This window comes from Thunnus maccoyii, chromosome 14 (assembly GCF_910596095.1).
Source record: "Thunnus maccoyii chromosome 14, fThuMac1.1, whole genome shotgun sequence".
NCBI classification, from domain to species: domain Eukaryota; kingdom Metazoa; phylum Chordata; class Actinopteri; order Scombriformes; family Scombridae; genus Thunnus; species Thunnus maccoyii.
In genome coordinates, this window is record NC_056546.1 from 3,446,620 (window position 1) to 3,518,708 (window position 72,089).

Consider the following 72,089-nt stretch of genomic DNA (forward strand, 5'->3'; position numbering starts at 1 on the left):
TAGCATGAAACATGAAATGACACAGTGGTTGCATGAGTTAGTGCTGAAACATCAATGTTGAGGTGCAGATAAAATGAAGATCACACTCAATGTCGGGAGTTCATCAATTTAAATATGACAAAAGTTACAATTAGTTAATTACCAAACACATTTAATGCCACTTAAAACTTAACAAACTACAAGATAATCTTAAACTGGACTGATATACTGTATATGCTTGGGAGTATATTATTGGCAGAAAGAATATTCCTGTTGATGTAAGTTGTTTTCTGCTTTATTCTCTTTGTTTATTTTTACCAGATTGTAACTCAAATGTAATGCTAATAGATGAGAAGCACAAACTGTTAAGTTTGGTCATAACATTTATATTGAAGAAGTTATGTGTTAATGTTGTTAGAAATGGAGATGTGTCAGCCTGCAGTTGTTTCTTCCAACCAATACTTTACAATACGGTACACAAAATTTAGCAAAGTTACTAAGGGTGTGCCTGAATACAAATACCTTATTCAGCAAAGCACAAATGGTGTTTTTTTTGTTTGGTTTTTTTTTTTTTCGAATATTTGTTTCATACAAATATTTTAAAACTATTTGTTTTTGGGAAGAGAAAAAAACATGTCAAATATCAGTGCAGGTCGGTTACATCACTAGTGCCAAAGTTGTAAATGGAACCACGTTCCAGCTAGTTGTACTAATGTACTTTACATATTCATGTCTGTCTACTGTTTCCTCTCTTCTGTAGTATCAGGAACCTACTGCATGTTATCACTCACCATATTTACTGTAGACTGTTTGGATGCAGAGTAGGGAACTCATCCAGGTGTGGTCTTGCAACTTTCAAGGTAAATTTTGTGACATTATTTTTCACTTAAGAAGGAAGGGAGTGTAAAAATGACATTAGAACTGCAAACAGTCATGATAATGAGTATGCAAACTGTGACAAGCAGACAGCTTTAGACTGTAGGTGTACAGAATACTGTGGTTAAACCAACTGTGTTTTATTTCATTTGCATTTTTTTCTCCTAAGTGTAATTTTGATGTGGTTGTGGTTTCATCTTCTTTTTGAGAGTTTGAATTTTGTCATTAAAGTAACTTAGAAAATTTTGAACATTTCAAATGAAAATATTATAAAACTCAGCTTTGCATACATAGTTGTTTGTTGTTTATTTTTTGATGTTTAGTACATTTTATCCTTTTTTGAGAGGAGACAGTAGAATCAGACAGGAAACGAGGACAGAGAGAGAGAGAGATGGGGATGACATGCAACTAAGATCTGCTGGAATCAAACTGGAAACAAATGTTACAATTTTGTGGTATGAGTCTTAACCAGTACGCTACAGGGATGACCAGTATGTTAGTGTTGTTAAACATGGTGAATGTACCAACCTGCAGTTGTTTCCTCTAATTTATTTTCATGCTAACTCCAAAAGTTAGTCAGAGTGCACAATCTGTAAACAAAATATAAAATATGCAGATGATTCATAAAATGGTTTGGTCAGACATGCAAACCTACTTGTCCAAGTCCACTTGACATCCCAGAGTTATTCAACTGGTGGGATGTCAAGTGCAGAAGACAAACCATCCTAGACCAATGTCTCTGTACCTTAAATTACTGAAATAACTGTATGAAATTCTGTAGTAATGACCTCACATCATCATGGAAAATTATTTATATATAGTACATCACAAGGTCTTGTACTATATGAAAAATTATCCTTTGATGAAATATAGATCTGCAACGATTAGTCAATTATATTTGCTCAAAAAAAAGATGATAAATTAAAGTAGCTGTCATTTATTTAATCATACGTGATTGAATAAAAAACAAGTATTGAGTCATTTCAACTCCATTCAGAGCACACATCTGTCATTTTGCTCTCCCCAGCCCAAAATACCTGTTTGATTAGTCCACAGATACATTTGGAACTGAAATCTTGTATTTTAAGGTTTCCTCTGACTTTTTATTACTGTGACTGAATTTCATCAACTCTGCGCACTTCATGTGCCTTGCAATGACAAAAATCACTGCTGAAACCAAGCTTTTGCAGAAAGTGGTGGTTTGTTCGGTTTGGGTTGGGAAAGACTTGTATAAGTAATAATGCAGACACATGACTGTATGAAGGGAGAAAATAAATAAATAAATAGATAACTGAACCTAAATCAATGCATTTTGCATTCTTCTACCTGCCATTCCAACTGGCAACCTTTATCTAGACATACTTCTACTCTTTTAAGTTCCTACAAAATTACAGTCAGTTATGCTTCCATTATTAAATATCAGGGCTGATCTACTTACCCTTCTCTTGTAGATCAAAATGTTTCAGCTCATTGTTTAGCTGTCACTCTCTTGGTTCACTCTCAGCGCTCTAATAGCGTCATTTTCATCCACAGCAGGCAGCTGTTTACAGTGAAAAAGATCTAGAAATCCACTGTACACTACCTGCTCAGCACCAAATGGCAAACAGACACAGTTAGCTGTAGACTAGCTGGTGAACATAGTGGAGCATTTAGCAGCCAAAGATCCAGATATTTCCCTCAGGAGTTGGTAGAGAGCAAAAACAGAGCTAAAAGAGAGTGAATATTGGACTTACATTCACCAGGTGAATGAGACTAACATTTGTCCTAATATTCATGCCTTTTTCAATGCTCCTTCATGCTTGATAGCAAGAATGCCAATTAAACAATCTTCACAAAGTACAACTTCTCTCTTCTTTAGAAGACTAAGTAGAGGAACCTCCTGTGTGTCATTCTCACCACATTACTGCAGATTGCAGAGGACAAAGCATTAAACTCCGGTGTAAGGAACTCATTCAGCTTGGGATCTGCAGCTTTCAAAGGTAAATTTTGTGTATTTTGTGTGTACTTTTTTGTTTTATCAACATCCAGTGTTGAGGCAATAATAGTGTCACTCTATGTTTAATGTAGCACATAAAATTGTAAATGTAGTGATACAAAACAAGGAAAACAGAGATGCAAACAGTCATGTAAATAAACATGCAAACAGTGACAGTTTACTGCTGTCCAACCAGTAAGTTTCTCCCTCTCTTCCCTTCTACACAAATTTGAAATGTGAGAAATACAAGTATCTGTCTGTGTCATAAACAAATAATATGAAAAACATGTGATGACAACACAGGAAATATACAGAATTTAAAAAAACAAAAACAGGGAAGTAAAACTTTTATAAACAGAGAAGAATGAGAATAAAGATTGTGGCACTGTCTAGAAATTCTTCCAAGAATTCCTGAAAGTGATGAAAGCTGGTTTATAATATTTTCATTTGAAATGTTCAAAATTTTCTAAAATACTTTCATGACAGAGTTCAGACTCTTAAAGAGAAGATAAAACTATAACTGGATGGAAAATCCTTGAGGGTGTTACATATTCTGTGTGGTTTTGGCCAAACAGGGAGAAATGTGATCTGTAATCAGTTCATTTTAAATGTGTTTCTCAGTGTTTTACAAGAAAAGTTACAATCCTCTACAGCCAGTGTGTCCTGGGCTTAGTCAAGCTGGCGCACATTGTACTGATGTACTCTACATATTCATGTCTGTCTACTTTTTCCTCTCTTCCTCTTTCTGCTTGTTATGCACACACAGACGCACAGCAGCGCACAAACATGCAAAAGATTACAAACAAAAAGATTACAATGTGAAAGATCATTATTTTGTAGTCTATATTAACGTATTTTAAAAGATATGTATAACGGTTAGTCATATTATTTATCAGAATTAACTAATCGCAGTAATGATGGATGAAATTGTCAAATAATTTGACCAAATCGTGACAATACATGAAGGTAATTAAACAGACTCTTCAGGTTGTCTGTCAAGACCCAACAAACAGATATCAACAACAGATCAGACACGGATCGACTTTCCAGCTACATCAATACATGAGGACATGAAGAACACATGAGGAAATAAATAAGAAGAAAACAATTAAACTAAAGAAGGAAATAAATCTGCACAGCTTCTAGCTGCAGCCAGCAGCAGGATCAGCACCTTGGAGAGCTGATCAAGTCCTGACAACTGTGTACGATGATTTTTTGCATGATTAAAATTAATGATTTAATTTTTGAACAATATTTAACAAATATTATTATTTTGAGATTACAGTGATCAGGTTTCCATACTTTCAGCAGTTAAAATCCCACTGACTTTACCTGTTACTCCCTGACTGAACAAAATGATTTTAAAGAGAACCACAGTTGAACAAAACAAAAAAAAAAACCCTTTTCAAAAAAAAAAAAACATAAAGAAATTTGCAACAAAATAATGAACAGAATCTTAAATTGATGGTCTGGGGGTGGCCACAGGAGGGTCCAGGAGCATCAGAGGCCAGTGTGCTTGTAATAGATTGTGTGCTTTCACTTCATGCACAAGCAGATCTGTTTCCTCTGCAGAGAGGCACTCCTTCTTACTACTTAGCAAATGTGCCATTATAATAGCAATCTGCCAAGGTGCAAGTGCACTGGGCTTTTAAAGGGAATGAGAGATGACACTATGATTGATTTATTGCATGTTACACCAAAAACAAACCAATGATTAATTAAGAGACTAAGGACAACCGTTTTGAATCATGCATCTGGTGCTGCAACCATTTTCTCCACCATTAAACTATCAAAAATGGATTTGGACAGGACTTAGATACACTTGCACCATGCGCTTCAGACCATGTGCTTAAGTTTGTTAAAATAGGGCCCTCAGTGTTTTACAGGATAGGTTACAGTCCTCTACAGCCAGCGTGTCCTCGGCCTAGTCAAGGCTGTTGGCATGTCAAACACAAATTCACACACACAGCCAGCTAATTGTAGATACTGGAGCATCTGTATCTATTTAACCACAGGAAGTTTTCCTGAAGTGTTATGCAAAATTCCCTCTCCCAGAAACTAAAGTAAGCATGTATGCAAAAGTTGTTTTTTGTGGTAGTTTACCAGCTGCCGTACTAGACCAAGCCAATAGGTCCAAGTCACCTTCTACACAGTTAAAGCTGGTTCACCCCTGCTTGAATTGCACCTGAATAATGCTCTAAATATTAGCATTGAAGAATCGGAGGACCAAGGATGATGATGATAATGTGGCTTCTGCAATCAGCAAAAAGACCACTGATTTTCACTTTATTAGATCTAGATTTCTAGTTGCTTTGGACACTTATATCTCCAAATTGGGGTTTAATGATGATATAAGTAGCCAGAGACCATTTTTAGTGTGTGCTAGAGCCAAATGATGTCAATGTCTACACTTGAAATCTGTGTGGAATAGCTCACCATGGTGTAGAAGAGCAGAGAAGGTCAGATACCATTAAATAACAGCGCCAAGTGGGAATATTTCAGTAATAAATGAATGGAACATCTCATCATTTTTTTTAGAGATCTTATAGAGTCAGTATGCTTCCACTTAAGTGTTTCTCAGATGGTCAAACAGTATTTGAAACCACTGGGTTGCAACTTTCCAAAATTGGTCATGCCAACTTAATGCTACTGGCCAGTGATGCAGAAGTGAGAAAGTATGTAAAACAGCATAAATTCTTTCAAGGAGAGATTGTTTGAAAGTGTGCCCCATTATCCCCAAGATAATCTCAGCTAGCCCCTCCAGGTTTTCACCAAAGGTTGAGTGTGGTTGTTTAGAACAGCTATAAAAACTTTGACATGGAAAAATATTTATATACATCACAAGGACTTGTATTATCTGAGTTATTTTTTGATGAAATATAGAACTTCAATGATTAGTCGATTATTCTCATTGCTACTTTATTGCTAATTTTTTCAAATTATTGTTTCAATCATTCTTCAAGCAAAAAGACCAAATATTCTCTGGTTTCAGCTTTTTAAACATTATGATTTGCTCCTTTTCTTTGTCATATGCAACAGTACATTAAAAAATCTTTAGGATTTGGATTGTTGTTCAGAAAAAATTAGCAAACTGAAGACATCCCCGCAGGCTCAAAGATATTGTGAGTGTCATTTTTTTACAGTGTATAAAACACTACAATTTATAAACTAAAAGGTTAATCATTTAATCGGGAAAATAATCAGCAGCTTAATCAATGATGAAAATAATTTTTAGTTGCAGCCCTGAAGAAATATTATTAGGAGAAAATGTAATAAAGACACATTTTTTATGGCTATAATATACACTGTATTTGTGTGAACTTGCACCTCAAGACTTTAGTGATGTCACTTAACAATGTTATGTAGATATTAAAAAACTTCCATAACCTGATCTCTCATACAACAGGTTTCACTCTGAAGAAGAAGAAGATTTCTACATCAACAACACCTTACAGATGGAAAGCAATAATTACAGCAATGTCACATTCAACTATAATTCCACCTCCGATGACATCCCTTATAATATTGAACCAAATATTCCGTATGTGATGACATGCGTAATCATTAGTTTCGGCCTCCCTTTGACTCTAGTGGCCATCTACTCTCTTTATTCCCAGGTGAGTACTTTATGACTAAGATTTATTAATTTTAGCTTATGTGTCTGTCATACAGTCTGTCTGTAAAGAATCTTCATCCTGTTACAAACCTGGCTCAGGGCTTGCAACAAAGGAGAGAGTCCACACACTGATGAATGGTGCAAAACGATATTTATTTAACTAAATATAACAATTCATACTTAAATATGGGAATGTTAGCCATCAGTGGTGTAAAGTGGGTGTGTGGATGCATGAAATGTTGGCTGTAAAAGTAAAGAAACAGAAGTTCAACACAAACTAATCTAAAGTGAAAGCCATGTGGACGGGGTGCTGCTGTTCAGCTGAAAAGAAAGAGAGAGACTCCTGGGCCAGCAGTCCTTTTATATCCTTTGGGCCACTCCCTCCTCAGGTGCAGCTGATCAGCTATGACAGACCTCTTAGCCTACCACTCCTGGAAGAAAATAACAAGAGTGTAACTGGAGAGAACTAGAGGCAGATAAATAAAGAGAGAAAGAGAAAGAAAGCAAGAGAGAAAGAGAGAAAGAGAGAGGGCTGTCACAATCCTGCGTGGGGGCTGGAAGGAAGTCTTGTAATGTCCTATAATTTTAAGCTACTTGGACCTTAAACACATGCAGTTAACATGTGTAGCTTCATTCCAGCTTCTCTTAAGGTGAAGTTAACAGCATCATTAACTTGTAGAGAAGAAATTGTCATCAGGTTTATCAGAATTTTTCACTCCGCTCCCATCTGGTTGCATATAAAGGACAAAAAAGCAGTTTTAAATTCCATTGCAGACTAATCATCAGATTACGATATATATATAAGTATTTCCCTCTGCTTGAAATCGTTGTATGTATGTGTATGTATGCATCTATATGTCTATGTTTTAGAGGCACATATAATGCACAGTTTAACCAAATTTCCTCATGAGGACAATCAATATCTATCACTCTGTCTTTAGCATGCTAACACGCTAAACTAAGATGGTCATTGTCATTGTGAGCATATTAGCATTTAGCTCAATGGACCCCTGTGCCTAAGTACAGCCTCACAGAGCAGTTAGCATAGCTGTAGACTCTTGTTGTCATTGAGTCTTGTAACATTGATGGGCCAATGTGTCATATTTGATGACACATTGGCCAATGCATGAATGTTTCTGACTGCAATTGCTGTGCAGAGCAAAATGACATATTTATCACTACGCAGAATTCAATCCACTTGTATTTTTGCACATTTTGTTCAGAGATCCTAAATGAAAACACCAAAAAATTGAAAAAAAATGTTTCCAGCTGCTTTGTTTATTTCTACCATTGTTTTCTTGCAGGTGCAAAATAACAATGTTGCTCCAATCTACATCATCAACCTCCTCATCTCTGACATCATTCAGCTCTGCTACATGATCTTCTTAGTGGCAAATCCTGTGGACTGGAAGATCTATAAAATCTTCTTTTATATTTACTGCTTTGGTGGGGTGAGCAGTGTTGGCTTCATGGTCTGTGTCGCCCTGGAAAGGTAGCTATTTGTCTATCCTGTATGTTTTTAGCTACTTCCATGTGTATGACCATTATATTACCATATAAATCTGAAGCTCCTCAAAGTCAGGAATATTCTGTATCTGATGATAGACTATGTATCTTGTGTTTCAGGTATTTGCTCATCGCATGGCCACTGTGGTACCGCTTCAGAAGAACCATCAAGATCTCTCTTGCAGTCTGTGTCGTGGTCTGGACCCTTCCTCTTGTTTTTGTCCTTCCTTTCTATTTCCAGGTTGAAATTAAGGTCTTAAAAACCATTTTCGCTGTCTTTCTCCTTGTTCCTTTACCACTGTTCATATTTTTCCTGGGTGGGACCCTAAAATCGCTGTCTGCTGCCATCTCGGTCTCCTCTGATGAAAAACGACGAATTGTGGGGATGTTGGTCCTGGTGCTGCTCATCTACATGCTGCTGTTTCTACCCAGCATCATCTGGTTTCTGGTAGGAGAAGCCAGAGATAATTATACCTTCAGCGACCTGACTTTCATGCTTCTTAAGTTGAGTCCTCTTGCAGACTTGATTCTGTATGTTTTCATGAGGAAAGGGGCCATAGACAAGCTTTTGGCCTCTCTGTGTTGTTGCAGAATGGACAGTGATGATAACAGCAGATCATCAGCATGAAAGACAACAACATGTACACAGTCAGCTCCATGCAGGCAGAGAAAGAGGGAGAGAGAAAAAGGAAAAGACAACAAAACTAATAACGCTGTTTGTTGTCAGCCAGTGGTGTGGTCATCACAAGTAGATGAAAAGAAATCATTGTTTTGATTATGTTGTGAGAGAAGTGGTTATTGGGAAATGTTTGTCCATGCAGGTTAACTTTTTCTGATTCATGGGGATGACTTCAACAAATGTACATTAAACATGTTTTTATTTGATTTTTAGCTGGAAGTTGATGTCTATCATTATTATCCTTTGAAGGGGACATAGCATGCTTTTTGTGATTTTCTGTCATTTATATTCATAATTTAAGTCTGCCAAGGGGCAGCTTCCTGGAGCTGGCCAATCAGAACAGAGTGGGCTCATCGGGAGGGGGCCTTAAAGAGACAGGAGCTAAAACAGCCTGTTTCAGACAGAGGCTGAACTGAGGGGCTGCATAAAGGGGCAGTATAAGATCAATAAGGAGTTTTTTGAACTGGAAGTCATGAAAAATATTCCAGTAGAGCCCAAGAATAAAACTATAGACCTGGAAATGTGCATGTTATGTCCCCTTTAATCAAAGAAGCAAACCAGATATTACTTGTTGATCAACTGAGCTGTTCAACACCATGATCACCCTGTTATTATAGCTGCCACTCCTTCTTATTTCTACAGGGAGATCATCATATCAAGTCTATAGACTTTTTTTTTCTTTGGCCTCTCACACACATTATAATTTGTTACTTTTTAAAAACTTTTTTCCTACTTATAACTATGTATGTCTATTATTGTGTGTGAGGGGTATTTTTATGCACACAAGTTAAACAACATATGATTTACCTCTTTTTATCTAATGTAAGTTATATTTTGGGGGGTTTTGTCGTCGGCATGCTATGGCTTGACAATATAGATACAATCTTATATCACAGTACTTTTATAAGAAATTGTAAATTTCCTGGAAATTCAATAAAAACATGTTTCCAGACAAAAATATTTGCTTTTGACTAACTCTGTGAATTAAACCTGACAAATCATCAAAATCTCTGCTGGTTGTCTCTGGTATATATCATCATATAGCACAACTCTACTGTTGTGTAATACCATGGAGGCATTTTGTTTTCTTCTTTTTTTCCAAATTACTGAATTATGTTCTCATACTTTTTTAAATAATAATTTGGGGCAGAAATTATATCATATTTTTCACTATAAGTTGCAGTAGTGAGGCCTACTGTACATTTCCCCCTTCTTAAACTTGTTGATTACCAACTGTTGCACTAATCAGCTGACACTGCAACAGCAGAGATCCAACAAAAGCATATTTCCCAGAATGTCTTTAAATACTTTGGCTTTCTGCAGGGTGACACTTTACAAAGAAAAACATGCATATTTAGATGATAATGTGTGATTGCTAAGAGCTTAAGGTTCCTACTTGATAAGTTGTATAGTGTACAAAAAAGATGATAAATTATAGTGGTTGTAATTTATTTAATCATATGTGATTGAATAAAAAACAAGTATTGAGTCATTTCAACTCCAGTCAGTGCACACATCTGTCATTTTGCTCTCCCCAGCCCAAAATACCTGTTTGGTTAGTCCACAGATACATCTGGAACTGAAATCTTGTATTTTAAGGTTTCCTCTGACTTTTTAGGCATAGCTGTGACTGAATTTCATCAACTCTGCACACTTCATGTGCATTGCAATGACAAAAATCACTGCTGAAACCAAGCTTTTGCAGAAAATGGTGGTTTGTTCAGTTTGGGTTGGGAGAGACTTGTATAAGTAATAATGCAGACACATGACTGTATGAAGGGAGAAAATAAATAAATAAATAGATAACTGAACCATAAATCCATTGTCTAATTTCATGTAATACTGAACCTAAATCAAAGCATTTTGCATTCTTCTACCTGCCATTCCAACTGGCAACCTTTATCTAGACATACTTCTACTCTTTTAAGTTCCTACAAAATTACAGTCAGTTATGCTTCCATTATTAAATATCAAGGCTGATCTACTTTCCCTTCTCTTGTAGATCAAAATGTTTCAGCTCATTGTTTAGCTGTCACTCTCTTGGTTCACTCTCAGCTCTCTAATAGCGTCATTTTCATCCACAGCAGGCAGCTGTTTACAGTGAAAAAGATCTAGAAATCCACTGTACACTACCTGCTCAGCACCAAATGGCAAACAGACACAGTTAGCTGTAGACTAGCTGGTGAACATAGTGGAGCATTTAGCAGCCAAAGATCCAGATATTTCCCTCAGGATTTGGTAGAGAGCAAAAACAGAGCTAAAAAAGAGTGAATATTGGACTTACATTCACCAGGTGAATGAGACTAACCTTTGTCCTAATGTTCATGCCTTTTTCAATGCTCCTGCATGCTTTATAGCAAGAATGCCAATTAAATGATTTTCACAAAGTACAACTTCTCTCTTCTTTAGAAGACTAAGTAGAGGAACCTCCTGTGTCTCATTCTCACCACATTACTGCAGATTGCAGAGGACAAAGCATTAAACTCCGGTGTAAGGAACTCATTCAGCTTGGGATCTGCAGGTTTCAAAGGTAAATTTTGTGTATTTTGTGTGTACTTTTTTGTTTTATCAACATCCAGTGTTGAGGCAATAATAGTGTCACTCCATGTTTAATGTAGCACATAAAAACTGTAAATGTAGTGATACAAAACAAGGAAAACAGAGATGCAAACAGTCATGTAAATAAAAATGCAAACAGTGACAGTTTACTGCTGTCCAACTAGTAAGTTTCTCCCTCTCTTCCCTTCTATACAAATTTGAAATGTGAGAAATACAAGTATCTGTCTGTGTCATAAACAAATAATATGAAAAACATGTGATGACAACACAGGAAATATACAGTATTTTAAAAAACAAAAACAGGGAAGTAAAATGAATATAAACAGAGAGGAATGAGAATAAAGGTTGTGGCACTGTCTAGAAATTCTTCCAAGAATTACTGAAAGTGATGAAAGCTGGTTTATAATATTTTCATTTGAAATGTTCAAAATTTTCTAAAATACTTTCATGACAGAGTTCAGACTCTTAAAGAGAAGATAAAACTGTAACTGGATGGAAAATCATTGAGGGTGTTACATATTCTGTGTGGTTTTAGCCAAACAGGGAGTAATGTGATCTGTAATCAGTTCATTTTAAATGTGTTTCTCAGTGTTTTACAAGAAAAGTGTGAAAGATCATTATTTTGCAGTCTACATTAACGTATTTTAAAAGATACGTATAACGGTTAGTCATATTATTTATCAGAATTAACTAATCGCAGTAATGATGGATGAAATTGTCAAATAATTTGACCAAATTGTGACAATACATGAAGGTAATTAAACAGACTCTTCAGGTTGTCTGTCAAGACCCAACAAACAGATATCAACAACAGATCAGACACGGATCAACTTTCCAGCTACATCAACACATGAGGACATGAGGAACACATGAGGATATAAATAAGGAGAAAACAATTAAACTAAAGAAGGAAATAAATCTGCACAGCTTCTAGCTGCAGCCAGCAGCAGGATCAGCACCTTGGAGAGCTGATCAAGTCCTGACAACTGTGCACGATGATTTTTTGCATGATTAAAATTAATGATTTAATTTTTGAACAATATTTAACAAAAATTATTATTTTGAGATTACAGTGATTAGGTTTCCATACTTTCAGCAGTTAAAATCCCACTGACTTTACCTGTTACTCCCTGACTGAACAAAATGATTTTAAAGAGAACCACAGTTGAACATAAAGAAATTTGCAACAAAATAATGAACAGAATCTTAAATTGGTGGTCGTCTGGGGGTGGCCACAGGAGGGTCCAGGAACATCAGAGGCCAGTGTGCTTGTAATAGATTGTGTGCTTTCACTTCATGCACAAGCAGATCTGTTTCTTCTGCAGACACTCCTTCTTATTACTTAGCAAATGTGCCATTATAATAGCAATCCACCAAGGTGCAAGTGCACTGGGCTTTTAAAGGGAATGAGAGATGACACTATGATTGATTTATTGCATGTTACACCAAAAACAAACCAATGATTAATTAAGAGACTAAGGACAACCATTTCGAACCATGCATCTGGTGCTGCAACCATTTTCTCCACCATTAAACTATCAACAATGGATTTGGACAGGACTTAGATACACTTGCACCATGCGCTTCAGACCATGTGCTTAAGTTTGTTAAAATAGGGCCCTCAGTGTTTTACAGGATAGGTTACAATCCTCTACAGCCAGCATGTCCTCGGCCTAGTCAAGGCTGTTGGCATGTCAAACACAAATTCACACACACAGCCAGCTAATTGTAGATACTGGAGCATCTGTATCTATTTAACCACAGGAAGTTTTCCTGAAGTGTTATGCAAAATTCCCTCTCCCAGAAACTAAAGTAAGCATGTATGCAAAAGTTGTTTTTTGTGGTAGTTTACCAGCTGCCGTACTAGACCAAGCCAATAGGTCCAAGTCACCTTCTACACAGTTAAAGCTGGTTCACCCCTGCTTGAATTGCACCTGAATAATGCTCTAAATATTAGCATTGAAGAATCGGAGGACCAAGGATGATGATGATAATGTGCCTTCTGCAATCAGCAAAAAGACCACTGATTTTCACTTTATTAGATCTGGATTTCTAGTTGCTTTGGACACTTATATCTCCAAATTGGGGTTTAATGATGATATAAGTAGCCAGAGACCATTTTTAATGTGTGCTAGAGCCAAATGATTTCAATGTCTACACTTGAAATCCCTGTGGAATAGCTCACCATGGTGTAGAAGAGCAGAGAAGGTCAGATACCATTAAATAGCAGCGCCAAGTGGGAATATTTCAGTAATGAATGAATGGAACATCTCCTCATTTTTGTAGAGATCTTATAGAGTCAGTATGCTTCCACTTAAGTGTTTGTCAGATGGTCAAACAGTATTTGAAACCACTGGGTTGCAACTTTCCAAAATTGGTCATGCCAACTTAATGCTACAGGCCAGTGATGCAGAAGTGAGAAAGTATGTAAAACAGCATAAATTCTTTCAAGGAGAGATTGTTTGAAAGTGTGCCCCATTATCCCCAAGATAATCTCGGCTAGCCCCTCCAGGTTTTCACCAAAGGTTGAGTGTGTTTGTTTAGAACAGCTATAAAAACTTTGACACACTGTACAAACTATTGTTTGTTTAAAGCATACCCCTGGTTTCAGTGCATTAATCTCAGATGGTGGTAATGTAAATGAACACAATTTAAAACTCAGAGGGCTCTTTTGTCTTCTTGTGTTGATTTTTTATTTCTTATTGTCAATTATTTATTTTTCCCGCATCGTTGGGCCCTACATTACCCTGGAGCTCCTGGCTTTTGCCTATACTGCCTATGCCAGCAGCCAACCTGAGCCTATTTTATTTCAGGGCCTGTTTGACAAAAGCGATTTGTGAGCACTGCTTACACACAGATGGTAAATAGTGTTACCATCCTGTTTCAGCTTCCCCAGGCCAGCTTTTGAGGTAAATTTTGTGACATTACTTTTCACTTGCGTATGTAGAGATTGTAAAAGTGACATTAGAACTGCAAACAGGAACTGCTTTGGACTGTAGGTGTACAGAATAATGTGGTTAAACCAACTGTATTTTATTTCATTTGCATTTTTTTCACCTAAGTGTAATTTTGATGTTTAAAAGTTGTGTAACAAAGACAAAACAAAGGGTGAGAAAATAGCTAAAAAGATAATAACATTCAAAAAAAGTTGCACTATTTTGAATTAAATGAGCTGAATAAAGAAGAATGAAGAAACAAATGTTTATTATATTTATGTATTTCTTGTATTAACTGTATGTTCTGAGCCAACATTGATCCACATAGAGGTATTTATAGTGATATTTGCAGTTTTGATGACAGCTGAGATATGAAAGAGTTTCCTGTGCTGTGACAATATGTTACTGATGAAAAGTCAAACAGAGGGATAGAGTTATACAACCCAAGATAGGTTAAAGTCTATTAATGATTCCATCCCAGAAGGAATAAGTGTTTCCCAGTTCTGTTGTTTTGGACAAATGTTGCAGTTTCGTCGTATGAGTCTTAACCAGTACGCTACAGGGATGCCCAGTATGTTAGTGTCGTTAAACATGGTGAATGTACCAGCCTGCAGTTGTTTCCTCCAATTAATTTTCATGTTAACTCCAAAAGATAGTCATATTGCACAATCTGTAAACAAAATATAAAATATGCAGATGATTCATAAAATGGTTTGGTCAGACATGCAAACCTCCTTGTCCAAAATCAGAGAGCACAGAGTTATTCAACTGGTGGGATGTCAAGTGCAGAAGACAAACCATCCTAGACCAATGTCTCTGTACCTTAAATTACTGAAATAACTGTATGAAATTCTGTAGTAATGACCTCACATCATCATGGAAAAATATTTATGTACATCACCAGGACTTGTATTATTTGAAAAATGTTTTTTAAAGATGAAATATAGGGCTGTAATGATTAGTCGATTATGTTTATTGGTATTTTGATAATCAAATTATTCTTTCAGACATTCAACAAGCAGAAAGATCAAATATTCTCTGGTTTCAGCTCCTTAAACATTATGATTTGCTCCTTTTCTTTGTCATATGCAACAGGAAATTAAAAATCTTCAGGCTTCTTTGGATTGTTGGTCAGAAAAAAAATAGCAAACTTAAGACATCTCCGCAGGCTCAAAGAAATTGTGAATGCAATTTTTTCACAGTGTATAAAAAACTACATTTTATAAACTAAATGATTAATCAAGAAAATAATTGGCAGCTTAAACGGTGATGAAAATAATTATTAGTTGCAGCCCTGAAGAAATATTATTAGGAGAAAATGTAATAAAGACACCTTTTGTTGTGGCTATAATATACACTGTATTTGTGTGAACTTGGACTTCAAGACTTTAGTGATGTCACTTAACAATGTTATGTTAAAAAACTTCCATAACCTGATCTCTCATACAACAGGTTTCACTTTGAAGAAGAAGAAGATTTCTACATCAACAACACCTCACAGATGGAAAGCAATAATAGCAGCAATGTCACATCCCACTACTATCATTATAACTACACCTACAATGATTATAATTATACCGACTATGATTTTTGCAACTCCTATTTTGACAAAGAAATTCTATTCATCTTGAATGTGGTTACATGTGTAATCATTAGTATCGGCCTTCCTTTGACTCTAGTGGCCATCTACTCTCTTTATTCCCAGGTGAGTACTTTATGACTAAGATTTATTAATTTTAGGTCATGTGTCTGTCATACAGTCTGTCTGTAAAGAATCTTCATCCTCCTTGGGGGCTGCTAAGTTTTGTAATGACCTATAAATTTAAGCTAATTGGACGTTAAACACATGCAGTTGAAGTTAACAGCATCATTAACGTGTAGAAAACAAATTGTCGTCAGGTTTATCAGAACAATTTGTACAGCATTATTTGAGCTCATTATTTTAGGTTTTGATTAAAACAATCAATAAATATATGAAATTTTGTACAAATATTCATGGTCTCCAGAGGATGATGCCCACTGACCTGGTTGATCCGATGACTTCCATTACTTTGGTTTACAACCAAATACCAGTTAAACTAATGGTAATGTGATCTGCCTCAGCTGTATTTTGTGTTTAGTGCTAATAAACAGATGTAACATGACCCTGAACACCCCACAATCAATTTTTCACTCTACTCCCATCTGGTCACAGATAAAAGACAAAAAAGCAGTTTTAAATTCAATTTTCCACTAATCACAAGATTACAATATATATTAGTCTTTTTGTCTGCATGAAATCGTGGTGTGTATGTGTGTTTATGCATCTATCTATTGTATGTTTTAGAAGCATAATGCACCGTAAAAACAAATTTCTCCATGAAGACAATCAATATCTATCACTCTATCTTTAGCACTTTATCTTTAACACGCTAAACTAAGATGGTCATTGTCAATTTGAGCATATTAGCATTTAGCTCAATGGACCCCTGTGCAGCCTCACAGAGCAGTTAGCATAGCTGTAGACTCTTGTTGGTGAGTCTTGTAACATTGATGGGCCAATGTGTCATATTTGATGACACATTGGCCATTGCATGAATGTTTTTTTCTGCAATTCCTGGGCAGAGCAAAATGACATATTTATCACTACACAGAATTCCATCCACTTGTATTTTTGCACATCTTGTACAGAGATCCTAAATGAAAACACCAGAAAATTGAAAAAAATGTTTCCAGCTGCTTTGTTTATTTCTACCATTGTTTTCTTGCAGGTGCAAAAGAACAATGTTGCTCCAATCTACATCATCAACCTCCTCATCTCTGACATCATTCAGCTCTGCTACATGATATTCTTAGTGGCAAATCCTGTGGACTGGAAGATCTATAAAATCTTCTTTTATATTTACTGCTTTGGTGGGGTGAGCAGTGTTGGCTTCATGGTCTGTGTCGCCCTGGAAAGGTAGCTATTTGTCTATCTTGTATGTTTTTAGCTACTTCCATGTGTATGACCATTATATTACCATATAAATCTGAAGCTCCTCAAAGTCAGGAATATTCTGTATCTGATGATAGACTGTGTATCTTGTGTTTCAGGTATTTGCTCATCGCATGGCCACTGTGGTACCGCTTCAGAAGAACTATCAAGATCTCTCTTGCAGTCTGTGTCATGGTCTGGACCCTTCCTCTTGTTTTTGTCCTTCCTCACTATTATTGGGATGATTATAGGGTCACAAACACCATTACCGCCGTCTTCTTCCTCGTTCCTTTCCCACTGCTCATATTCTTCTTGGGTGGGACCCTTAAAGCCTTGTCTGCAGCCATCTCGGTCTCCTCTGATGAAAAACTACGAATTGTGGGAATGTTGGTCCTGGTGCTGCTCATCTACACACTGCTGTTTCTACCCAACATCATCTGGTACCTGGTAGAAGAAGCCAGATATAATGATACCTTCTACAATCTGAGGTTCTCGCCTCTTAGGTTCAGTCCTCTTGCAGACTTGATTCTGTATGTTTTCATCAGAAAAGGGACCATAGGCAAGCTTTTGGCCTCTCTGTGTTGGTGCAGAATGGACAGTGGTGATAACAGCAGATCATCAGCATGAAAGATGACTACATTTACACAGTCAGCTCCATGCAGGCAGAGAAAGAGGGAGATTTATGATTAAATGTGTCCCATTTCACTCCTGCTTGGTAAGTAGGCATTCTGTAGGGGAAAATATTAGGCTGTGTATTTCTTTTAATGATGGGGGCTTGTATTGCTGCTGCTCAGGGTGACGCCCCTAGCCTCAAAATCTCCCGTACCATCTATTACTTCTATACTTAATAATTTCTTATCATCCGGTAGAATAAACATTATCTTTGCTTCATTCACTTGTTGTTGTCCTATGTATGGAGCTTTAGATAAGTTCAGTCAGGAAGACTATCTTTGCACGCATAGGCCATAGTTTTATATCTCATATCATTCTGCATTCACATCTCATACATTTTTACTCATTATTCCTTGGTCGTCTTTGCCAGGGCTGTCAATCGAGATATCAGTTGTCAGCTAGTCACATCTATCCAATAGTAGTAGCAGCACACCTTCATCATAGTCTATCATCTGCTGCTGTCTTTCATGTAAGTTAGCATTATTCAGGGCATTCTTTTAGGATAGGTACAGCTGCTTCTGCTGCCAACAAGGCATTTCATCTGCCTCCCTGCAACAACTGGGATGGTAGTTGTCCTCCGCCTACACCTCCTACATTCAGCACAGTTCTCACAATCAAAGTTCTCTGAAGCCTTAATCTTGGTAAGTCATGCATATAACTGGTGGTGGTGTCCCGGTGTATGGGTGTCTCTCAGCTACTATCATTGCTGATCATAGCTAGTATATTCATACTTCTTACAACATCAAAGACTTTCACATTCTCATCATATGTCCATGACAAAAGACATTTATCATTCTATCACATGGCACGTGTGTGTATAGCCTATTGGGCATCATGTCACTCTGCTTTCAGTCTATCATGACCTCTCACTTTTCTCTTCACATGTTCGTGCAAAACAGGGTCTTCAGAACCTCACACATAGGCTCATGGTCTTCGGGACCTCAAGTCACCCACCACATAGTAATGGTGATCCCAAGCTCACTCTTGGTCTTTCAGCTCATTTATCTCATATATTAAATATATAACAGTATAACTTATTATTAATACTGCTATTCCCTGTTTAATTTTTTCATTACATATTTTACTTGAAATCCATTGCCATCTGGTAAGGCAAAGATTGAGATATATTGCGTTGGTTTGCATGTTTTTCTCAGTTCTCTTTCCCATAATCCTATTCTACTCTCGCCTTAACCTCCCCCTTATAAATATGATGACATCACGATGGGGTCTAATCGCCAAATACTTTTAACATTTTCATCTCATTATGCATGTTCAATAAAATTATTGTCACTTAAAGAAACTGAGTCTCTCTTGATTGAGCTATAATCAATCATCGTTTTTGTACACTATACTACATACAACTTATCAAGTAGTAACCTTAAGCTCTTAGCAATCATACGTTATCCTCTGAAAATGCATGTTTTTCTTTATAAAGTGTCACCCTGCAGAAAGTCAAAGTACTTAAAGACATTCTGGGAAATATGTTTTTATTTGATCTCTGTTGTCAGCTGATTACTGCAACAAGTTTAACAAGTTTAAGAAGGGGGAAATGTACAGTAGGCCTCACTACTGTAACTTGTATTGAAAAATATTATATAATTTCTGCCCCAAATTATTAGCTAAAAAAGCATCACGGTCATTAACACAAATGAACATGATAAGGTTATTTGAAAAAAAAATGCCTCCATGGTATTACACAGTAGAGTTGAACTATATGATGATATATACCACAGACAACCAGAGATTTTGTTGATTTGTCAGGTTTAATTCACAGAGTTAGTCTAAAGCATTTACAACAAGTATTTCTCATTTTTGTGTAGAAAATATTTTTATTGAATTTCCAAGAAATTTACAATTTCTAGTACTGTGATATAATATTTTATCTATATTGCCAAGCCATAGCATGCCCACCACAAAATCCCCCAAAATATAACTTACATTAAATTAAAAAGTAAATCATATGTGGTTTAATTTTTTGTTGAACAAAAGTACCCGCCACCTCCCCCCACCCACCACACACACACACACAAATGATAAACATACATTATTTATAAGTAGGAAAAAAATAAGTAACACAGAATACCCCCCCAAATAATAATATAGATTAATAATAAACTATAATGTGTATGAGAGGCCAAAGAAGAAAAAAGTCTATAGACATGATATGATGCTCTCCTTGTAGAAATACGACAGAGTGTCAGCTATAATAACAGGGTGATCATGGTGTTGAACAGCTCAGTTGATCAACAAGAAATATCTGGTTTGCTTCTTTCATTAAAGGGGACATAACATGCACATTTTCAGGTCAATATTTTTTTATTTGGGGCTCTATTGGGGCTATTGGAATATTTTTGCATGACGTACAGTTCAAATAAATTCCTATTTATCTTATACTGGCCCTTTATGAAGCCCCTCAGTTCAGCCTCTGTCTGAAACAGGCTGTTTTAGCTCCTGTCTCTTTAAGGGCCCCTCCTGATGAGCCCACTCTGCTCTGATTGGCCAGCTCATGGAAGCTGCCCCTTGGCAGACTTAAATTATAACTATAAATGACAGAAAAGAGAGAAAAACATACATTCAGGAACGTAACCTGCTTACTGTGGACATGGTCTAAGTTTTATTGTTTTTGTTTGACAGTAAAATTGGTTGTAAATACTTTCTTGATTTAAATCTTTGTTTGTATTGAGGTTAATTTGTAGTACAGACTTAAATGGTTATTCCTGCCCACCTGTGTATCTGTGTAGTCTAGCCTTTGTCTATAAACCCTCCCTTTGTGTCACTAGTCAGGTCAGTTATGTTCAGTCTTAAGTTGCTGTTTGTTTAGTTCACCTCAATTTAAGTTAAAGCGCCCTCGTTTTAGAAATTATGTTTATTATATTACATGATTATTTGTTCATTCGAAATGAAATTGTAAATAATTAACTATTTTTGTTTTTCACACCTGTTTTCCTCACCGCTAGGTCTCTGACACTACTGTTAGGTGTCTTATTAGAAATAGTATCGATAGAGGACAGTGACTCTTGTCTCTTTCCTTTTTATTTGGCCTCATTTCTCCATCTGTTTTCTCCCTTTTCTTTCTCCCTCTTTCTCTGCCTGCATGGAGCTGACTGTGTACATGTTGTTGTCTTTCATGTTGATGATCTGTTGTTATCATTGTTGTCCATTATGCAACAACACAGAGAGGCCAAAAGCTTGTCCATGGTCTCCTTAATGAAAACATACAGAATCAAGTCTGCAAGAGGACTGAGCTCAAGAAGCATGAGAGTCAGTTTGCGGAAGTCATGATTACTTTGGGCTTTGTATGACAGTAACACGATTATTCTGGGTAGAAACAGCAGCGTGTAGATGAGCACCACCAGGACCAACATTCCCACAATTCGTCTTTTTTCATCAGAGGAGACCGAGATGGCTGCAGACAGGGCTTTAAGGGTCCCACCCAAGAAGAATATGAGAAGTGGGAAAGGAATGAGGAGGAGGACAGCAAAAATAATTTCTGAGATCTCAAATTTAACCAAGAAATAGACAGGGAGGACATAAAGAAGAGGAAGGGTCCAGACCACGACACAGACTGCAAGAGAGATCTTGATGGTTCTTCTGAAGTGGTACCACAGTGGCCATGCGATGACCAAATACCTGTAACACAAGATACACAGTCTATCATCAGATACAGAATATTCCTGACTTTGAGGAGCTTCAGATTTATATGGTAATATAATGGTCATACACATGGAAGTAGCTAAAAACGTACAAGATAGACAGATAGCTACCTTTCCAGGGCGATACAGACCATGAAGCCAACACTGGCGAGCACACCAATTTCATAAATATGAATGAAGGGGATACGTATATCAAAGTTCAGACGTTCTGCCACAAAGACGATCATGCAGCAGAGCTGGATGATGTCAGAGATGAGGAGGTTGATGAGGAAGATTGGAGCAACATTGGTATTTTGAACCTGCAAGAAAACAATGGTAGAAATAAACAAAGCAGCTGGAAACTTTTTTTTTTTTTTTTAATTTTCTGGTGTTTTCATTTAGGATCTCTGCATGAAATGTGCAAAAATACAAGTGAATGGAATTCTGCGTAATGACAAATATGTCATTTTGCTCTGCACAGCAATAGCAGTCATAAACATTCATGCATTGGCCAATGTGTCATCAAATATGACACACTGGCCAATCAATGTTACAAGTCTCAACAACCTCAAGAGTCTACAGTTATGCTAACTGCTCTGTGAGGCTGTACTTAGGCACAGTGGTCCATTGAGCTAAATGCTAATATGCTCACAATGACAATGACCATCTTAGTTTAGTGTGTTAGCATGCTAAAGATAGAGCGATAGATATTGATTGTCCTCATGGGGAAATTTGTTTCCACTGTGTATTATGCATCTAAAACATACAGTAGATAGATGCATGCACACACACACACACACGATGATGTCATGCAGACAAAAAGACTAATATATATCGTGATCCTTTGATTAGTGGGCAATGGAATTTAAAACCACTTTTTCTAAGTGTCTTTTATCTGCGACACAGTAAACACAAAATACAGCTGAGGCAGTTTGCCATGTGATTAGTTTAGCTGGTATTTGGTTGTAAACCAAAGTATTGCACTTTGTGACCTGATGATGGCACTAAAGCAAAATTCAGGGGATCAACCAAGTCAATGGGCTTCATCCTCTGAAGATCATGGGTACATCTCAAGTCTCTTATTTGCTCTTTCCTCACTCCTCGCTCCTCTCCTGAACAAGAAGTTGTTCCTGGTGCGCCGTTTTGACAGGTGTCCCAGGTCTCTTATTTCTGCTCCAAGGAGCAAGGATCGAGGAGCGAGGAGTGAGGAAACACGGGAGCAGCCTTCAGGGGAGTCTTTTTCGAGCCGACACGCCCCCTTATTGAATATCAGTTATTGTAAGTTCATGTTTTGTGTGTTTTCTGATTCATCATCTAGTTAAAAAATCTGTTAATTGTAGGTCTTATCGACAAAGCCATAAACAACTTTCTTCATTTATTAGAAAGATTTTACTTTTCATAATCTGTTATTTCCCCCATTAAACTGTTTCTTGCTGACAGAGAGACTCTTTCTGACTTTAATTTATTTATTTAATAACAGTTAAGCACATTTATATTTTACAACATTTATCGTCATTTCCATTCAGTCACATGAGGCTGAAAATTCCTGAGCGTCGGGTTTGATATGAGTTAGATAGTGTCCATTTTCCCCGAAACATTTAGCCAAATACAGATTTTCCAGTGTTCAAAAGACACATGATCATATTCTGGGTTATTAATTAATGAATTCACAATCAGAATATCATAAATAGGCTACAATTGCAAATAATCAATAAATAGTATGAACGCATTCTGCAAGTAGACATGGTTCCTGTGCCTCTAAGCAGGACACAGTACACAGTGTAAATACAGAATACAGGTTTTTATTCATGTTTGTTTTTATTTAGGTGTAACAGGTAACAGGCTGCAGAGAGGAAACAGCTGCTGGCAGTGATAACTGTGCACCTTTATTAGTATTATCACAGTGCAAATGTGTGCAGACACAAACTCCATCAGAAGTTTCTACAGCTGTTATAGCCGACTGACAGCTGATCCAGCTGTGATCAGCTGCCGCTGTCATCGGAAATGGACGTCGCTTCACATGATGCTTCAGAGGGGAGGACGTCTCATGTCTCTAAAAACACATTTCTTGGTTTTCCTCTCTCCTCGCTTGGTTTCCTTGTGTCTCTCTTTGCATCCACGGTGGAATGCACCCCATGAATAACTACAAAATTTCATATATTTCTTGATTGTTTTAATCAAAACCCAATTAAATGAGCCACAATAATGCTGTACAAATTGTCCTGACAAATCTTTTCTGACAATTTCTTCTCTACAAGTTAATGATGCTGTTAACTTCACCTTAAGAGAAGCTGGAATGAAGCTGCACATGTTAACTGCATGTGTTTAAGGTCCAATTAGTTTAAATTTATAGGTCATTACAAGACTTCCTTCCAGCCCCCAAGCAAGATGAAGATTCTTTACAGACATACTGTATGACAGACACATGACCTTAAATTAATAAATCTTACACTTGGGACACACAGCCTGCATGAACCTCAGCAGTGTGTGTGCGTTGCTGAACTGTTGCGTCACACAGACAGTGTTGCTGCTGCGGTTCTTCTGCTGCCAGCTCTATCGTTCTACATAGAGTTTGGCTTTGATAATGGCTATCAATAATAGCATGTTTCATATAATTTAATTATACATTTCAGTTATATTTAGTTTAGTTGGAAAAAGATTCAGAAGCGTGTGCTCAATTGTTAAAAATAAAAAGTGGCTTTCTTTCTGACAGGCATGGTCGGGTCTGGTTGGGGATACTTCTGTATCAGCCACATACACTCCTCACACAGGACGTGTTCTTTTATTCATTATATTAATCATTTAACCAGTTAAACCCCGCTCCGAAAAAATAAGTGAGACCTCGAATCTCTAGATGATGTGCTGCGTGTCTCGCGGGCTGTGTGTCCCAGGCGTTAGTCATAAAGTACTCACCTGGGAATATAGAGAGTAGATGGCCAGTAGACTTAAAGGAAGGCCGAAACTAATGATTAGGCAGTCCATTACATCTAAGAAGAATTCTTCTAAGCCATCACCGCTGTCGCTGTAGAAGGAGCTGCTGCTGTCACCATTTTCGGTGTAGTTATAATCATAGTCAGATGTGACATTGCTGTAATTATTGCTTTCCATCTTTGAGGTGTTGATGTAGAAATCTTCTTCTTCTTCAGAGTGACACCTGTTGTATGAGAGATCAGGTTATGGTTAAGTTTTTCAATATCTACCTAACATTGTTAAGTGACATCACTAAAGTCTTGAGGTGCAAGTTCACACAAATACAGTGTAAACTGTGAAAAAACTGCTCACAATTTCTTTGAGCCTGCGGGGATGTCTTCAGTTTGCTATTTTTTCCAACCAACAATCTAAATCCTAAAGATTTTTAATGTACTGTTGCATATGAAAAAGAAAAGGAGCAAATCATAATGTTTAAGAAGCTGAAACCAGAGAATATTTGGCCTTTTCGCTTGAGGAATGGTTGAATAATGAATTATCAAAATACCAATACATATAATCGACTAATCGTTGCAGCTCTATATTTCATCAAAGGACAATTTTTCAGATAATACAAGTCCTTGTGATGTATATAAATATTTTTACATGCTGTTGTGAAGTCATTACTCCAGAATTTCATACAGTTCTTTCATTAATTTAAGGTACAGAGACATTGGTCTAGGATGTTTTGTCTTCTGCACTTGACATCCCACCAGTTGAATAACTCTGTGCTCTCTGATTTTGGACAAGGAGGTTTGCATGTCTGACCAAACCATTTTATGAATCATCTGAATATTTTATATTTTGTTTACAGATTGTACACTCTGACCAAGTTTTGAAGTGAAATAAATTAGGGGAAACAACTTCAGGCTGGTACATTCACCATGTTTAACAACACTAACATACTGGGCATCCCTGTAGCGTACTGGTTAAGACTCATACCAGAAAATTGCAACATTTGTCCGCAGTTTGATTCCAGCAGATCTTAGTTGCATGTCATCCCCATCTCTCTCTCTCCTCATTTCCTCTCTGACTCTACTGTCTCCTCTCAATAAAGGATAAAATGTACCAAATCACCAAAAATAAATAACTAACAAACAAAACAAAAAAACTGAGAAACACTTATTCCTTCTGGGATGGAATCATTAATTGACTTTAATCTATCTTGGGTTGTATAACTCAATCACTCTGTTAGACTTTTCATCAATAACATATTGTCACAGCCAACATGTTCTAACTCCCAACTCGTCACATATCGAAGCTTGGTCAGGACCCCGTGGCGTCACTTTTTAACGCACGGAGTACCCCTTTAGCGTCATTTTCAACGTACAGTATTACGGCAGTCACTAATTTGTCACCTTATTTAGACATCATCATAGCATCTATTTCAGACATTGTGGGAGCTCAACAAAAGTCAATCGGACTACCCAGTGCGTTAAAAAGTGACGCCACGGGGTCCTGACCAAGCGATGATATGTGACGAGTTGGGAGTGAGAACGGGCTGTCACAGCACAGGAAACTCTTTCATATCTCAGCTGTCATCAAAACTGCAAATATCACTATAAATACCTATAGGTGGATCAATGTTGGATCAATACAAGAAATACAGATATATAATAATGAACATTTGTTTCTTTATTCTTCTTTGTTTAGCTCATTTTATTTAATTCAAAATAATGTAAAGTTTTGAATGTTATCATCTTTTTAGATATCTTCTCACCCTTTGTTTTGTCTTCGTTTTTATACATCAAAATTACACTTAGGTGAAAAAATGCAAATGAAATAAAACACAGTTGGTTTAACCACAGTATTCTGTACACCTACAGTCCAAAGCTGTCCACTTGTCACAGTTTGCATACTCATTATCATGACTGTTTGCAGTCCTAATGTCATTTTTACAATCTCTACATACACAAGTGAAAAATAATGTCACAAAATTTACCTCAAAAGCTGCAAGACCACACCTGGATGAGTTCCCTATACAGAGGTTGATGTTAGGTCCTCTGCATCCAAACAGTCTACAGTAAATATGGTGAGTGATAAGGTAGGTTCCTGATACTATGGAAGAGAGGAAAAAGTAGACAGAAATGAATATGCAAATTACATTAGTACAACACGCAGGAATGTGGTACCATTTACTTGTTTTGATACATATCACCACCTGTTACATGAGGCGGAGCAGGTGAACCCAAGTGCAAACTCAGACGAGGAGACAAGGATCAGGTAAATAATGTATTTATTGACAGGTGGGGGTGAAGAAGGGGTTCAGGCCAGGGGAAGCTGAAACGGGGCTTTTGGCTTGGTCTAGTAGGGCAGCTGGTAAACTGCCACAAAAATCAATTTTTGCATACATGCTTACTTTAGTCTCTGGAAGAGGGAATTTTGCAATTTTGCCTCAGGAAACCTGCCTGTGGTTAAATAGATACAGATGCTCCAGTATCTACAATTAGCTGGACATGAGGCCTAGGAAATGCTGGCTGTAGAGGATTGTAACTTATCCTGTAAAACACTGAGAAAAACATTTACAATTAACTGATCTCAGAATATGTAAAACCCTCAAAGATGTCACATACAAGGTTGTGGTTTCATCTTCTCTCTGAGACTTTGAAATTAGAATATTATAAAACTCAGCTTTCATCACTTTCAGGAATTCCTGGAACAATGTTTTTAAACAGTGCCACTACATTTATGCTCATTCTTGTCTGTTCCTATTCAACCTTCTTCTCCTCAGTTTTTTTTCCAAAATACTGTATATTTTCCGTGTTGTTATCACAAGTTTTTCATACTATTTTGCATGTTACACAGTCAGATACTTGTATTTCTCACATGCAAAACTTGTTTTGAGGGGAAGAGAGGGAGAAACTTACTGGTTGGACTGCAGTAAACTGTCATCATTTGCACGTTAATTTACATGATTGTTTGCATCTCTGTTTTCCTTGATTTGTATCACTACATTAACTGTTTTTATGTGATGTATTTATATTTATATGTATGGATTTATATTTATTTATTTATTTTATTTGTTTCTCCCTTCTCTTTCACTCTAATTGAAATAGAGTATGCATGGATGAATGCAAGTCTAGAAAACTCATTTGAGCAACTATTTGCCAAATTTAAGAAATGTTTATTCTTTTATGTTTTCTTTTTTCTTTTTGTACACCAACACAAATGTGTGACAGTGTGTTAGGGGCAAGGAGGTGGATGATGGCTAAAACAAAATCAAAATGTAAATTAGGCGTAATACTTCAATCAACATGGTCATCAACTATAATGGACTGGGAGGACTGGTCCCATAGGCCCTTAGGTGCCTGGGGTGGGTGGGGTGCGGACCCCTTGTTGGCATGATGTGGCCTGAACGCCCCATGGCCTAAAGCAGTTGTTATCATCAGTAGTATTCCAAAAGTTAAAAACAACTTGATATCTTAATTCTGTATATGATGAGTGAGATTTGCATAGCCAGTTATAACTGCAATGGTTTGGCTGATACCAAGAAAAAAAGGAAGGTTTTTGCATAGCTAAAAGATAAAAACTACGAGATTTATTGACTACAAGAAACACATTCCACACCCGAAGATGAAAAACAATGGGCTGATGAATGGGGAAGTGATATTTTTTACTCACATGGTCAAAGGAATAATAAAGGGGTCATGATAATGGTTAAGAATATAAATAATACTACTTTTAGTGCTCTACAAATAGACTCAGATAGTAGATAGGATCTTTGGGGTTTTGTTGCAAAATATACAGATATATGATCCTATAAAATATCAAGTTATTATGGTAGGTGATTTTAAAATAGTTTTAGATAACAACATGGACAGAAAAGGACCCCACAATAAAAACTATCATCCAAAAGCTCATGATGCTACAGAGAATTTAATGGCTCCATTAGACCTTATAGATATATGGTGGATGAACAATCCACAACAGGTAAGATACACCTGGTAAAGAATAAACCAGGTAGGTAGGTTAGACTACTTTTTGGTTTCCTTTAAACTGATTACCTTAGTCAAAAAAACTACAATTAGTGATAAGATTAGTTCAGATCATAACCTTATTGGAATAAATATGATTACCTCTGAACATAAGAGAGGCCCTGGATATTGGAAATTAAATCAGTTACTCTTAGAAGATAAGGTTTTTATTGAGGCTACTAAGATTTTGCTGAAATCAATCAAACTTTTGTTCTTCAAACCTTTATTGTTATTCTTATGTTTTTGGCAAGCTTTCTACTTTTTCTACAAATATAAAAATGTTAAGCTCTTTAAGGACATTTGTGGTATTACTTTTCTTCTTTCTAGCATATTTCAGTGATTTTATATAATTTTTTAAAATATTAAAATTTATAATGGAAAGTCTATTCGAGGAATGTTTGAAAGCTAATATCTCAAAAACTGCAAGTGCAAAACTATTCATACTTCATGAACAGGTGTCCCTTGTGGAAATGCTTAACATATTAAAACATGGTACCGATAGCACCGCCATGTCGTCAGTTATTACATGTTTTATGTTTTGGCTAATAACTCATGAACAGTAAGGCCTATCAAAACAATATTTGGATGATGCTGATCAGACTGATATAGGCCAAGCCTATTTCCGCTGTTGGGACTCGGTAGGAGCAGTTTGGTTATTAGCAATAATTAATAATTACCGAAGATAAATATCAATTATGAAAAAATAATAAAGTTATTGATGTAAATTAGTCACGATGGTGCACTACCTTGTGGTCAGGGACCAATAACCAAAACAGTGAAATCAGTCTCAAAAGGGGTGTTCACTTTAAGAATGTCAATAACTGAGAGACATTAACATTTATAAAGATGAACAGTGAAGGTCTGAGTCCGAGCTCTGACTCTCAATCAGCTACTTTTGACGATAAATGAGCACAATAATCACAGAAGACTTCTTTTCAAAGATATAACAGTGTTTATTAAACAATAGCAAAGTTAACAAAGTTAGCTGTTGCTTTGCTTTTGCTTTGATCTATAAATCACTATCCTAAAATTTAATTCCACCTAAGCAATAACAACAGCTATGTACAGTGAAACACATGCAAGTGGGAGCGTGCACGTGTGTGTGTGTGTGTGTGTGTGTTGCAAGATGGCGAATGTGATCTGAGAAGATGACGTCATGTGAGATTTAAGATGGCTGACGTGATCTCGTGAGATGACGTCACGCCATCTCAAGGATGGCAGACGTGATCTCTGGAGACGAAGTCACGTGAGAACCAAATGTTTTGGCTAAACAGTAGCAGGATGGAATCGCCTAGGGGTTGGCCTGTCTGCACTTACCCACTTCAGTGTATAAAACACACGTGTCTGATGGTAGATAACGAGGGGCAGATCGGTGCTGTGTCCCATGCTATCTGACCGTCAGATGTGTAAGAAAAGTGGAGACCATGATGTCACTCTATGTATAATGTAGCACATAAAAACTGTAAATGAAGTGATACAAAACAAGGAAACAGACATGCAAACAGTGACAGCTCACTGCTGTCCAACCAGTAAGTTTCTCCCTCTCTTTCCTTATATTCAACTTTGACATGTGAGAAATACAAGTATCTGTCTGTGTCATAAACAAATAGTATGAAAAACCTGTGATAACAGCACAGAAAATATACAGTATTTTGAAAAACAAAACTGAGGGAGAGTCTTTGGAGACTTGTTAGAGCAGTTTGATAATAAGGAATTGCAATAATCCAGCCTAGAAGTAACAAATGCGTGGACTAGTTTTTCTGCATCTTTTTGGGACAGGATGTGCCTGATTTTTGCGATATTGCGTAAGTGAAAAAAGGCAGTCCTTGAGATTTGATTTATGTGGGAGTTAAAGGACATATCCTCATCAAAGATAACTCCCAGATTCCTTACGGTGGTGTTGGAGGCCAGGGTAATGCCATCCAGAGTAGCTATATCATTAGATAATCTGTTTCTAAGGTGTTTAGGGCCAAGCACAATAACTTCAGTTTTCTGAGTTTAGTAGTAGAAAATTGCAGGTCATCCAGGTCTTTATGTCCTTAAGGCATGCTTGGAGTTTGTTTAACTGATTGGTTTCATCAGGCTTCATTGATAAATATAATTGGGTATCATCTGCATAACAATGAAAATGTATGGAGTGTTTTCCTAATAATATAAGTACAGAACCTTGTGGAACTCCGTGTCTAACTTTTGCCTTCACGGAAGATTCATCATTAACATGTACAAACTGAAATCGGTCTGATAAATAGGACTTATACCAGCTTAATACAGTTCCTTTAATGCCAATTAAATGTTCCAGTCTCTGCAAAAGGATTTGATGGTCAATTGTGTCAAATGTGGCACTAAGATCTAACAGGACAAGTATAGAGACAAATCCTTTGTCCGATGCAGTAAGGAGGTCATTTGTGACTTTCACCAGTGCTGTCTCTGTGCTATGATGCGCTCTAAATCCTGACTGAAAATCCTCAAATAAACTATTGTTATGTAGAAAGTCACATAACTGATAAGAGACTGCTTTCTCAAGGATCTTAGAGAGAAATGGAAGGTTAGATATAGGTCTATAATTGGCTAAAATGCCTGAATCAAGAGTAGGCTTCTTAAGAAGAGGTTTAATTACAGCTACTTTAAAGAACTGTTGTACATAGCCTGTTACTAAAGACAGATCGATCATATCTAGTAAAGAAGTGCTAACTAAGGGTAAGGCTTCCTTAAGCAACCTAGTTGGGATGCCGTCTAAGAGACAGGTTGATGGTTCAGCTGAACAAATCATTGAAGTTAGTTCAGAAAAGTCGACTGGAGAAAAATAGTCCAGATGTATGTCAGGATTTACAGCTGTTTCTAAGGTGCCTGTGTTTGGGGAGAAAACGGTGCCTGTTGAGGGTAGGAGGTGGTTAATTTCGTCTCTAATAGTTAGAATTTTATCATTAAAGAAGATTTTAGAGGGTAAAGAGCCAGATATTTCTCTCAGGAGTTGGTAGAGAGCAAAAACAGAGCTAAAAGAGAGTGAATATTGGACTTACATTCACCAGGTGAATGAGACTAACCTTTGTCCTAATGTTCATGCCTTATTCAATGCTCCTGCATGCTTTATAGCAAGAATGCCAATAAAACAATCTTCACAAAGTACAACTTCTCTCTTCCTTAGAAGCCTAAGTAGAGGAACCTCCTGTGTCTCATTCTCACCACATTACTGCAGATTGCAGAGGACAAAGCATTAAACTTTGGTTTAGGGAACTCATTCATCTTGGGATCTACAGCTTTCAAAGGTAAATTTTGTATATTTTCTGTGTAGTTTTTTTTGTTTTACTGTCATCCAGTGTTGAGGCAATAATGGTGTAATTCTATGTATAATGTTTCACATAAAAACTGTAAATGTAGTGATACAAAACACGAAAACAGAGATGCAAACAGTCATGAAAATGAACATGCAAATAGTGACAGTTAACTGCTGTCCAACCAGAAAGTTTCTCCCTCTCTTCCCTTCAGTACAAATTTGACATGTGAGAAATACAAGTATCTGTCTGTGTCATAAACAAATAATATGAAAAACATGTGATGACAACACAGAAAATATACAGTATTTTGAAAAACAAAACTGAGGGAAGGTAAAAAACAGAAACAGAGAAGAATGAGCATAAAGGTAATAGCACTGCTTAGAAACCTATTCCAGGAATTCCTGGAAATGATGAATGTTGAGTTTTATAATATTTTCATTTGAAATATTCCAAAGTTTCTGAGTTACTTTCATGACAATGTTCAAACTCAAAGAGGAGATAAAACTACAACCCTTTATGTGACATCATTGAGGGTGTTACATATTCTGTGTGGTTTTGGCCAAATGGAGAGTGATGTGATGTCAGATCAGTTAATTGCAAATGTGTTTCTCAGTGTTTTTATAAATTACAATCCTACAGCCAGCGTGTCCACGGACTTATCAAGGCTGTTGGCATGTCAAATACGAATTCACACACACAGCCAGCTAATTGTAGATACTGGGGCATCTGTATCTATGTAACCACATACAGTTATCCTGAGGTATTATGCAAAATTCCCTCTACCAGAGATTTAAAGTAGGCATGTTTACCAAAGTTGGCTTTGTTGACAGTTTACCAGCTGCCCTACAAACCAAGCCAAAAGGTCCAAGTCACCTTCTACACAGATAAAGCTGGTTCACCCCTGCTTGAATTGTACCTAATGTTTCAGCCTATTTCATTTCAGGGGTCTGTTTCACAAAAGCGACTTGTGAGCACTGGTTACACACAGATGGCAAATAGTGCTACCATCCCGTTTCAGCTTCCCATGGCCTGCACCCCTTTTTTTCCTCCACCTGTCAATAAATACCTTATTTACCTTACCCCTGTCTCCTCGTCTGACTCTGCACTTGTGTTCACCTGCTCCGCCCCATGTAACAGGTGGTGATATGTAGTAAAACAAGCTGGCAAAGCTGTGAATGGAACTATGTTCCTGCATGTTGTACTAATGTACTTTGCATATTCATGTCTGTCTACTTTTTCATCTCTTCCATAGTATCAGGAACCTACTGCAAGTTATCACTCACTAGATTTACTGTAGACTGTTTGGATGCAGAGGACGAAACATCAGAGGTGTAGGGAACTCATCCAGGTGTGGTCTTGGAGCTTTCGAGGTAAATTTTGTGACATTATTTAACAGTCATGGAAATGAGTATGCAAACTGTGACAAGCAGATAGCTTTGGACTGTAGGTGTACAGAATACTGTGGTTAAACCAACTGTGTTTTATTTTATTTGCATTTTTTCCACTAAATGCAATTTTGATGTGTAAAAGTTGTGTAGCAAAGACAAAACAAAGGGTGAGAAAATAGCTAAAAAGGCAATAACATTCAAAAAAGTTGCACTATTTTGAATTAAATAAAATGAGCTAAATAAAGAAGAATGAAGAAACAAATGTCCATTATTATATTTCTGTATTTCTTGTATTTACTGTATGTTCTGAGCCAACATTGATCCACATCGAGGTATTTATAGTGATATTTGCAGTTTTGGTGACAACTGAGATATGAAAGAGTTTCCTCTGCTGTGACAATAAGTTAGAGGGATAGAGTTATACAACCAAAGATAGGTTAAAGTCAATTAATGAATTCATCCCAGAAGGAATAAGTGTTTCCTAGTTTGTTTTTTTGTTTGTTTGTTTTGGTTGTTGTTTATTTTTTGGCGTGTGGTAAATTTTAGCCTTTAGTCTTAAAGCACAATCAGAGTCCCCTCAGCTTTACGGAGCTTTATAGAGAGTTTCAGCTCATTGTTTAGCTGTTAGTCTCTTGGTTCACTCTCAGCGCTATAATAGCATCATTTTTGGCCACAGCAGGCAGCTGTTTTCATAGAAAAAACTCTAAGACCCCACTGTACACTACCTGCTCTGCACCAAATGGCAAACAGACACAGTTAATGACTGACTTATGAACATAGTGGAGCATTTAGAGACTAAAGATCCAGATATTTCCCTCAGGAGTTGGTAGAGAGCAAAAACAGAGCTAAAAGAGAGTGAATATTGGACTTACATTCACCAGGTGAATGAGACTAACCTTTGTCCTAATATTCATGTCTTTTTCAATGCTCCTGCATGCTTTATAGCAAGAATGCCAATCACAACAATATTCAAAGTACAACTTCTCTCTTCTTTAGAAGTCTAAGTAGAGGAACCTCCTGTGTGTCATTCTCACCACATTACTGCAGATTGCAGAGGACAAAGCATTAAACTTTGGTGTAAGGAACTCATTCAGCTTGGGATCTGCAGCTTTCAAAGGTAAATTTTGTGTGTACTTTTTTTGTTTTATCAACATCCAGTGTAGAGGCAATAATGGTGTCACTCTATGTTTAATGTAGCACATAAACACTTTGAATTTCGTGATGAAAATCAAAGGAAAAAAGAGATGCATGAAAATAAACATGCAAATAGTGACAGTTCACTGCCGTCCAACCAGTAAGTTTCTCCCTCTCCTCCCCTCAAAACGAGTTTGACATGTGAGAAATACAAGTATCTGACTGTGTAACATGCAAAATAGTATGAAAAACTTGATAACAACACGGAAAATATACAGTATTTTGAAAAACAAAACTGAGGGAAAGAAACATGAATAGAAACAGAAGAGAATGAGCATAAAGGTAGCGGCACTGTTCAGAAATTTCTTCTAGGAATTCCTGGAAGTGATGAAAGTTGAGTTTTAGAATATTTTCATTTGAAATGTTCAAATTTTTTTGAGTTACTACGACAAAGTTCAAACTCTCAAAGGAAGATAAAACCACAACCCTGTATGTGACATCATTGAGGGCGTTACATATGCAGTGTCGTTTTGGCCAATTGGAGAGTGATGTGATCTGAGATCAGTTAGACTGTTTGGATGCAGAGGACAAAACATCAAACCTATTGTAGGGAACTCATCCAGGTGTGGTCTTGCAGCTTTTGAGGTAAATTTTGTGACATTATTTTTCACTTGTGTATGTAGAGATTGTAAAAATGACATTAGAACTGCAAACAGTCATGATAATGAGTATGTAAACTGTGACAAGCAGACAGCTTTGGACTGTAGGAGTACAGAATACTGTGGTTAAACCAAGTATGTTTTATTTCATTTGCATTTTTTCCACTAAATGCAATTTTGATGTGTAAAAGTTTTGTAACAAAGACAAAACAAAGGGTGGGAAAATAGCTAAAAAGATAATAGCATTAAAAAATGAGCTAAATAAGAATGAAGAAACAAATGTTCATTATAATATTTCTGTATTTCTTCTTCTTCTTCTAAATGTTGTAGTTTTGTGGTATGAGTCTTAACCAGTACGCTACAGGGATGACCAGTATGTTAGTGTTGTTAAACATGGTGAATGTACCAGCCTGCAGTTGTTTCCTCTAATTTATTTTCACTCCAAAACATAGTCAGAGTGCACAATCTGTAAACAAAATATAAAATATGTAGATCATTCATAAAATGGTTTGGTCAGACATGCAAACCTCCTTGTCCAAAATCAGAGAGCACAGAGTTATTCAACTGGTGGGATGTCAAGTGCAGAAGACAAACCATCCTAGACCAATGTCTCTATACCTTAAATTACTGAAAGAACTGTATGAAATTCTGTAGTAATGACCTCACATCATCATGGAAAAATATTTATATACATCACAAGGACTTGTATTATCTGACAAGTTATTTTTTGATGAAATATAGAACTTCAATGATTAGTCGATTATTCTCATTGCTACTTTATTGCTCATATTTATTGATATTATTTATTATTATTGTTTCAATCATTCTTCAAGCGAAAAGACCAAATATTCTCTGGTTTCAGCTTCTTAAACATTATGATTTGTTCCTTTTCTTTGTCATATGCAACAGTACATTAAAAAGTCTTTAGGTTTTGGATTGTTGGTCAGAAAAAAATAGCAAACTGAAGACATCCCCGCAGGCTCAAAGATATTGTGAGTGCCATTTTTTTACAGTGTATAAAACACTACATTTTATAAACTTAACAATTAATCGAGAAAATAATCAGCGGCTTGATCGCTGATGAAAATAATTGTTAGTTGCAGTCCTGAAGAAATATTATTAGGAGAAAATGTAACAAAGACACCATTTTTATGGCTATAATATACACTGTATTTATGTGAACTTGCACCTCAAGACTTTAGTGATGTCACTTAACAATGTTACATAGATATCAAAAAACTTCCATAACCTGATCTCTCATACAACAGGTTTCACTCTGAAGAATGGAAGATTTCTACATCGACACCTCACAGATGGAAAGCAATGAATACAGCAATGTCACATCCGACTATGATGATCATAACTACACCTACTATGGTCATAACTACACCTACTATGGTTATAACTACACCAACTATCATAATAACGATTGGTCCTCTGACTTCAATCATGCCAAACATATTATGAATCTGGTGACATGCGTAATCATTAGTTTCGGCCTTCCTTTGACTCTAGTGGCCATCTACTCTCTTTATTCTCAGGTGAGTACTTTATGACTAAGATTTATTAATTTTAGGTCATGTGTCTGTCATACAGTCTGTCTGTAAAGAATCTTCATCCTGTTACAAACCTGGCTCAGGGCTTGCAACAAAGGAGAGTCAACACACTGATGAACGGTGCAAAACGATATTTATTTAACTAAACATAACAATTCATACTTAAATATGGGAATGTTAGGCATCAGTGGTGTAAAGTGGGTGTGTGGATGCATGAAATGTTGGCTGTAAAAGTAAAGGAGCAGAAGTTCAACACAAATAATCTAAAGTGAAAGCCATGTGGACGGGGTGCTGCTGTTCAGCTGAAAAGAAAGAGAGAGACTCCTGGGCCAGCAGTCCTTTTATATCCTTTGGGCCACTCCCTCCTCAGGTGCAGCTGATCAGCTATGACAGACCTCTTAGCCTGCCACTCCTGGAAGAAAATAACAAGAGTGTAACTGGAGAGAACTAGAGGCAGATAAATAAAGAGAGAAAGAAAGCAAGAGAGAAAGAAAGAAAAAGAGAGAGGGCTGTCACAATCCTGCTTGGGGGCTGGAAGGAAGTCTTGTAATGACCTATAAATTTAAGCTACTTGGACCTTAAACACATGCAGTTAACATGTGTAGCTTCATTCCAGCTTCTCTTAAGGTGAAGTTAACAGCATCATTAACTCGTAGAGAAGAAATTGTCATCAGGTTTATCAGAATTTTTCACTCCACTCCCATCCAGTAGCATGTAAACGACAAAAAAGCAGTTTTAAATTCCATTGCAGACTAATCATCAGATTACGATATATATATAAGTATTTTCCTCTGCTTGAAATTGTTGTATGTATGTGTATGTATGCATCTATACGTCTATGTTTTAGAGGCACATATAATGCACAGTGGAAACAAATTTCCTCATGAGGACAATCAATACCTATCACCCTGTCTTTAGCATGCTAACACGCTAAACTAAGATAGTCATTGTCATTGTGAGCATATTAGCATTAAGCTGAATGGACCCCTGTGCCTAAGTACAGCCTCACAGAGCAGTTAGCATAGCTGTAGACTCTTGAGGTTGTTGAGTCTTGTAACATTGATTGGCCAGTGTGTCATATTTGATGACACATTGGCCAATGCATGAATGTTTCTGACTGCTATTGCTGTGCAGAGCAAAATGACATATATGTCACTACGCAGAATTCAATCCACTTGTATTTTTGCACATTTTGCACAGAGGTCCTAAATGAAAACACCAGAAAACTGGAAAAAAAAATGTTTCCAGCTGCTTTGTTTAATACTACCATTATTTTCTTGCAGGTTCAAAATAACAATGTTGCTCCAATCTACATCATCAACCTCCTCATCTCTGACCTCATTCAGCTCTGCTACATGATCTTCTTAGTGGCAAAACGTGAGGACGGGGAGATAAATGGAATCTTCCCTTATATTTACGACTTTAGTGTGATGGCCAGCGTTGGCTTCATGGTCTGTATCGCCCTGGAAAGGTAGCTATCTGTCTATCCTGTATGTTTTTAGCTACTTCCATGTGTATGACCATTATATTACCGTATAAATCTGAAGCTCCTCAAAGTCAGGAATATTCTGTATCTGATGATAGACTGTGTATCTTGTGTTACAGGTATTTGGTCATCGCATGGCCACTGTGGTACCACGTCAGAAGCACCATCAAGATCTCTCTTCTGGTCTGTGTTGTGGTCTGGACCCTTCCTCTTCTTTATGTCCTCCCTGTCTATTTCTGGGTTAAATCTAAGGTGACAGAAACTATTTTCGCTTTCTTCCTCCTCGTTCCTTTCCCACTGTTCATATTCTTCCTGGGTGGGACCCTCAAATCGCTGTCTGCTGCCATCTTGGTCTCCTCTGATGAAAAACGACGAATTATGGGAATGTTGGTCCTGGTGCTGCTCATCTACACGATGCTGTTTCTACCCAACATCATCTGGTACCTGGCAGAAGAAGCCAGATATAATGATACCTTCAGCAACCTTAGTGTAATGCTTCTTAGGTCCAGTCCTCTTGCAGACTTGATGTTTAGGAAAGAGGCAATAGACAAGCTTTTGGCCTTTCTGCGTTGTTGCAGAATGGACAGTGATGATAACAGCAGATCATCATCATGAAAGACAACAACATGTACACAGTCAGCTCCATGCAGGCAGAGAAAGAGGGAGAAAGAAAAGGATGAAAACAGACAGAGAAATGAAGGCAAATAAAAAGGAAAGAGACAAGACTCACTGTGCTCTATCGATACTATTTCCAATAAGACACCTAACAGTAGTGTCACCTAGCAGTGAGGACAACAGGTGTGAAAAACAAAAATAGTAATTTATTTACAACTTCATTTGGAATGAACAAATAATCATTCAAAATACAAAAATAGGAAAAATAGAAAATAGAATTTCAAAAATAAGGGCACTTTAACTTAAATTGATGTGAACGAAACAAACATCAACTTAAGACTGAGCATAACTGACCTGACTAATGACACTAAGGGAGGGTTTATAGACAAAGGCTAGACTACACAGATACACAGGTGGGCAGGAATAACCATTTAAGTCTGTACTACAAATTAACCTCAATACAAACAAAGATTTAAATCAAGAAAGTATTTACAGCCAGTCTAACCGTCAAACAACAAAACTTAGATCATGTCCACACTAATATACATAAACATTTGTAAATATATGTTTTTCTCTCTGTCCAGACTAAAACAGCTTTTCCAAAAATGGGCTCCAGAGTGTAAATGTGAAAACTCCAGCTTGGTGTTGTGGTGTCTACAAGGAATATGGAGCTTTGTAGAAATGCTGACATATCGCTGACAAAACAGATGGAAAGTAGAGTAGCACGTTATTTTAGTGGAGGAGGAAGAAGAAGAAACAAATTTAGCTGGCTTAATGTAGACATAGTCATAAAGTCCCACAGTAATTTGATTTAACTGGATCCTGAAGGGCAGACTCACCTCTGGCACAACCAGTCGGCCTCTTCCACTTCCTGTCTGTCACAGTACAAGAGGCCACCTTAACTGTTGCTGCATCTTTTGGCCAGAGAGCAGAAACACAGAACATAATTGAAAGCAAATAAGAGGTTTAATGACAAAATGTTAACTAAAATGCACTTAAACTAGCAAACAAAAATAAATAAAGTGTTGCTGTATGACAACAAAAGACTTTGTGCCACTTCATTAGTTGAAATCTTTGTGTTAACTATGCTAAAGGAAAACTACTAACACTGTTTGTTGTCAGCCAGTGGTGTGACCATCACAAGTAGATGAAAAAAATCATTGTTTTGATTATGTTGTGAGAGAAGTGGTTAGTGGGAAATGTTTGTCCATGCAGGTTAACTTTTTCTGGTTCATTGTTAGGGCTTCAACAAATGTGCATTAAACATGTTTTTATTTGTTTTTTAGCTGGAAGTTGATGTCTATCATTATTATCCTCTGAAGGGGACATAGCATGCTCTTTGTGATTTTCTGTCATTTATATTCATAATTTAAGTCTGCCAAGGGGCAGCTTCCTGGAGCTGGCCAATCAGAACAGAGTGGGGTCATTGAGGGGGGGCCTTAAAGAGACAGGAGCTAAAACGGCCTGTTTCAGACAGAGGCTGAACTGAGGGGCTGCATAAAGGGGCAGTATACGATAAATAGGGATTTTTTTTTATTGTAAGTCATGAAAAAATATTCCTGTAGAGCCCCAGAAAAGAAATATAGACCTGGAAATCTGCATGTTATGTCACTTTTAATTAAAGAAGCAAACAAGATATTATTAGTTGATCAACTGAGCTGTTCAACACCATGATCACCCTGTTATTATAGCTGCCACTCCGTCTTATTTCTACAGGGAGATCATCATATCAAGTCTATAGACTTTCTTCTTCTTTAGCCTCTCATACACATTATAATATGTTACTTTTTTTCCTACTTATAACTATGCATGTCTATTATTGTGTGTGGGGGGTATTTTTATGCATAAAAGTTAAACAACATATGATTTATTTCTTTTGATTTAATGTAAGTTATATTCTAGGGGGTTTTGTGGTCGGCATGCTATGGCTTGACAATATAGATACAATCTTATATCACAGTACTTTTATAAGACATTGTAAATGTCATGGAAATTCAATAAAAAATATGTTTCTGGACAAAAATGAAAATGTTTGCTTTTGACTAACTCTGTGAATTAAAACTGACAAATCAACAAAATCTCTGCTGGTTGTTTCTTGTGTATATCATCATATAGCCCAACTCTACTGTTGTGTAATATACCATGGAGGCATTTTGCTTCTTTTTTTTTCAAATTGTATTTTAAGGTTTTCTCTCTGACTTTTTAGGCATTACTGTGATTGAATTTCATCAACTCTGCACACTTTATGTGCTTTGCAATGAAAAAACTAAAGAGGTTTTGGCTAACCTGAAGGATAAAAACTCATTTACAGCAACAAACAGGCCTAATTGTCTGCTCGTATGAAAAAAAATAAATCTAAAAAGCCAAAAGCAGAACAGACTAATATGAGATACATGACATATTTCCATCCAGCCTGAATGATACCTTCATATAACTGATTAGCTGTATAGGTTAAAAGGTTATGGAGTGAGTTATCCTATGACCAGCTTCTGCAATATTACACTGTATAAAATGTTGCTCAGTAGGTCCAAGTGGACGAGATAAGACTTGTATCTGTACCAGTTTTGTTTGAGTATCTCTTGTAGTTTACGTTCATATTTGCATTTATTCATGTGGGAGACACTTTTATCCAAAGTGACAAATGAGGTACATGGAAAAGTTCAACCCTACATGTTTTTCACAGTCTATACAGTGAGAAGGTGAAAAACAGGAAACTGCTGCAATGACTGAGTGACAGCTTAACAAGCTCTGCAAAACTTTGAGGCTGTTAACCAACAGCTTTCAAACTTTTAACTGAAACAATTGAAAATATGAAGCTTAAATATGAGCTTGGCAATACCTTAATGCCAGTTAAGGTGGTTTGTGCATCCAAATCAGAATCAGGGTCTGTTTTTTTTAGTCAAGTATGCAGCATACAAAGAATGGGTCTTGGTGTTTGCTCCCACAAACAAAACACAGAAGAATAAATAATAAAAATAGAGCAAGAGTAAGGTAATAATGAAATAATGTAAATAATATTAAAAAATAATTTGAAATTTGAAATCTATTTACAGAATAGAATTATAATAGTAATGAAATGGCATATAAAACTTGAAATGAGTGAATGAAATATATGATAGTGACAAGTGCAAAAATGAAATGTGATGTGCTTTACAAAACCCTTTTCTAATGAATCAGGAGTCAAACCTGTTATTGTTGTTAGTTTGGAGATGAGTGGATGAAGCCAGTGCAGCACTACACCATCAGCAATGTGGCTTGGCAGCTTGCCAGTTATTCCATATGTAGGAGATTATACAGATGGTTTTATGTTTGGCCACTAGATGGTAACATGAAACATGAAATGAGACAGTGGTTGCATGGGTTAGTGCTGAAACATCAATGTTGAGGTGTAGATGAAACGAAGATCAAGTAGGTAATTACCAAACACATTTAATGTCACTTAAAACTGAAGCAAACTACAAAATACTCTTAAACTGCACTGATATACTATATATGCTTAGGAGTATATTATTTGCAGAAAGAATATTCCTGTTGATGTCAGTTGTTTTCTGCTTTATTCTCTTTGTTTATTGTTACCAGACTGTGACTTAGAATGTAATGCTAATAAATGAGAATCACAAACCGGGGTTAAGTTCAGTCATAACATTTATATTGAAGACATTCTGTGTTAGTGTTGTTAGAAATGGAGATGTGTCAGCCAGCAGTTGTTTCTTCCAATTCCAACCAACACTTTACAATACGGTACACAAAATTTAGCAAAGTTACTAAGGAATGAATCAGGAACAATCTGGTAATTGAGGAATCATTAATAAGTACTTCTCTAATAACTGGGAATCGAGGACTATATAGTAGATAATAATGAGTTACTAAAGAACAGAGTGGAAGATATTAATGACTCATTAGATAATGATTAGTTAATATCTGTGAAGTGATCATCATAACGGCACAAAATACTAACAACTCATTCATTACTTATCAGCATCTCTGCAGCTCTCCTCAGCTTTACGGAGCTTTATAGAGAGTTTCAGCTCATTGTTTATTTGTCACCCTCTTGGTTCACTCTCAGCACTCTTATAGCTTAGTTTTCGGCCACAGCAGGCAGCTGTTATCAGAGGAAAGGCCCTTAAAACCCACTGTACACTACCTGCTCAGCACCAACAGACAGCTCGCTGTAGACAAGCTGGTGAACAAAGTGAAGCATTTAGCAGCCAAAGATCCAGATATTTCTCTCAAGAGTTGGTAGAGAGCAAAAACAGAGCTAAAAGAGAGTGAATATTGGATTTACATTCACCAGGTGAATGAGACTAACCTTTGTCCTAATATTCATGCCTTTTTCAATGCTACTGCATGTTTTATAGCAAGAATGACAATAAAACAATCTTCAAAAAGAACAACTTCTCTCTTACTTAGAAGTCTAAGTAGAGGAACCTCCTGTGTCTCATACTCACCACTCAATCAGGTTGGGATCCTGCAGCTTTTAAAAGTAAATTTTGTGTGTTTGTGTGAATTTAGTGATATAAAACAAGGAAAACAGAGATGCAAACAGTCATGAAAACCAACATGCAAGCAGTGACAGTTTACTGCTGTCCAACCAGTAAGTTTCTCCCTCTCTTCCCCTCTATACAAATTTGACATGTGAGAAATACAAGTATCTGACTGTGTCATAAAATATACAGTATTTTGAATAATAAAACTGAGGGAAAGTAAGACACATAATATAGAAACATAGAAACAGGGACGAATGAGAATAAAGGTAGTGGCACTGATGAAAGCTGAGTTTTATATTTTCATTGGAAATATTCACATGAAGTTACTTTCATGACAAAGTTCAAACTCTCAAAGGAAGATAAAACCACAACCCTGTATGTGACATCATTGATGATGTTACATACGCATTATCGTTTTGGCCAATCGGAGAATGATGTGATCTGAGATTAGTTAATTACAAATGTGTTTCAGTGCTTTCACTCACCATATTTACTGTAGACTGCTTGGATACAAAGGACCAAACATCAACCTCTGTGTAGGGAACTCATCCAGGTGTGGTCTTGCATATTTCGAGGTAAATTTTGTGACATTATTTTTCACTTGTGTATGTAGAGATTGTAAAAGTGACATTAGAACTGCAAACAGTCATGATAATGAGTATGCAAACTGTGACAAGCAGACAGCTTTGGACTGTAGGTGTACAGAATACTGTGGTTAAACCAACTGTGTTTTATTTCATTTGCGTTTTATTCCTGTAAATGCAATTTTGATGTGTAAAAGTTGTGTAACAAAGACAAAACAAAGGGTGAGAAAATAGCTAAGAAGATAATAACATTCAAAACTTTTCACTATTTTGAATTAAATAAAATGAGCTAAATAAAGAAGAATGAAGAAACAAATGTTCATTATTATATTTCTGTATTTCTTGTATTTACTGTATGTTCTGAACCAACATTGATCCACATAGAGGTATTTATAGTGATATTTGCAGTTTTGATGACAGCTGAGATATGAAAGAATTTCCTCTGCTGTGACAATATGTTACTGATGAAAAGTCTAACAGAGGGATAGAGTTATACAACCCAAGATAGGTTAAAGTCAATTAATGATTCCATCCCAGAGGGAATAAGTGTTTCTCAGTTTTGTTTTGTTTTTCTGTTTTGTTTTGGTTGTTTGTTGTTTATCTTTTGGTGTTTGCTACATTTTATCCTTTATTGAGAGGAGACAGTAGAGTCAGACAGGAAATGAGGAGAGAGAGGGAGATGGGAATGACATGCAACTAAGGTCTGCTGCAATCATACTGGGAACAAATGTTCCGATTTCATGGTATGAGTCTTAACCAGTACGCTACAGGGATGCCCAGTATGTTAGTGTTGTGAAACATGCTGTATGTACCAGCCTGTAGTTGTTTCCTCTAATTTATTTTGACTCCAAAACTTAGTCAGAGTGCACAATCTGTAAACAAAATATAAGATACGCAGATGATTCATAAAATGGTTTGTGACTGTCATTTTTTTACAGTGTATAAAACACTACATTTTATAAACTCAAAGGTTAATCATTTAATTGGGAAAATAATCAGCAGCTTAATCTGTGATGAAAATAATTGTTAATTGCAGCCTTCAAGAAATATTATTAGGAGAAAATGTAACAGATAATAATAGGAGATAATGGCTATAATATACACTGTATTTGCGTGAACTTGCACCTCAAGACTTTAGTGATGTCACTTAACAATGTTATGTAGATATTAAAAAACTTCCATAACCTGATCTCTCATACAACAGGTTTCACTCTGAAGAAGAAGAAGATTTCTGCAACAACACCTCACAGATGGAAAGCAATAATTACATCAATGTCACATCCCACTACGATGATCATATCTACACCTACTCTGCTTATACCTATGCATTCTACAACCCCTATTATGGTGAACCACATATGTATGTGATGACATGCGTAATCATTGGTATCAGCCTTCCTTTGACTCTAGTGGCCATCTACTCTCTTTATTCCCAGGTGAGTACTTTATGACTAAGATATATTAATTTTAGGTCATGTGTCTGTCATACAGTCTGTCTGTAAAGAATCTTCATCCTGCTTAGGGGCTGGAAGGAAGTCTTGTAATGACCTACAAATTTAAGCTAATTGGACCTTAAACACATGCAGTTAACATGTGTAGCTCCATTCCAGCTTCTCTTAAGGTGAAGTTAACAGCATCATTAACTTGTAGAGAAGAAATTGTCATCAGGTTTGTCAGAACAATTTGTACAGCATTATTTGAGCTCATCATTTTGGGTTTTAATTAAAACAATCAAGAAATATATGAAATATTGTACAGACATTAATGGTCTCCAGACGATGAATCCCACTGACCTGGTTGATCCCCTGACTTTTCCTTTAATGCCATCATCAGGTCAAAAAGTACAATACTTTGGTTTACGACCAAATACCAGCTAAACTAATGGTAATGTGATCTGCCTCAGTTGTATTTTGTGTTTACTGCTAATCAACAGATTTTACATGACCCTGGACACCCATGCGATCAAGATTTCATTCTACTCCCATCTGGTTACAGATAAAGGACAAAAAAGCGATTTCAAATTCCATTGTCCACTAATCACAAGATTACAATATATATTAGACTTTTTGTCTGCATGAAATCATTGTGTGTATGTGTGAATGCATCTATCTACTGTATGTTTTAAAGGCATAATACACAGTGGAAACAAACTTCCCCATGAGGACAATCAATATCTATCGCTCTGTCTTCAGCATGCTAACACGCTAAACTAAGATGGTCATTGTCATATTAGCATTTAGCTCAATGGACCACTGTGCCTATGTACAGCCTCGCAGAGCAGTTAGCATAACTGTAGACTCTTGTTGTTGAGTCTTGTAACATTGATTGGCCAATGTGTCATATCTAATGACACATTGGCCAATGCATGAATGTTTCTGACTGCAATTGCTGGGCAGAGCAAAATGACATATTTGTCAATACTTAGAATTTCATCCATTTGTATTTTTGCACATTTTGTGGAAAGATCCTAAATGAAAAGCCCAGAAAATTAAAAAAAAAAAAAAAATTCCACCTGTTTTTTTTTTTTATTTCTACCACTGTTTTCTTGCAGGTTAAAAATGACCATGTTGCTCCAATCTACATCATCAACCTCCTCATCTCTGACATCATTCAGCTCTGCTACATGATCTTCTTGGTGGCAAAACCTGGGGGCCGGAAAATCCATCACGTCTTATCTTATTATATTTACTGCTTTGGTGTGGTTATCAGTGTTGGCTTCATGGTCTGTGTCGCCCTGGAAAGGTAGCTATCTGTCTATTCTGTATGTTTTTAGCCACATCCATGTGCATGACCATTATATAACCATATCTGAAGCTCCTCAAAGTCAGGAATATTCTGTATCTGATGATAGACTGTGTATCTTGTGTTACAGGTATTTGGTCATCGCATGGCCCCTGTGGTACCGCTTCAGAAGAACCATCAAGAACTCTCTTGTGGTCTGTGTGGTGGTCTGGACCCTTACTCTTGTTTATGTTGTCCTTTTACATTTCTGGTTTGATTATGGGGTCTTGAACACCATATCTGCCATCTTTCTCCTCGTTCCCTTCCCACTGCTCATATTCTTCCTGGGTGGGACCCTCAAATCACTGTCTGCTTCCATCTCGATTTCCTCTGATGAAAAACGACGAATTGTGGGAATGTTGGTCCTGGTGCTGCTCATCTACACGCTGCTGTTTCTACCCACCATCATCATGTTCTTGAGAGTAGGAACCACAGATAATTATAAATTCAAGAAGCTGACTTTCATGCTTCTTAGATTCAGTCCTCTTGCAGACTTGATTCTGTATTTTTTCATTAGGAAAGGGGTCATAGACAAGCTTTTGGCCTCTCTGTGTTGTTGCAGAATGGACAGTGATGATAACAGCAGATCATCAGCATGAAAGACAACAACATGTACACAGTCAGCTCCATGCAGGCAGAGAAAGAGGGAGAAAGAAAAGGGAGAAAACAGATGTTAACTGTAATGTGTCTGAATGTTCACTAAAATGCACTTAAACTAGCAAACAAAAACTAAATAAAGTGTTTGCTGTATGACAACAAAAGACTTTGTGCCACATCATTAGTTGACATGTTTGTGTTAGGTATGCTAAAAGAAAACTATTTTTGTGCAAAAAAGTTGACCCACATATGATTTACTTTTTTAATTTAATATTTAATATAAGTTTTATGTTAGGGAGGTTTGTGGTTGGCATGCTATGGCTTGGCGATATTAATATGGCGATCTTATATCACAGTACTTTTATAAGAAATTTTAAATTTCATGGAAATTCAATAAAAACATGTTTCTAGACAAAAATGAAAATGTTTGCTTTGGACTAACTCTGTGAATTAAACCTGACAAATCAACCAGATCTCTGCTGGTTGTCTCTGGTATATATATCGTCATATGGTCCAACTCTACTGTTGTGTAATACCATGGAGGCGTTTTGCTTTTTTTTTTCCTTTCAAATAACCTTATCATGTTTAACTGTTGCATTAATCAGCTGACACTGCAAAAGCAGAGATCCAACAAAAGCATATTCCCTTGAATGTCTTTAAATACTTTGGCTTTCTGCAGGGTGACACTTTATAAAGAAAAACATGCATTTTCAGAAGATATCGTGTGATTGCTAAGAGCTTAAGGTTACTACTTGATATGTTGTATAGTGTACAAAAAAGATGATAAATTGTAGTAGCTGTAATTTATTTAATCATATGTGATTAAAGAACCGTTAAAAAAAACAAATATTGAGTCATTTCAACTCCATTCAGAGCACACATTTGTCATTTTACTCTCCCCAGCCCAAAATACCTGTTTGGTTAGTCCACAGATACCTTTGCAACTGAAATCTTGTATTTTAAGATGTTCTCTCTGACTTTTTAGGCATTACTGGGATTGAATTTCATCAACTCTGCACACTTTATGCACATAGCAATGACAAAACTGAAAAGGTTTTGGTTAACCTGAAGGATAAAAACTCATTTAGAGCAACAAACAGTCCTAATTGTCTGCTCGTATGAATAAATCTAAAAAGCCACAAGCAGAACAGACTAATATGAGCTACATGATATATTTCCATCCAGCCTGAAGGATACCTTCATATAACTGATTAGATGTATAGGTTAAAAAGTTATGGAGTGAGTTATCCTATGACCAGATTCTGTAATATTACACTATATAAAATATTGCTCAGTAGGCCCAAGTGGATGAGATAAGACTTGTATCTGTACCAGTTTTGTTTGAGTATCTCTTGTAGTTTACGTTCAAATTTGCATTAAGTCATGTGGGAGACTTTTTTATCACAAAGTGATGCACAAATGAGGTAAATGGAAAAGTTCAACCCTACATGCTTTTCACAGTCTGTACAGTGAGAAGGTGAAAAACAGGAAACTGCTGCAGTGACTGAGTGTCAGCTTAACAAGTGCTGCAAAACTTTGAGGCTGTTAACCAGCAGCTTTTACAGATATGGACATGATGAAACCAAATATCAACTTCATGTTTGTAACAGGAAAGGTGGGTCATATCTTACAAGTACAACTTATCTGTTCAGAATAAGATTTAGATTAACTAGCAGCCAATGTGCGTCATTAAGAGAAAAATAAGGTAACCGCAATGTCCTGATGTGTCAGTGACATGAGTCCATATATCTAGAAAATACTGTCTAAGGTTTTTATTAAAAGTTGTTCTTTCTGTTATGTCTTCAACAGCCTCTTTGGTAACAGCTAAGGCTATTAAAAAGAGTTGGTTGTGATGTGATAATATGTTTATTGATGAAAGGTTTCCTACTAGCAACAGTATAGAGATGCTATGTCACCCATAAGTTATGATGAACAGCATCTGTGTTTATCAGTCCTTTATGAAACTTATAACATTTATTCTAAATAGTAATATATGGATAGTGTTAGTAAGCCATGGTGAATGTGTCAGTACACATTCTACTCTACTCTTTTTAAACTTACATGTCAGGGTTTGTTAATGATTGTTAATAACCTGTGTATCTTGAATGTCATTTTGTATCAGAACCAAAACATTTGTAACAGTTTTTAGCAGTTTCAGCTTGTTGTGTGTGACACTATTGCTACTGAGTAAAGTTAACATAATGTTGTATTGGTGCTATATTGAACCAAACTGGGTAAAATTTTGCCACAGTGATGTTTAGTGTGTAAAATCAATCTTATAAAAGTTGTTAAGCAACATAACTTAAGACAGGAGAAGGTGATATGATGAAAATGAACCTATAGAGTAGCTGATGGTGTTTTTTTCAATTATTTTATCATGTCGATGTTGATGTTTATACATATTAGCCATAGCTTACATTTTTAACAACTGATATCATAAGAAATATAAATTATAATAAATTAAATACAAAAAGTCACTTGTCAAATGAAAGAACTTAAAACTAAAACATTTCATACTTTTTTACAACTTAAACAAGATATAAAAACAACAACATAAGAAATATCAAATGTCACGTCTTCCTACCATCACCCAGCAGGTTTTCACTTCTGTAATTCGTTGTGAAACACTTCATGGTCTTTTTCTCTTTCTTATCACACAAGAAACTATTATTGACTTAATTATTTATTATTGACCTCATTGGAAAGAATTATTCTCTTTATTGCCCAAATATGTTCTTTGGAGCCACGTTTCATATAGACGGTTACAAACTTTCTAAGAAGAGCCTGTTTTCTTTTTTTCTTTTTTCAAAGAATTTGAACGTTATATTAGAAATATTGAATAATGTAGTAACCAGACAGCTTTCACAAAATTGTCTGACAGTAACACTTCTGATTTCATTATTTTGTTCTATTTATTATCATTTTTTGTATTACATTTTTGCAAATTAAGTATTTGAAGTAAGCAAAAAAAAGGGGAAGAAGTTAAATTGTGCAATAATTTCTCTTGAAACTGCTGTACAGGGGCTGTTCAGAAGCAGATAACAATCTGTGGTCGCTGATACATTTAACACATCATAGTGGTGGAACAGCAGCAGTAAACAGGAAGCTTTGTGGTATTTTACTATTTAGCATGAATACAATTTTAAGCAGGAACTTCTTGAACCTGTTTATATATTCATATGTTAGTTCTGCTGTATTTCCCTACTTTAATTATCATTATTATTTGTAGTAGTAGTAATGATAGTAGTAGTAGTACTCCGGCTGCTTTTCATTATGTGTTCACAGTACTTTTATTTGTGAGTTGAGTTTTCATGATCAGGTTTTGCGTTCCTCCCCATGCCTCCATGTTTTCTCCAGTTCCATTTTGTGCATTGTCGGCATGTTTGTGTGAAACTTTGGGGAACATTGTAATAGTGGAAATAATGGTTTTGGTAGGAACAGAGATTAGTAGATGCTAACAAACCTGCTGCCTTTTGTTATTACAAACAACAGGTTGCACTGTGAAGAACAACACCGTTCTACAGCGACCACATCTTTGACTACAATGACACCCTGTATGACTACGTGTTTGAAGAGTTTGTCTTTCTATAAAATGATTTTCCAACATTCTTACACGTGATTACATGGACTGTGATCTCGATAGGTTTTCCACTGACCTTACTGGCTATCTACACACTGTATTCACTGGTACGTAAAGAATTATCAAGTTTTCCTGTATGTACAGATACAATAACCCTGAGAGGCATTTAACTAATTTAACTAATATATTTATAACAGATCAAATGATACATCTGAAGCTGAAAAAATGACACTCCTGACATTAACATTCAATAATAAGCTGTTTATTCTGACTGAATTAACATCATTACATTCAGTCTTTAACCTTCCGAATTTAGTGTCCGCAGGTCAAATTTGACCCGTGTTTGAATTCATTAACAAGCCCTGAAAAAAACACTAATTATCATCCAGTAAAATGTTGTATCTGCTAAGTGACTTATTATTCATCAATAACCATAATATATATATACTTACGTTGATATTTTATGTACCTTAGACCACCTTTAACTTACAATGTACAAATCATTTTGAGTTTAAAATAGACACAACTTATCTATTTTATTGCTTATGATGAACAGAACAGGCAAATAAGACCATGAGATGATCTGATAAACAAAATAATTCCCAAAATAACTTGTTTATATTTTCTTACATGTTAAAAATGTGCATGCTGTGCCAGGTGTGCGGTGAGATGTGAGAAATAAAGCATGAGATATATACTGCTATACAGCTGGGGAACAGGAGATGTGTATCTGTGTCTGTGTGTGTATTCGTGTGTGTGTGTGTCTGTCATAGGCTACTTTTGAGGACAAAATTCAGATTAAAGACCAGTTAATTTGGGACGGCTAGTCCAACTGGGGACAACAGCTGTGTTAAGGTTAAGGTTATGGTTAGAGTTAGGGTAAGTCTCCAGGAAATGAATGTAACTCTTCGTAATGTCCCAGAAAGGCATGTAGGTCAACATGTGTGTGTGTCTCTGTGTGTGTCTTTGTGTGTGAGAAATGCAGTGCAAGAAAGCCGCAGCCTATAAACTGCTATACAGATATATCCATGTATATCTGGGGGACAGCAGACACGTGTGTGTGTGTGTGTGTGTGTGTGTGTGTGTGTGTGTGTGTGTGCGCGCGTCTATGGGGTGTGAGTGAAAGACAGAGTGGATTAATAGTATTTTATCAACTTTCTTAATTTACAAAATCACTTCAAATCAATCTTTAGCAGAGCTACAGAGGTGTCCCAACCTGTTAGGAGTTTCAGGGGACAGATATGTTTTATGAAAGCTTGATGTGAATAAACGTACTGAAACTTTGATTACGCTATACAGATATTGTGAATGTGAGAACAGAGTAAAACATGAACACAATCATGTCCCCTTGGCTGGATAATGAAACTTAACTTCATTACAACAAGTCAAATATTTCTGTGAGGTTTACAATCTTATTATTTATTTAGGCTAGAGAGGCTATTCACACAGTGCATTTCCCAAAACTCTGTGACATTACAGAAATAATACTTTTTCCCCTCATGTAGGGGACTATGTTAACAGGAGGTGTAGTTAAATGGGAACTGTACAGTGAAAGAGAAGATGCTATACTGCAGTGACCATATGAGCCTGTGCAATATCTGCAAGATGCCGCAATATCACAGGAATTGCAAGATGATGAGGTTGAATGAGGCTGATTTCACAGATGAGTCAAATTAGGCCCAATTATTAGGCCTCTGTTGCAGCCAAGGACTCAGGCAGATACAGGACTGTCACGCAACTAGCAATGTCTTTATTTTTGCTCTTAACAACGAAAACAAAGCAGTATATGTTCACTCTCACAGTCTGGCAGTACACTTTCTCTGCTGCTAAAAACTAGTATCTTCCTCTCTCGACTGCAATGGACGACCACAACAAAACAGTTTTCTTCCTTTGCAACTCGCTTTTTATGACTCAACAGCACCACCTAGTGGCAGAAGCTAGACAGCACATCTACAAATAATACTGAATGAAATACAAACTCTCAAACACTGTATCCTGGAAAGACATTTTGTATTATCTACATTGCCTGCAGACACAAACTTTTATGCAGTTGAAGTTTAACTCATTAGATGAATCAAGTTCTGCAAATTAACCTGTTAAACTAAACTAAACTACAAAAGGAAATAAATTGGGGGTGTCTCTGATTTAACAGTAGGGAATCCCCCGATAACAAATATAAACAATATTACTGATATCAATTGACTCCTCATACCTATACTATTTCAATGTACTAATTTACTACAGTTATGATTTTAATCCATGTGAGTATCTTTGTTTGCAGTCTATACAGGCTGAATGGCAAGTCTATATATCTATGTAAAAAAACTAAAACATGCCATCATATTTATACTTTGTGGCTCTGAGTGTCGTAAAACAACAACGTCACACTTTCCCCTAAGAGTCCCCCTCCTTACCGACAGTAATAGTAGGACACTTCATAAATGAGTCTCAGGTCTGAATCTTAGGTAGAGGTATTTTACAGCACAATTCCTGGGAGTCATTCTGAGTAGTTTGATTAATCGGGCTCATATCTCAGTTGCTCATGACATATTATTTGTTTGTTTATTTGGATCTCTTTTAGCTCAGTGCTAATCTTCTCAGAGTTACTGACTAACTTCTTTAGTGAAACAATGTTTGTTTGGATGTTGTAAACAGATTCACCAGTTGTTCTGCTGTTGTGGCCTATTTCTAACATTGTGACACTAACAAGAGGAAGGTATCATATAAATACATCTCACTTGATTATTTAAATGTCACTGTTTTACCTGAAATTTCTATTGACAAGGATATTGATTTGATACTGATGGTATCAATTTGATAAGTGACATATTCTTGTGATTATCATCTTGATCTGAATGTAAATATTTTATCCACATACTTTAGTATCTGTTTCTGTTTCAAACTTTGAACCCTGTTGATAAGTTATGTGATTAATCACTGTGATGCCGACTAAAAGTGGAACATAGGGACTAATGGTAATGCTTTACTTTACAGGTTCTTTAATTTTATACAAATGTCCTGGATATTTTCAGAGTGATTTGCAGGTATTTAACGGTTAATTTTTAGAACATTTTACAGAGAGGGTGGTGAAATTTGGAACAAATTATAAGACAAAACAGAAAAAGTGTGATATTACTTCAGTAGGTAAGTCATATGTGAGTGCATTTTGTAAGCACAATGCATCTTTTTGCTCAAAATAAATGTGTGGACACACTGTGGATTTTGGCCTCCATCACTTACATTGAAAGCACATTTGAAGGGGGTCTTTCAATAGCCAGTATGAATAGGATAAATGATTACAGTGAGGAAAACCTTTTTCACTGTTCATATGGACACCTGACTGATGTTTTAAGACACACTTAAAAAATTGTGAACTGCTTTTGATGCTTAAACATAACCACACGGACTCAGTATGAGAACCTAGGTCCCATTCGTCCACCCCAACCTCCTCACTCTGACTTTACTGTGATGTACTGTATTAATGCATCGCTTCTTTCATTTGGAAAAACATTACCTTTGAATATAACCCAGTTTGACACCTCCACGTATCTCTTTCATTGCTGATGTTGTTTCACACCCAACTGTTTGTTAGCTAACTTTAGTTTTTCCATTTACATTCAGTATGTTTGTTATTTTTCTCTTGTCTTGTCACATTCACTGAGCCACTTTGGGACAGAGAGAAAGACAGCTTTAAAATGCAGCTTACATACAAGCTGTCTCTCATGTCTCTCTCTCAAGCTATGCTTATAAATATATATTATATATTATATATAAATATATATTATATTTTTATATGTGCTTATAAATATACACTATATATTTATGATATTCATCTGAGTCAGTACAGTTTGCATAATGAGTACTTTTACTTTGATGTTTTCTACATCTTACTTCCAATACTTATGTACTTTTACTTAAGTAAGATTTTGAATGCATAACTTTTACTTTTAAGGGAAGATTTTTTTCATTGTGGTATTGTTACTTTTACTTCAGTACTTCTCCCACCACTGGTGGTTTTAGGAAGAGTATTATGGTCTGTGACCACCAGAGGATGCTTTTGCCCCTTTCACAGCCCTGTCTTCCTGTGTATTGTAAGCAGTAAGCTACATGATGTGCATCCTACACTATGCTGTTTTATTCATCTTTGACTGATTATATGTATATACAGTAGGCTTATTTACCTATATGTAGATTTTTTATGAGTGAATTCATGTGTAGAGGGGTAAAACACTGAGAACTGCTCATACTTGTTATCAAGGTTTACACAGAAAAAAGGACAATGCAGAATGGAGGCTGAATTATATTTATTGAGTAATACAAATATTTCTATTAGATTGTCCATAATAAGAATAGATCTGAGGCTTCACTACCTTTGACAGATATCATCTCCCATATGGTCTAATGGTTAGGATTCCTGGTTTTCATCCAGGCAGTCAGGTTCTACAACTTCTCCACTGAGAGTTAAATTAAAGCAGTTGTCAATAACAAAATAGAAATGTGTATGTGTGAGTCCACGGCTGATGGTTCTGCCTAGTGCCTGGTATCCGATTATAGATTGTACCAAAATGTGCATATTGTCAACAGTAAGAAAAAGAAAAATGTCCATTACCCTATGTGAGAGAATAAAAATACAAATAAATATTGGTCAATATTTCTTTAACAAAATTAAATAAGAATCTATAATATTTTTAGAACTATACTATATAATATATAATATTTACCTTATTGTAAGCACTTATATTCATTGGTATGTAACTCTCCAATTTTTGTATTTTTTTAATATTATACACCATTATTCCTTTTAAAGGGGTGTCTAACTTTGTTGTAATATTCATACTGACTCCTCCTCCAGACTTGGCTCCTGAGAAGGAAAGGCTGAATCAGGCTGGACTGTCTGCACAGGCGGTGCAGACCATCCAGGCAGTGAAAGCAGGATCTACCATGCTTGCTACAAGACAAAGTGCGTGGGATTCCAACACAAGAAAAGGAGACTGGATCCCTGACATGTGCATTTCTACAATATGTGGTGTAAAAGCGGCTGTATAATGCCACTGTTGAAGTGTAAGCAGCAGCTGTTTCCTCCTGTCATGAGGGTTTTGGCGATAGACCTGTCTTCGCCCACCCCCTCATCAAACATTTCTTGCAGGGGGTTAGGAGACAAAGGGCCCAATTTTAACGATCTAAAACGCACGGTTTGAAGCGCATGGCGCAAGTGCATTTAGAATGTTGTTGTGGGAAAATCTTCAGATGGGCCAATAAATCTTCAGGTCACTCACAACTTGGCATTAAACCCAAAGCTTATAAGAGAAAGACTGAAATAAATACACTGGAAGCTGGTAGAGTTCAATGTGAATAATTTTACTCTGCATAAAGAGCAATGCAAAGCAAACTGAGGCCTCAATCCCTGGGTAAAGAACCTAATGCAAAATCATAAAACATTAAATTATATACCTCTCATAACCCCTCCTAATGTGGAGCTTATTTTCTAAACTCCATCTCGCTTGACCTTGATACTTTGGTAATAATCCAGACCTGATTCATCTAAAAGAAATGGTGTCTCAAACTTCTCTAACATGTATCCATTGTACCTGGCATTTTCCACATTTCTCACAATACACATGGCCTAGCAGCCTTCAATCATTGCACTCAGAAAATCAAAATGTGACATTACCGATCATCCCCTTCCCAATTCTCCTGGGAACCGTCTCTTATTGACATAAATGTTATCTTGGCACAGTTACTAACATGTTGCACAGTTACTAGCATAACTGATTGTTGGTTACATCTGTCTCCACCACAGTGTGTCCCAATCCACCTTTGCTATTTTAGTGGCAGAAAAATGGTCGATGCGCCAGGCGGATGATTCAAAGGGGTTGTCCAAAGTGCATGCAATAAACCAGTCTCCCATACCCTTTAGGAGCCAGGTGCACTTTCACCTTGGTGGATTGCTATTATGATGGTGCATTTACCAAGTAGTGAGAAGGAGCGTTTCTCTGCAGAGGAAATGGATCTGCTCGTGCACAAAGTGAAAGCGCATGATCCATAACGAGCACACTTGCCCTTGCTGCTCCTGAACCCTCCCGTGGCCCCAGACCACCAGTTTAAGATCCTGTTCATTAATTTGTTGCAATTTTTTTTTTTAATTGTTTTTTGAAAAGGTTTATTTTTTTAATTACAGCTTTGGTTTATTTAAAATCGTTTTGTTCAGTCATGCCTAACGGCAAGGACCCTATTGTTTTTCGTGTGTTTGTTTGTTTGTTTGTTTCTTTCTTTCTTTCTTTCTTTCTTTCTTTCTTTCTTTCTTTCTTTCTTTCTTATACCCTAAATTCGACCCCCTAAACATGCTCAAAAACTCACCAAATTTAGCACGCACATCAGGTCTGGTGAAAAATTTGATAAAATGTAAAAATTAACCCTTAAAGTGCCAAAATGTGCTCTCTAGCGCCACCTATGTAACAAAATGTAGGAATGTCGTAGAGAGATCAGACCAAAACTCAATTATTCGTCTCATCAAGACCTACAAATCATATGCCGACACCCCTGACCTAAATCAGGAAGTCCGCAATCAGCCTCTCAAAATAAGACTTTGCCCCAATTTTGGACACCGAACAAACGCTATCTCCTCTGAGGGCGTTAATGGTATCGGCTTCAAACTTTGATACATGACTTATGACACTGTGCTGAAAAAAAGTTGCTGAAAACTTTGTAATAACTCGAAAGGTTTGGATTTACTAAGCCCTGAAAGCTGCAGTGCCACATCACACCTTACAATGTAAACCAATGGGGAGGCAATCTATGGGCATGAACTATGTGTCAAACAGAGGCTTCTGACATCTAAACTATAAGTCTGACCACTTTCAAACCTGTATCAATGGAGTCACCACGAAATTTCCTATTGAAAAAGGTTTTTAATGTAAGATTTGGCCAAAGTAATGGGACTTATGAGTCTAAAACTATGTGGAAGCAGTAAATGTTCAAAAAGGTGTGGGCACTCTCCATTCAAATCAAACTTTGACCAGGTCATGTGGGTTAAAAGTCTTTCCTTTTCTAAAAATAGACTTGATGAAAATTAGGAAAATAATTTGTTTTACACACAAACTCATCAAGAGTTTTCAATTCACTAATTGAAATTCAAGTGAATGGGCCCAAAACTTGCTTAAAAATGTTGAAGCTATGACTGGTAAAACAATGTGCAGACTATTTTTTGTATTCAAAAACAAATTCTCTATGTTATTCATAAGGCATTATGTCATTATAGTCTATCAAAATTGGACTTAAAAATATTGGATTTTTCATACATTTAAAAGTGTGATTGTATATTTATACAAACCTTTTAGAGGAAAAGATGAACTCCTTTGACTTTAAAAGTCAAAACCACATACCTACAAAAGTGAAACCTATAGATAAGAGTGGGAAATACTCATTGAATATAACCTCATACTTCAACAGTGATGGAAGAAGTACTATTTTGCTTACCTACAGTACATAAATGAAGCAATAAAATTATTTAACAATAAAACACATACCTTAATTCAATATTTCACTGCATTTGTTAATGATACGCTTTAATCCATGGAGAGAGGACTGTTAAGGTTAACCTAAATGTCAAAAGTTCTTTTAAATAACAGTGTGAAATTATTGATGTATTACCATGAAAGCGTGTTTAAAGGTTGTAGCTGCTCAAAGTGAAGATTAGACCTTTACTGTTACAGCACTGAGTCTTATTGTTGCTGTTGAGTGAAAACCTCACATGTCCAACTTTGGAGATCACCCTTATTTTTTCCATTGTCACATTTCACTTTTGGGGGAACTCAAAATTCATAGTTGAAATGGTGCAATTTTATTACATCATCAACAGCTGGTGTGACAGTAGTTCTTAACAGAAAACTCAAGCCCATATGTACATTGAAATAGTTATAGGTCTCTATAATTGTTCCTCCTGTTCACACTTGGCCTGAAATACTGCCAGACTTAAATGTAATTGATGGAAGTCAAATACTCTGTTTTGGGGGAAAAAATACATTGTAATAGATAATAGAAGAAAATGTATGCAATACAAGTTACCCTTCCATTATGTTTTAGACATGGACTTTCAGAACTGTATATTCATTTTGTGGTTGGTGGAGAGAAGCTGTGTTGCCTCACTCTGAAAACTGAATATGTGACCTTTTTACCAGTAATCCACGCAGGACTCATTCTTCTGAAACAAGCTTTCATTTCCTCTTTGGTTTAGTGAGAGGAAGTCACATTTCACAACACACTCTGCAAAGCTCTGAGAGACTCAGGCACAAAGAGGAAATCTATAGAGAAACAGAAGAAGCAAAGCAATCATTTTTATAGATATTATTAATGTATTTGTTTGAAGATTCCTTCACCCTGTAATTTTCCACAACGTGAAGGCTTGCTGTATGTTTGATTTGTATAGTCTTAATAAGTACAAGCTCCTCCCTACATGTTACATCCTGTGCTGTTTCTGTGTTATGGGTGTATAAATAGGTAGTGGTCTGTCTGCACTAAGATGATGAGAAAAGCTTTAGCTCAGTAGTCAGCGCAGTCGTCTATGACCTGGGAGATTCCAGCTCAAGACCCGGTGTGAAGACCTCCTTCGTAAGTTAGTTTATTCATGAAGACTTATTGTAACACTTTAATTTTCTAAAATTAAAAGCGTAATAGAAACAAAAACAGGATTTTTAAGTCTCTTTCCACTTTTATTCGAATACAGATACAAATTCAAATTCTGAGTCTACAGTTAAGCAGCTCTGTGGGGCTGCACTTTACAACACTAAGTGAGAAGTAAGGTATCTGGTGTGAATTCAGTTGAAATTTACAACATCTTAAAATGTAATGCTGGTATTTTTTTAATTACCAAAGAGATTATAGACCAAAAATATTTTTTGTGCACTTACCAACTGATTAAAAATGAAAATACACAGAGTTGCCAGTTTACTTTTACTATGGCCCGATTAGTCTGCAATTAGTACAGATCAATTTTATATGAATGAATGAATGAAATTAATGAAATTTTTATTATTGTGTCATGCATACAACTGTATGCCCAGCCTGCATGGGCCTACAAGACACCATGAATTCCAACAAGCCAATACAACATATTTATTATAAAAAGAAGAAACCATCATTAAATAGTACCGACCTTCTAATTACAGGCTGGTTTCTTTCTAAATCCATTCTGCTCATCGACAAGATACTGTCCCATTTCTAAATGTTGTGTGAGCCTGTTGTTCAGTAAATTAGAATACATTTTGTAAACTGTACTAAGGAGGCTAATGTCCCTATAATTAAGGGATATCCTGGGGTCATTCTCAATGACATTGGAACAGGCTTAATAATGGACTTGTACGATACTTTCGGGATTATACCATGTTCAAAGCATGTCTTGAAAATATAAAAGAGGATCTCTAAGAGATACCCTTCCATTATATTTTAGACATGGACTTCAGAACTGTTTATTGGTTTTGTGGTTGGTGGAGAGAAGCTGTGGCGTCTCACTCTGAAAACTGAATATGTGACAATAAATGCACATTATAATTCCACCATGCACGTATTGTCACGTACTTACCACTAGTTCTTCTCAAACAAGCTCTCATTTCCACTGTGGTTTAGTCACACAGGAAGTCACACTTAATAACACGTTCTGCAAAGCTCTGAGACTCGGACACAAAGAAGAAATGTAGAGAAACAGAGGAAGCAAAGCAATAATCTTTATACACATTATTACTGTATTTATTTTCCACAAAGTGAAGACTTACTGTATCTTTGAATTGAATAATCTTAATAAGTACAAATCTTTCTTTTCAATTCTCAGACTGAATGTTTCATCCATTGATCTTACTTCTCTTATTACAGTCATGGAGAGGTAATTTCAATGAAACATACTGGAGTAACACATGGATGTGTGTAAATGTGCTGGAAAGAAAAAAAAAAAAAACCTTTTTATGTAAACACAATGAATGGGATAAGATTTTAAAAAATCACATGAATGTAATACTGACATCAAAACTAATACTAAATTATAAAAAATGATTAATAATTCAACAAGAAAGGTTGATTATTCTACAGTTAACAGCTTCACAACACCAAGTTAGGTTTCAAGTGTGAATTCGGTTGAAATTTACAACATTTTAAAAAGGTAATGCTGCTATTCTTTTAATTACCAAAGTGATTATAGATCGAAAATATTTTTTGTGCATTTACCAACTGATTAAAAATGAAAACACACAGAGTTGCCAGTTTACTGTAACAATGGCCAGATTAGCCCTGTAGGAGTGTTAAAGAACAAGCGGTTTTCCTCCTACATCCTGTTAGTTAGTACAGATCAATTTTATATGTTTGCTGTCATTGACTAATTGAATATTATACCGTTCAGTAGCTTTAACTTGTGTAATTTTAAAATATCACCTGAATAAGTGGTACATGAATGCACTTTTTTCCAGAACTCCAGAACAGCTCAATAGAGATAAAACATTTAAAAATTAAAGGAAAAAATGTTCTATAGTGACAGGGTGAAAGAGTCCCTTCAAGTAACTGTAATGTTTGAAAAGTTGAAAATCTCAAACTCAGTCAATCTTACAGTCAGAACACATGAGAGAGACAAGAGTTCATTCCCATGCTCGGTTTTAGAATCTCATTTAGTTTCTCTCTCTGTTCATCTGCAGCTGCTGAGATAAAATGTCACTCTGGTTGTGGTTAGAAAAACAGGAAGGTCCAAGAGTGAGAAACAGCTTATTGAAACTCACTGACTTCACCTTGCAATGAAAAACTTATAACTGTCTTCAGTGTCTGCAAATACAGTATATTGGCTGAAGACTTTTTAGGGACCGAGCCCAAAAGGCAGAGGACTACTGTAAAACAGTAGTCCTTGCCTAAGGGCGAGGACCCTATTGTTTTTTGTGTGTTTGTTTGTTTCTTTCTTTCTTTATTATTACGCCACTTACACCCTAAATTTTTCCCCCTAAACATGCTCAAAAACTCACCAAATTTGGCATGCACATCAGGTCTGGTGAAAAATTTGATAAAAAATGTTTTATTCCTGATTCAGTGATGACACATTTGTTAGCTTTCTTTTAACTTTCTTGGATTCACAGAAGTTCAGTGATTCATCTGACTGACGGAAAGTTTTTCAGAGCTTTGCTTTTCCATCACACCATTATTCATTAAGGCCTGAGCACCGAGTAGGTTGAAGGCTTCATTGTAATGCAAGAAATTACTGTTTGTCCAAACGAGTCACAATTTTTGAAACTTTGCACAGAAGTGGTGAACATTTATATGTGTTATGGGTCTTGGACATCGATGTGGCAAAATGGCTCGATAGTGCCCCTTTCAAATTTCAAGGTTGAATCCCCCACATTTAGGTTTCACCTAGATGTACCACATTTGGTATCAAATGTATAATTTCCAGACATACAAAGAGCCTCTTGGTGCCATACCCTAAGCCCACAGGAAGTCAGCCGTTTTGAATCAACTTTGCATTTTTTTTTTTTTTTTTGCAAAGTGGAGCCATTGACAGGCCCCAAAACATATTAGCTGCATTAAACAGGAAGTTGTTGTAATTTTGTTTTACATCGTCCCATCTGCCCCAAATTTCTCATGTTTGATAAGAGCCCTGAACACATCTACATGTCAATATTTATTAATAGTCATAGCGCCACCTACATCATCCAATTTACATGATATTTACATGGTGTGGTCAACACATGATATACAGCAACATGATGTATAATTAGTGGGTGTTCTCTAGTGCCACATAGTGGACACAGAAAGTGATAGTTATCTCTTATATGCAATGTCCAGTATTCATGAAAATGTATATCCATGCCAGTTGCTTTCTGGTAAATCTGTATCGTGTCGCTCTGCAATAACAGTAGTTTGACTGCAGTGCACCCTGAGGGCCCGATCATCGCTGCTTGCAGCTTTAATTTATTCCTGATTCAATGATGATATATTTGTTAGTTTTCTGAGTTCAGGATGATTCACCTGACTAATGGACAGTCTTTCAGAGCTTTGCTTTTCCATCACACCATTATTTATTAAGGCTTGAGCACAGCAGTGTGATGGCCCCATTGTAATACAAGGAATTTTTTTTTTTTGCCCAAATGATTCACAATTTTTGGGGGGCTAAAGGTGCTCAAAACCTCCAAAACTTTGGACATGTGTCAGAAGTGGTGAACATTTATATATTTTATGGATCTTGGACATGAGTGTGACAAAATGGTTTGATAGCGCCTCCTATGAAATTTCAAAGTTGAATCCCCTGCATTTTTTTTGCAAAGTGAAGCCATTGACAAGTGTTGTACACAGGCATGGCCAGCAAGCTCCATATTGACCCCAAAATGCAAGGCCATTTTGGAACAAAGTTTCTTTGATGTGCATGCAAGTCAGTGGGTTCATTGCTCTCATCATTCTTGACATAATACATATTTTCAATTTTTTTTTTGCCCAACAGGAAGCCAGCCATTATCATTTTACAAACACATGTTTGAGGCCTTTAGGCTGTATAAAAACTAACAAAACCTTGCATATATGTTCAAACTAATAAATGCTTCAATTAGTATGAAAATCGGGCTTGGGCACTGAGGAGGGCGCCCCCTACAAAATGTCAAAGTTAAAGCCCCCACCTTTAAATTTGTTGTAAAAATGTACAAAATTTGGTAGGCAGATGTAACATATCCAGACTTTAAAAAAAGCCTATTGGAGCCATACTCTAAGTCCAACAGGAATTCAGCCTTTTTCAATCTATTGTGCATTTTGTTCGGAAACTGAGGCCATTGACAGGCATTGTATTTTAACGGACTCATCCTAGAAAGTTAACCGAGCGACTTCAAATTTGTTATATATAGAGCTTTGCGATGCTGAATTGCTAAGTTTTTTAGTTCTCATGGAATGCCCTTGGCGTGGCGTTCCGGACAATTTTGATGTTTGGGGCATTAAACAGTTATATATATATATAAAGTTATTGTAACTTGAATGTGCATCGTCCAATCTGCGCCAAATTTCTCATGCTTGATAAGAGTCCAGGCCTGAACACATCTACATGTCAATATTTCATCATGGTGACAACAGGAAGTCAGCCTGATTTGACAAACATTTGATTTACATGAAATTTACATGGTGTGGTCTACACATGATATACAGCAACATGATGTATAATTAGTAAGTGTTCTCTGGTGACACATAGTGGACAGGAGGTGATAGTTATCTCCTACATGCTATGGCCATTATTAATTAAAATGCATATCCATGTCAGGTGCCCTCTGATAAATGTATTGCTGTATGGTGTTGCTCTGCAATAACTGTGGTTTGACTGCGGCACACCCCGATGAGAGTGAAGGAGCGAGGGCCCGATTATCACTGCTTGTATCTTCAATTAAATCTGCATTTGTAGTTATATTTGCCACTTATGTCTCCAAATTGGGCTTTAATGATGATGTAAGTAGCCAGAGACCATTTTGAGTATTTACTAGAGACAAATGATTTTTCTACACTTGACATCTGTGTGGAATAGTTCACCTTGATGTAGAAGAGCAGAGAAAGTCAGATACCATTAAATACCAGCGCCAAGTGGGAATATTTTAATAATGAATGAATGTTTCCCCCATTTTTGGAGAGATCTTACAGAGTCAGTATGCTTTAACTGAAGTGTTTGTCAGATGGTCAAACAGTGTTTGAAACCATTGGGTTGGAGCTTTCCAAAATTGGTCATGCCAACTTAATGCTACTGGCCAGTGGTGCAGAAGTGAGAAAGTATGTAAAACACCATAAGTGCTTTCAAGGAGAGATTGTTTGAAAGTGTGTCCCATTATCCCCAAGATTATTTTGGCCCGCCCTCCAGTTTTTCACCAACGTTTGACCAACATTTGACCCCTGTTTTCAGTGCGTTAATCTCGGATGTTGGTAATGCAAATGAAAAAAAAATGAAAACATAGAGGGCACTTTCGTCTTCCAGTGTTGTTTTGCTGTTGCCAAGTATTTATGTGTCCTGCATCATTGGGAATCCCTACATTACCTTGGAGCTCCTGGCTTTGGCCTATACTGCCCATACCAGCAGCCGACCCTGAGCCTATTTCATTGTAGGGGCCTGTTTCACAAAAGTGATTTGTGAGCAGTGCTTGCACACAGATGGCAAATGGTGCTACCATTTTGTTTCAGCTTCCCCTGGTCTCCACCCCTTCTTCCCACCCACCTGTCAATAAGTACCTTATTGTTGTACTGATGTACTTTACATATTCATGTCTGTCTACTTTTTTTCATCTCTTCCGTAGAAGCAGGAACCTACTGCATGTTATCACTCACCATATTTACTGTAGACTGTTTGGATGCAGAGGATAAAACATCACACTTGGTGTAGGGAACTCATCCAGTTGTGGTCTTGCAGCTTTTGAGGTCAATTTTGTGACATTATTTTTTCACTTGTGTATGTAGAGATTGTAAAAATGACATTAGAACTGCAAACAGTCATGATAATGAGTATGCAAACTGTGACAAGCAGACAGCTTTGGACTGTGGACGTACAGAATACTGTGGTTAAACCAGATGTGATTTATTTCATTTGAGTCTTTTTCCTCTAAGTGTAATTTTGATGAACAGAAGTTGTGTAACAAAGACAAAAGAAAGGGTGAGAAAAAAACTAAGAGATAATAACATTAAAAAAATAACTATTTTGAATTAAATGAAGTTAGCTTAATAAAGAAGAATGAAGAGACAAATATTCATTATTAAGTTTCTGCTTTTCTTGTATTTACTGTATGTTCTGAGCCAACATTGATCCACATAGAGGTATTTATAGTGATATTTGCAGTTTTGATGACAGCTGAGATATGAAAGAGTTTCCTGTACTGTGACAAAATGTTACTGATGAAAAGTCTAACAGAGTGATAGAGTTATACAACCCAAGATAGGTTAAAGTCAATTAATGATTTCATCCCAGAACGAATAAGTGTTTCTCAGTTTGTTTGTTAGTTGTTTATTTTTTGGTGATTTGGTACATTTTAGCTTTTATTGAGAGGAGACAGTAGAGTCAGACAGGAAATGAGGAGAGAGAGAGAATGGGGTGACATGCAACTAAGATCTGCTGGAATCAAACTGGACATAAATGTTGTAGTTTTGTGGTATGAGTCTTAACCAGTACACTACAGGGATGACCAGTATGTTAGTGTTGTTAAACATGGTGAATGTACCAACCTGCAGTTGTTTCCTCTAATTTATTTTCACTCCAAAACATAGTCAGAGTGCACAATCTGTAAACAAAATATAAAATATGCAGATGATTCATAAAATGGTTTGGTCAGACATGCAAACCTCCTTGTTCAAAATCAGAGAGCACAGAGTTATTCAACTGGTGGGATGTCAAGTGCAGAAGACAAAACATCCTAGACCAATGTCTCTGTACCTTAAATTACTGAAATAACTGTATGAATTTCTGTGGCAATGACCTCACATCATCATGTAAAAATATTTACATATAGTACATTGCTAGGACTTGCATATTCTGAAAAAAATTACTCTTTGATGAAATATAGAGCTGTAATGATTAGTTGATTATATTTATTGGAATTTTGATAATCAAATTATTGTTTCAATCATTCTTCAAGCAAAAAGATCAAATATTCTCTGGTTTCAGCTTTTTAAACATTGTGATTTGCTCCTTTTCTTTGTCATATGCAACAGTACATTAAAAAATCTTAAGGATTTAGATTGTTGGTCGGAAAAAAATAGGAAACTGAAGAATAATTGTTAGTTGCAGCCCTGAAGAAATATTATTAAGAGAAAATGTAACCAAGACACCTTTTTTATGGTTATAATATACACTGTATTTGTGTGAACTTGCACCTCAAGACTTTAGTGATGTCACTTAACAATGTTATGTAGATATTAAAAAACTTCCATAACCTGATCTCTCATACAACAGGTTTCACTCTGAAGAAGAAGAAGATTTCTACATCAACACCTCACAGATGGAAAGCTATGATTTCAGCAATTTCACATACGACTACAATGATTATGACTTCAACTATTATTTTAACAATGAACTCTACAATCCCTATTATGGTGAACCATATATTATGTATGTGATAACATGCGTAATCATTAGTATCGGCCTTCCTTTGACTCTTGTGGCCATCTACTTTCTTTATTCCCAGGTGAGTACTTTATGACTAAGATTTATTAATTTTAGGTCATGTGTCTGTCATACAGTCTGTCTGTAAAGAATCTTCATCCTGCTTGCTGGCTGGAAGGAAGTCTTGTAATGACCTACAAATTTAAACTAATTGGACCTTAAACACATGCAGTTAACATGTGTAGCTTCATTCCAGCTTCTCTTAAGGTGAAGTTAACAGCATCATTAACTTGTAGAGAAGAAATTGTCGTCAGGTTTATCAGAACAATTTGTACAGCATTATTTGAGCTCATTATTTTGGGTTTTCATTAAAACAAAATTTGCACAGACATTCATTTGGTTGATCCCCTGACTTTTCCTTTAGTGCCATCATCAGGTCAAAAAGTCCAATACTTTGGTTTATAACCAAATACCAGCTAAACTAATGGTAATGTGATCTGCCTCAGCTGTACTTTGTGTTCAGTGTTAATAAACAGATTTTACATGACCCTGGACTCTCCCATAGAGACATTGGCCAATGCATGAATGAAACTTGTATTTTTTGCAATTTCTAAACGAAAACACCAGAAAATTGAACAAAAAACAATGTTTCAAGCTGCTTTGTTTATTTCTACCATTGTCTTCTTGCAGGTGCAAAATAACAATGTTGCTCCAATCTTCATCATCAACCTCCTCATCTCTGACATCATTCAGCTCTGCTGCATGATCGTCAAACTGGCAAAACCTATGGGCTGGAACATCTATGAAATCCTCTTTAATATTTACTACTATAGCGTGCTGGCCAGTGTTGGCTTCATGGTCTGTGTCGCCCTGGAAAGGTAGCTATCTGTCTATTCTGTATGTTTTTAGCTACTTCCATGTGTATGACCATTATATTACCATATAAATCTGAATCTCCTTAAAGTCAGGAATATTCTGTATCTGATGATAGACTGTGTATCTTGTGTTTCAGGTATTTGCTCATCGCATGGCCACTGTGGTACCGCTTCAGTGGAACTATCAAGAACTCTCTTGTAGTCTGTGTCGTGATCTGGATCCTTCCTCTTGTTCATGTCCTTGTTTTAATTTCTCCTCGTGATTATAGGGTCAAAATCACCATTTTCTCCATCTTCTTCCTCGTTCCTTTCCCACTGCTCATATTCTTCCTGGGTGGAACCCTCAAATCGCTGTCTGCTGCCATCTCGGTCTCCTCTGATGAAAAACGACGAATTGTGGGAATGTTGGTCCTGGTGCTGCTCATCTACACGATGCTGTTTCTACCCAACATCATCTGGTTTCTGGTAGAAGCCCCTTATAATCCTACCTTCACCAACCTTAGTTTCATGCTTCTTAGGTCCAGTCCTCTTGCAGACTTGATTCTGTATGTTTTCATGAGGAAAGGGGCCATAGACAAGCTTTTGGCCTCTCTGTGTTGTTGCAGAATGGACAGTGATGATAACAGCAGATCATCAGCATGAAAGACAACAACATGTACACAGTCAACTCCATGCAGGCAGAGAAAGAGGGAGAAAGAAAAGGGAGAAAACAGATGTTAACTGTAATGTGTCTGAATGTTCACTAAAATGCACTTAAACTAGCAAACAAGAAATAAATAAAGTGTTTGCTGTATGACAACAAAGGCCATCAGAAGTAGATAAAAAAAAATCATTGTTTTGATTATGTTGTGAGAGAAGTGGTTAGTGGGAACATGTTTTTATTTGTTTTTTAGCTGGAAGTTGATATCTATCATTATCATCCTTTGAAGCGGACATAACATGCTTTTTGTGTTTTTCTGTCATTTATATTCATAATTTAAATCTGCCAAGGGGCAGCTTCCTGGAGCTGGCCAATCAGAACAGAGTGGGCTCAGTGGGAGACAGGAGCTAAAATGGCCTGTTTCACACAGAGGCTGAACTGAGGGGCTGCATAAAGGGCCAGTACAAGATAAATAAGTTTTTTAATCAGTTATTTTTTGAAATGTAAGTCATGCGAAAATATTCCATTAGAGGCCCAGAATAAAAATATAGACCTGCAAAGTTCATGTTATGTCCCCTTACTTAAAGAAGCAAACCAGATATTACTTGTTGCTCAACTGAGCAACACCATGATTATTATAGCTGCCACTCCATCTTATTTCTACAGGGAGAGCATTACACACATTATAACTTGTTACTGATTTCCTACATATGACTAATGTATCTTTATTATTTGGGAGCTTGGGAAGGTGGAGGGGGGGGGGCCTTGAGTCATATATGATTTACTTTTTTTATTTAATATAAGTTATATTTTAGGGGGGGTTTGTGGTTGGCATGCCATGGCTTGGCAATATTGATAAAAATCTTATATCACAATACTCTTATAAGAAATTGTAAATTTCATGAAAATTCAATAAAAATATGTTTCTAGAAAAAAATGTTTACTTTTGACTAACTCTGTGAATTAAACCTGATAAGTAAACAAAATCTCTGCTGGTTGTTTCTTATATATATCATCATATAGCCCAACTCTACTGTTGTGTAATACCATGGAGGCATTTTGCCTTTTTTTTTTTTCTTTCAAATAACTTAATCATGTTCAACTGTTGCACTAATCAGCTGACACTGCAACAGCAGAGATCCAACAAACACTTTATAACACCTTATAAGGAAAAAGATGCATTTTCAGAAGATAACGTGTGATTGCTAAGAGCTTAAGGTTACTACTTGATATGTTGTTTAGTGTACAAAAAAAGATGATAAATTATAGTAGTTGTAATTTATTTAATCATATGTGATTAAAGAACAGTTAAAAAAAACAAGTATTGAGTCATTTCAACTCCATTCAGAGCACACATCTGTCATTTTACTCTCCCCAGCCCAAAATACCTGTTTGGTTAGTCCACAGATACCTTTGGAACTGAAATCTTGTATTTGAAGGTTTTCTCTCTGACTTTTTAGGCATTACTGTGACTGAATTTCATCAACTCTGCACACTTTATGTGTATTGCATTGTAAGAACTGAAAAGGTTTTGGTTAACCTGGAGGATAAAAACTCATTTACAGAAACAAACAGTCCTGATTCTCTGCTCATATGAAAAAAAAAAAAAAACAACAACTAAAAAGCCACAAGCAGAACAGACTAATATGAGCTACATGACATATTTCCATCCAGCCTGAAGGATACCTTCATATAACTGATTAGATGTATAGGTTAAAAGCCTATGGAGTGAGTTATCCTATGACCAGCCTGTGCAATATTACACAGTATAAAATATTGCTCAAGTGGACAAGATAAGACTTGTATCTGTACCAGTTTTGTTTGAGTATCTCTTGTAGTTTACGTTCAGATTTGCATTTATTCATGTGGGAGACACTTTTATCCAAAGTGAGGTACAAATGAGGTACATGGAGAAGTTCAACCTTACATGCTTTTCACAGTCTGTACAGTGAGAAGGTGAAAAACAGGAAACTGCTGCAGTGACTGAGTGTCAGCTTAACAAGATCTGCAAAACTTTGAGGGTGTTAACCAACAGCTTTTACAGATATGGACATGATGAAACCAAATATCAGCCACATGTTTGTAACAGGAAATGCGTGTCATATCAAGTACAACTTGTTTTCTGTTCAGAATAAGATTTAGATTAACTGGCAGCTAATGTGCATCATTAAGAGAAAAATAAGTTAACAGCAATGTCCCGACATGAGTCCATATATCTAGAAAATACTGTCTGAGGTTTTTATTAAAAGTTGTTCTTTCTGTTATGTCCTCAACAGCCTCTTTGGTAACAGCTAAGGCTATTAAAAAGAGTTGGTTGTGATGTGATAATATGTTTATTGATGAAAGGTTTCCTACTAGCAACAGTATAGAGATGCTATGTCACCCATAAGTTATGATGAACAGTATCTGTGTTTATCAGTCCTTTATGAAACGTATAACATTTATTCTAAATAGTAATATATTGATAGTGTTAGTAAGACATGGTGAATGTGTCAGTACACATTCTACTCTACTCTTTTTAAACTTACATGTCAGGGTTTATTAATGATTGTTAATAACCTGTGTATCTTGAATGTCATTTTGTATCAGAACCAAAACATTTATAACAGTTTTTAGCAGTTTCAGCTTGTTGTGTGTGACACTATTGCTACTGAGTAAAGTTAACATAATGTTGTATTGGTGCTATATTGAACCAAACTGGGTAAAATTTTGCCACAGTAATGTTTAGTGTGTAAAATCTGTCTTATAAAAGTTCTTAAGCAACATAGCTTAAGACAGGAGAAGGTGATATGATGAACATGAACCTATAGAGTAGCTGATGGTGTTTTTTTCAATTATTTTATCATGTTGATGTTGATGTTTATACATATTAGCCATAGCTTACATTTTGAACAACTGATATCATAAGAAATATAAATTATAATAAATTACATACAAAAAGTCATTTGTCAAATTAAAAAAATTAAAATTAAAACATTTCATACTGTTTACAACCTAAACAGGATATAAAAACAACAATATAAGAAATATCAAATGTCACTTCTTCCTACCATCACCCAGCAGGTTTTCACTATCACACAAGAAACTATTATTGACTTAATTATTTATTATTGACCACATTGGAAAGAATTATTCTCTGTATTACCCAAATATGTTCTTTGGAGCCACGTTTCATATAGACGGTTACAAATTTTCTAAGAAAAAACTGTTTTCTTTTTTCTTTTTTCAAGGAATTTGAACATTATATTAGAAATATTGAATAATGTAGTAACCAGACACTAAATTGTCTGACAGTAACACTTCTGATTTCATTATTTTGTTTTATTAATTATCATTTTTTTGTATTACCCCCACATGTTCAAGTACTTGAAGTATTTGAAGTAAGCAAAAAAAAGGAGAAGAGGTCAGATGTGCAATAAGTTTCCTTGAAACTGCTGTACAGGGGCTTTTAAGAAACAGATTACAATCTGCGGTCACTGATACATTTAAAACATCATAGTGGTGGAACAGCAGCACGTAACCAGGAAGCTTTGTGGTATTTTACTATTTAGCATAAATACAATTTTAAGCAGGAACTTCTTGAACATGTTTATATTTTCCTGTTAGTCCTGCTGTATTTCCCTACTTTAATTATCATTATTATTTGTAGTAGTAGTAGTAATGATAGCAGTAGTAGTACTCCTGCAGCTTTTCATTCTGTGTTCACAGTACTTTTATTTGTGAGTTTTCATGATCAGGTTTTGCATCCCTCCCCATGCCTCCATGTTTTCTCCAGTTCCATTTTGTGCATTGTCGGCATGTTTGTGTGAAACTTTGGGGAACATTGTAATAGTGGAAATAATATTTTTTGCAGGAGTAAAGATTAGTAGATGCTAACAAACCTGCTGCCTTTTGTTATTACAAACAACAGGTTGCACTGTGAAGAACGGCACCGTTCTACAGTGACTACATCTTTGACTACAATGACACCCTGTATGACTTCGTGTTTGAAGAGTTTGTCTTTCTACAAAATGATTTTCCAACATTCTTACACGTG

General features: G+C 36.3%; 3 protein-coding genes across 9 annotated transcripts; 2 read left to right on the forward strand and 1 right to left on the reverse strand.

Annotated features, from left to right (window-relative positions):
* The first annotated feature begins 14,645 nt into the window (after positions 1-14,645).
* Positions 14,646-17,706, forward strand: LOC121912119 (G-protein coupled receptor 4-like). Its single transcript, XM_042434203.1, has 4 exons — positions 14,646-14,701; positions 15,579-15,831; positions 16,877-17,064; positions 17,199-17,706. Exons 1-4 carry the CDS (start codon positions 14,646-14,648, stop codon positions 17,704-17,706), a joined length of 1,005 nt encoding a protein of 334 aa, XP_042290137.1.
* A 3,170-nt stretch (positions 17,707-20,876) lies between these two features.
* On the reverse strand, positions 20,877-25,669 carry LOC121912120 (ovarian cancer G-protein coupled receptor 1-like). Its single transcript, XM_042434205.1, has 4 exons — positions 25,656-25,669; positions 24,297-24,537; positions 21,516-21,703; positions 20,877-21,381 (listed from the first exon to the last, which is right to left on the reverse strand). The coding sequence occupies exons 1-4, from the start codon at positions 25,667-25,669 to the stop codon at positions 20,877-20,879; spliced, it is 948 nt and encodes a 315-aa protein (XP_042290139.1).
* Positions 25,670-34,606: 8,937 nt separating this feature from the next.
* On the forward strand, positions 34,607-68,411 carry LOC121911777 (G-protein coupled receptor 4-like). Of its 7 annotated transcripts, none has more exons than XM_042433610.1 (5): positions 34,607-34,766; positions 35,690-35,772; positions 36,049-36,321; positions 67,229-67,416; positions 67,551-68,411. In XM_042433610.1, the coding sequence occupies exons 3-5, from the start codon at positions 36,064-36,066 to the stop codon at positions 68,053-68,055; spliced, it is 951 nt and encodes a 316-aa protein (XP_042289544.1). In that variant the 5' UTR covers positions 34,607-34,766; positions 35,690-35,772; positions 36,049-36,063; the 3' UTR covers positions 68,056-68,411. The 7 variants fall into 7 exon arrangements, with proteins under 7 accessions (XP_042289544.1, XP_042289545.1, XP_042289550.1 ...); XM_042433611.1 differs by lacking the exons at positions 67,229-67,416; positions 67,551-68,411 and adding exons at positions 37,620-37,807; positions 37,942-38,514; XM_042433612.1 differs by lacking the exons at positions 34,607-34,766; positions 35,690-35,772; positions 36,049-36,321 and adding exons at positions 58,993-59,073; positions 66,389-66,620.
* Positions 68,412-72,089: the final 3,678 nt, after the last annotated feature.

Bases quoted from the DNA above. Each gene is read 5' to 3' on its own strand.
- LOC121912120 (XM_042434205.1), bottom strand. The intron at 21,704-24,296 runs GTGAGTACTTTA...GTTTTCTTGCAG, and splicing joins TCTACTCTCTATATTCCCAG to GTTCAAAATACCAATGTTGC. The intron at 21,382-21,515 runs GTAGCTATCTGT...CTTGTGTTACAG, and splicing joins GTCTGTATCGCCCTGGAAAG to GTATTTGGTCATCGCATGGC.
- LOC121912119 (XM_042434203.1), top strand. From the start codon at position 14,646: ATGTTGCAGTTTCGTCGTATGAGTCTTAACCAGTACGCTACAGGGATG. The intron at 14,702-15,578 runs GTTAGTGTCGTT...CTCATACAACAG, and splicing joins GCTACAGGGATGCCCAGTAT to GTTTCACTTTGAAGAAGAAG. The intron at 17,065-17,198 runs GTAGCTATTTGT...CTTGTGTTTCAG, and splicing joins GTCTGTGTCGCCCTGGAAAG to GTATTTGCTCATCGCATGGC.
- LOC121911777 (XM_042433610.1), top strand. From the start codon at position 36,064: ATGGAAGATTTCTACATCGACACCTCACAGATGGAAAGCAATGAATAC. The intron at 36,322-67,228 runs GTGAGTACTTTA...GTCTTCTTGCAG, and splicing joins TCTACTCTCTTTATTCTCAG to GTGCAAAATAACAATGTTGC. The intron at 67,417-67,550 runs GTAGCTATCTGT...CTTGTGTTTCAG, and splicing joins GTCTGTGTCGCCCTGGAAAG to GTATTTGCTCATCGCATGGC.